The sequence below is a fragment of the Camelus ferus genome, chromosome X, assembly GCF_009834535.1.
Source record: "Camelus ferus isolate YT-003-E chromosome X, BCGSAC_Cfer_1.0, whole genome shotgun sequence".
NCBI classification, from domain to species: domain Eukaryota; kingdom Metazoa; phylum Chordata; class Mammalia; order Artiodactyla; family Camelidae; genus Camelus; species Camelus ferus.
Window position 1 is genome coordinate 100,305,491 of NC_045732.1, and position 72,089 is coordinate 100,377,579.

The 72,089-nt window shown below is 33.2% G+C and overlaps 1 protein-coding gene, 1 long non-coding RNA gene and 1 pseudogene across 2 annotated transcripts; 1 reads left to right on the forward strand and 2 right to left on the reverse strand.

Moving 5' to 3' along the window:
* Positions 1-5,475: 5,475 nt before the first annotated feature.
* Positions 5,476-43,028, reverse strand: LOC116662083 (cullin-4B-like). The gene is made up of 14 exons (XM_032475361.1): positions 42,661-43,028; positions 39,702-39,817; positions 33,688-33,689; positions 26,585-26,692; positions 26,107-26,170; positions 23,456-23,529; positions 22,635-22,797; positions 22,450-22,539; positions 21,201-21,283; positions 20,587-20,654; positions 13,886-14,004; positions 7,328-7,520; positions 6,430-6,534; positions 5,476-5,767 (listed from the first exon to the last, which is right to left on the reverse strand). Exons 1-14 carry the CDS (start codon positions 42,863-42,865, stop codon positions 5,568-5,570), a joined length of 1,590 nt encoding a protein of 529 aa, XP_032331252.1. The 5' UTR covers positions 42,866-43,028; the 3' UTR covers positions 5,476-5,567.
* An 11,095-nt stretch (positions 43,029-54,123) lies between these two features.
* On the forward strand, positions 54,124-59,482 carry LOC116662094. The gene is made up of 3 exons (XR_004318079.1): positions 54,124-54,154; positions 59,206-59,209; positions 59,381-59,482. It is a non-coding gene; the product is annotated as an uncharacterized LOC116662094 (long non-coding RNA).
* Positions 59,483-69,383: 9,901 nt separating this feature from the next.
* On the reverse strand, positions 69,384-70,046 carry LOC102515795 (annotated as a pseudogene).
* Positions 70,047-72,089: the final 2,043 nt, after the last annotated feature.

The window sequence follows — 72,089 nt, forward strand, 5'->3', positions numbered from 1 at the left end:
GGGAAGTGGGAGGTATAAACCACCAGATGTTAAGCAGGTTAGGGATATACTGTACCACATGGGGAATTTAGCCAATATTTTTTAGTATCTTTAAATGGATTGTTACCTTAGGAAACAATTTTTTTTACTTAAAAAAATGTTAATTAAAAATCTCTGATCATCTCAGTACATGAATAAAAAAAACTGATAAAATTAAATTTCCATATTTGATTCAGAGTTCCCAACAAAGTGACTACAGAGGGAGCAAACCTCAACATAATAAAGGTTACATATGACAAAGCCGAGAGCTAACATTACTAGCAATGACAATAATCTGAAATACATTCCCCTAAGATCAGGAACAGTGCAAGGATACCCACTCTAGCCACTTTTATTCAACATAGTATTGGAGGTCCTAGATACAGTAAATAGACAAGAGAAGAAATAAAAGGCATCCAATTGAAAGGAAGAAGTAAAACTCATTATTTCTAGGTGATGTGATATTAAATATAGAAAAGCCTCAAGGCTCCACAAAAAACACTGTTAGGAATAAAAAACAGAACTCACAAAAGTTACAGGATACAAAATCAACAGATAGAAATATGCTGTGTGTGTACACATCACTGACAAACCATCAGAAAGAGAAATTAAGAAAATTCCATTTACAACTGCACCAAAAAGAATAAACACTTAGGAGTAAATTTAACCAATTTGGTGAAAGGCCTGACACCTACAACTATAAGACACTGATGAAAGAAACTGAAGAAGACATAGCAAATAAAAGGGAATCCAAGCTCATAAACTGGAAGAATCAATACTGTTTAAATGTCCATACTACCCCCAAATATCTAAAGAGTCAGTACAATCCTTGGAAAAATTCCAATGGCATTTTCCTCAGAAATAGAACAAACAATCCTAAAATTTGTATGCAACCACAAGAGATACTAAACAGCCAAAGCAGTCTTCAGAAAGAACCACAAACCTGGAGAAATCCCACCCCGAGACTTGAAAGTATACCATGGAGCTACAGTAATCTAAGCAGTATGTTATTAGCATAAAAAAAGACACACAGCTCAATGAAACATTACAGAGTCCAGAAGTAAACTCATGTATGTCTGGTCAATTAACTTCCAACAAAGAAGCCAAAACTGTGCAGTAAAAAAAGAACAATCTCCTCAGTAAATGGTTTTGGGAAAACTGGATTTCCACATGCAGATAAAACTGGATCACTGCTTTACACCACATACAAAACTTAATTCAGAGTGGTCCGACTTGAATGTAACACTTGAAACTACAAGACTCCTTAGAAGAAACACAGGCTATAAGCTCTTCAACATCAGTCTTGAAGGATTTTCTGAATTTCACATCAAAACCAGAGGCAACGAAAGAAAATATTCACATGTGAGACTGCATCAAATCAGTAAGCTTCTGTACAGAAAAAGAGAGAGAGAGAGAGAAAAAAAAAACCCCATCAACAAAATAACAATCAACCTAATGAATGGGAGGAAATACCTAAAACCATATACCTGATAAGGGGTAATATCCAAAATACAGAAAGAATTCGTACAACTCAAATAGGAAAAACAACCCCACCCCAAACCAAACCAAACAAACAAAACAAACAGACAAAAACAAGCAGTCTCATGAAAAATGAGAAAAGAATCTGAATAAACATTTTTCTGAAGACATACAGAAGGCCAACAGGTACATGAAAAGATGATCAACATCATTAATGATCAGTCAAATGCAGTCGAAACCACAATGACATACCACCTCACTCCTTTAGAATGGCTATATAAATACTAGAAACAACAAGCACTGGAGAGGATGCAAAGAAAAGGGAAACCTAATGCACTATTGGTGGCAATGAAAAATAGTGCAGCCACCTTCAGAAACACCAGAGAGGTTTCTCAAAAAATTAAAAGTAGAACTACTATATGATACAGTGATTTCACTTCTGGGTGTTTAACTGAAGAAAAAAGTAACTAATTAAATTAAATACGTATCTCCATGTTTATTACAGCACTATTTACAACAGTCAAGGTATGGATGCAAAACTGACAATGAATGGATAAGGAATCCTTGGTGCGTATCCACAACGGAATACTATTCAGCCATAAAAAGAACGAAATCTAGCCATTTTCATCAACATGAATAGACCTTGTGGGCATTATCCTTAGTGAATTAAGTCAGAAAATAAAAGACAAATATTGTAATGGCCTCACTTACATAATCATATGCTCACAGACACGGAGAACAGACTGATCTTTGCCATAAGTGAGATTTGGGGGTGGGCAAAATGGGTGAATCAACTTAAAAGTTATAAATTTCCAGTTATACAGTAAGTCATGGGGATGTAATGTACAACATGGCAACTAGTTAATAATACTCTACTGAATATTTGAAACTGCATAAAATATTCACACAATTAAATTTCAGTGAAAAAGAATTAAAACAACTCATCAACAAAATAACATCCCAATTTAAAATAGGTAAAAACATGAGTAAAACAATTACCCAAAGAAAATATACAAATGTCAAATGGCACATGAAAATATTATCAGCAAGATTAGCCATTATGGAAATCAAGCCATAAGTAGTGAATAAACAAACATTAAAAGAGAGTATAACATGCCAGTATAATATAATACAAATAATATAAAAGGTATTGGCAAGGATGTGCTGAAACTGACATTCTTATACATTGCTGGTGGGAATTTAAAAAGCTACACTGTGATGAATAGGTTTGGTGGCTGTTGACAGAGCTAAAACACATGCCTTAGGAGTTATGCTCACATTTACACACACTAAAGAATTAAAACCAAGTATGCAAACAATACTCTACCTGAACGTTCACAGCAGTATTCTTAAAAGCCAAACGTTAGAAACAACGCAAATGTTTAAAAACAGACAAATGGATAAATAAAATGTATATGTACATTTGTAGCAGTATATATAGGCGTAAAAAGGAATGAAATACATGGATGAATACTGAAAATATTATGGTGAAAGAATTCAGATACAAAAGGCCACATATTGTCTGATTCCATTTCTATAACATCTATAGTAGGTAATTCTATAAAAGTAAAAAGAAAAGTAGAGGTTGTCAGAGCCTGAGGAACAGGAGTGACGTCTTCAAGGGAAAAGGGTTCCGCCTTTCATGGTGATGAACTAAACAGCAGTGATAGTTTCACAATATTATAAGTGTGAAATACCACTGAACTGAACAGTTTAACAGGGTGATTAATTTTGCTGTGTAAACTTTCCCTCAAAAATGTAGCAATACATTTCTCTGAAATATCTTCTATGTAATATTGGTTTAATTGAAACTTTTTGGAACTGCACATTATTTATCTTGACATGATGATTCATATTCTAATATAAAAATACTTAACATTCTTTCAATATTCTTGTATAATATATTCTCTTAAAAACGTAAAGATAATCTCGAAAACTTAAAAAATTCAAGATTTCTAGGATTAATATTTGCACCTGCTTCCATGATATCTAACATATTGGTTTTATCTTAGAAAAGCTGTAAAAGACTTATTATGAATCAGAATTCATTTAAGGTCGAGTATTTAACCTCGCTATAACCATATGAGTAAAAGTACACCAGCTCTGTAGGTTTCATCTTCTCGTCTCAGAAGTTGAGGCAACTTCTTATGTCACTTCCATATCACCAGTTTTCTTAAGTTGCCAATGTTAGTAACCCTCTTCCTACTCACATCCTCCTCACACCTCAAAAAACTTCAGTAGGACTCTGTACCCATGAATTTATTGAAAAAGTATGGTTAACCATGCCCCTGAATTAAGAAATTGTGACATATGTATGACTAGATATATCAAAAGGTTGAAGCATTGACACAGTTCTTATAAATTCATTCTTGTGTACCTTATCTAACCTCTCTCTGTCTATTCTCAGTCTCTCGGCTGGCTCTTCACTTATCTGGCCATTAATTACAGGGACGTTTTAAGGCTATATTCTAGCCTTCTTGCACTTACATCTGATTTGTTTGTTCTAGGTATTCTTATTCAGACCCACAGCTCCAATCATAACTGTAGGTAGATAATTTGCAGATTTCCATCACCAAGTCTATCACTTCTGATGACTACATTCATCTACCAATTTCTGTCTTCACTTGGATGTCTCAAATCTACATCAAACTGAAAACATTCAAAGTTTCATTTGTATCCTCTACTTCAAGCAAGGTTTAGTGTTCCATATCTACAAAAAATAGCTTTTAAGATAGCCCCTGTAATCCACTTCTGGTGTTCACACTTTTGTATTATTCACAACCCTCGGGTGAAGTAAGGAAGTGGTGATTTGCTTTGATCATCCAGAACACACACACACAAATGATGGAACAGTAATTATAAGAGTCTGGGAATTTGTCTTGTTCATCCTCTCTAATTATCCCAGATAATATGAGTTCTCTCTATGGAAAAATCCATGAGGCAAAGAACTGAGACTATCCTCTGGAAAATAACCATTGAGAAACTGAAGCTCTCCATCCGAAAGCCTGTCAACAACAAAGTGAGCAATCCTGGAAGCAAATGCTCCAGCACTCAAATCTTACGATTACTTTAGTTACCACTGACACTTGACTGCAGCCTTTTGTGAGATCCTCACCTGAAAATCCGTTTATTCCATCCTCAGATTTCTGATGCATAAGAAATGGTAAGTTTAAATACAGATTTGTTATTTTTAAGCTGTTAACACATCAGTAAAATCCTATCTATATAATGAAAGCTGACAGACCCTTTGGCGATTTCTCTCCTTCCGTGTCCACTTTCACAATTCCCAAAGCATGCTAGATCGTACCTTCCAGGCATCTGAATGAATCACTGTCATTCTCCTGAATGAAAGATGAGCACTATTTTTCTTACCATCTAGGGAGTCTGCATGCAAACTACAATCCATTCTAGAGCCATGATGTGTACCTCTGATCTTGTTTAAAATCCTTTACACTATTGCTTTTAGATAATAGAAGAGTATTGCAAGAAAAGTATCCAAGGTCAAGTAAAATCTGATTCCTACTACCTTTACTCATCTTTTAGCACCGACTGCTTTTTCCTCCCCGTGTACTCCGACTTCTCAACTTTTCAAATTCCTTCTTGCCTGGCATATACTTCTGCTATCATCACCAGAATTTCTATGTACCATCATATGTCATTTCAATCATGGCTTCCTAGAGAAATCTTCCTTGATTTCCTGACTTGGATTAATTGACTTTTTATAAGCCTTGAGGCTTCTCCTTCATAGAACTAATCAGAGAGGCAAATTTTTGTATTTTTCTCATTACTATTATGTTGTAACCTATAATAATAGCCAGAGAGTTACTTATACCTGCTAATGATCCTGCCTTATGCATAGGGAGTAATACTAAATTTAACCAATATTATAAATTTATAAATGCAAAAATTAAAATAACTTGCCTACAGGAACACATGAAGATGGTAGTACTGTAAGACGTGTGCACATATTTTTGGACGACCATATTAGATAAGTAAGTCTCCAAGAACTAAGTAAACTGAATATATAAGATAAATTGATAAGAAAATGAGAGGATAACATTAAAATCAAGTCATGAAGTCACTGTTCTCCACCAAGATTCATAAAAAACAGATACTACAAAATGACTGAACCAACTAATATACGGGGCCAGGCACATACCTTGTTTAAGTTTAAATAGCATAGACTTTTCTGCATCAATTGAAGCACTCTTACCAAGTAAGAGACGTTTTGCTAAATCTTTTTTGTAGAAGGCTTCAAAAATATCTTTCCCTGCATTATTTAAAAAAAAAACAACTAAATGTCAGTTTAAACATTTAAAAGAATCACTAATACCATATGTCAACTAGAGGATATTTACATCCAATAATACTTGAAAATCATGTAAATAGCAACATTATTTACAAAAGCAAAAGAAGAAAACAACCAAAGTACCCCACTGACAGATGAATAGATACACAAAACATAATACTGTTGTCATAAAATGAAATTATGTTCTGATACATGGATGATCCTTGAAAACATTTTGCTAAGTAAAATAAGGCATACACAAAAGGTCACATATTTTCTCACTCTCTATATATAAGATGCCCAGAATAGGCAAATCCATAGGGAGAAAAACCAGATAACTGGTTGTCAGAAGCTGAAGGCAAGAAGGGAACAGGGAATGACTGGGTAATGTGTATGGAGTTCATATTTGGGGTGATGAAAACGTTCTGTAATTAGATAATGATTATGGCTGCCCAATAATGTGAATGTAATTAATGCCAATGAACGTCAAACTTTTAAAACAATAAATTTTAAGTTATCAGTATTTTACTACAATAAGAAATTATTTGGATTCAACTTATAACAGGATATGCCCATAAATTCTTTAGATTGTACTATATACTTTATTTTTAAACTTTTAAATAGACATTAAAGCAAATACCCACCATAAATGAATCTAAATAAAATCATGATTTTATCTAGCAACTCTTCTAGTTCTTCATCTGTAGCTTCTTTGTTACCTGCCCGAAGTTTTGAATCCACATACTTTGCTAAAATGTAAAAAAATAATTTATTAAGTAATATTTTCAAATACATATCACAGGCAAAACTTCTTTCCTCAAACATGTACTTTCCAAAAATATAGGTACTGACTTTCATAAAACAGAAAATTAATGAAAGAGTTGATGAACAGATGAATGAAAGGGCAAATAAAAGATAAAATATTTATATTAAGTGGTTTTAATATTTCCATAACACTACAATGGAATCATTTCCTCACTACCAATGTCCCAAATCTATTTTAAAAAAAGAAAAACTGACGGTATTATTCAAAATTTAAATTTATTATGTAAACAGCAAAATCTTAAGGACTTATTAAAGGTATATACTGATTGCATTCACTTTAAATAACAAAAGAATGTCAATTTGATAGATTTTTTAATTCAAATTTTATAATACTATATCAAAAGAGAAATGCTTTAAAACCTAAAATCATTAAGTTTTGTGGCAAAAAGAAAAGCTTTCACTTTATAAAAAGAACTAGAAAAGGAAGTGAGACTAAAAATTTCTGAGCCTTGTCTACTCATTAAAGACTCTGCTTACTTCATAATAGTCTAAAAGCACAGAACTTTCCAACGTCCCATGTTACCACTACTTAAACAACGGGATGTTTTGTGAAAAAAGATTTTAAGAGAAATACTTCCTTACGGTCCTTGATTATCAATCTTGCAATATGATGATAAATTATGATTTTGAGTCAAATCATTGTCCCATAAGTTAAAAACGAATTAGAAACAAAATTTTTAATAAAGAGTAAATATTCCATAAAACTGGGAGCCATACCTAGAAGCTCAGCTGGCTTGTTAGGTCTTTTGTTAATAAACGTTTCAAAAGCTTCTTTCATAGCAACAATAAATTTTTCATTCTTCAGAAAAGAGGTCTCAGTGATAAAATCAATCTTATCTTTAAAATCCAGAAGTTCTTGCACCATTGTCTTATCCTTTATAGGATTAGTAACTATGCTGCTACCAAATTCCTGAAAATAAAATTGTCTGAGATTATTATTATTATAATACAAATAAAATCTCCACAAATTTAACAGAGATCTTATTTTCAGATCGCACAATATCAATTACACACTAAGCCTCAAAAGAAAAACATATTGCTGTATTGCTGGATAAAGTCAAAGTACTGTGGAACTGAAGCAAGAAAGAGAAATGTAAGCCAACTGGTTATCCTAGTGGTGATTTAGAAATGAACAACTGAGACAATCACACCTGACAGAAATATTAGGGATAAGTAAATATACCTACAAGTAGAAAGATAAATTAATTTTTAATATGAGAAGAAATTCAAGAGGAAAAATTCAAAAAGTTATCCCATGGTACTGCAATGACTATTATTTATATATTCATAACAAAATAAAGAATTGTCCTTCATTCAAGAATTAAGATGAGAAAATTATGACAAAAGGAAGGCCAGACAATCAAATCTATGATATCCAAAAAATAAATAAAAAAAGGAACATAAGCATATTACATTCATAGAGATAAGTAAGAGAAGAAAATACCTGAGAAAGAGAAAGCTGAAGAGTCTTACCAAAAATGGCAAGAAGGGAAGCCTAAAATTCCATTCCTTTAAATCACTGCATTAAAGCAATGATTAAGCTGTCAAAAATTGTCAATCAATTTTTTTGAATTCTAGAATCCAATCAGAAACTTGCAAAGACCGGATTAATAATTAGAGACACTATAAAATTAAAATAAAACATCATGAGTTTTAAACTTTCTTTACACGTTCTCACCATCAATAGCTCAAATAGTATTTAAAGCAGTAAGTCACAATCATTCTCACTAACATTAAAAGCTGTTAGAAAGCATGAGAGTCAAAGGTAATAGGATAACATTTAAAATTTTGCAGGAAAAATTATACTCAAAATTCTATATCCATCAAAATCATGCTCCTAAAGTAAAGGAAAATAAAGAAATTACCAGATAAACAAACACCGAGGGAGTTCTTCACTAGGATACCTGCCCTAGAAGATATACTAAAGGGATTCCTGGGGTTTAAATGAAAGGACAAAGGCAATATGAAATCTGAAGCTGTACGGAAAAAGGCAAAGGACTGGTAAAGATCAGTTTATTTTCTTTGCAGTTTATAACTCCTTTTATCATATATGACTTAAGAAATGATGCATTAAAGCAACAAACATAAATCTATGTGAAAGGACACATTTATAAAGGTGTAATGTATGACAAAAATACAAAAGAAGAGAAATGGAACTGCAAAGCAGCAGAGCTTTTGTACACTATCAAACATAGCTTGCTATTAATTCATACTACATTTTTACAAATTGAGAAATTAATTGCCATCTCAAATTTAACCACTAAGAAAATAATTCTAAAATGTACAGAAAATGAAATGATATGGGAACCTAAGGAATAGAGAAGAAAATGAATCACAAAAGAAGACAGTAATGAAGAAGACACTGAGGAACAATAAACATATGAGACATACAAAAAATAAACAGTAAAATGACAGATCTTGTCAATAATTACTCTAAGTTTACATGGAATAAACTATCCAATTATAAGCCAGAGATTGGTAGAATAAATGTGAAAAGCACAATTCACCTCTTTGGATTCACTTTTGATTCAGTGACACAAATAGTAACCTAAAGAGAACTGCAGTGGCTACAACTACTATCAGACAAACTAGCCTTTGTTACAATAGAAAAAGGAAAGCATTACATATTGAAAAGGGTCAATTCACCGTAAAGATTTAACAACTATAAACAAGACTGCCTAAGCATAGAACCTTAAAATATATGAAGCAAAATTAACAAAAATGAGAAGAGAATGAAACAGTCCTCTAATAATTATTTGGATATTTAATAGTCTAGTTTAAATAATCAATATAACAAGACCTAAATAAGAAAATATGGGACTTGAAAAACACTGTAAACTAACTAGACCTAATAGACATTTATAAACACTTCACTTAGCAGTATTAGAATATATATTTCCTTAAATGTCCTTGGAACAGTCTCAGGATGGAGTATATTTTAGGCCACAAAATTAGTCTTAATAAATTTAAAAGACTGAAATGACACAATGTACATTATCTGAGCAAAACGGAATGAACCAGAAGATTTTCTGAAAAATACCTGGAAAATCACAAATGTGCAAAAATTAAACACAATCTCAAACAAGCAATGCGTCAAAGAAAAGAAAAAAAAAACACATAAGAGATTTAAAAATACATTGACAAAAATGAACGTGAAAATACAATATACCAAAACTTACAAGATAACAAGAAAAAGGCCCAATGGGGAATTTTTAGTTCTACAGCAAGTCTCAAATCAAAAATCTACCTTTACAACTTTAAAAGAAAAGAAGAAATAGTAAAGATTAGAGAAGAAACACACAAAAAACAGAGAACGGAAAAATCAAATGAATCAACGAAACCAACTGTGTCACAGATCAACAAACCTGACAGATAATAGTGATACTAGCAAGGCTATGGAATAAGTGGTTCAAGCCCCTAGTATCCACAATCAAAAATATGGATTAGTGACTATCCATAGATAAGAATGCCTTTGTGAAAACCCTAGAACCCATGAGGTGATGTTGAAGCATCCCCTTCTCGTGAAAAACTGAGAAAAGTCCCACTAGAATGCTAAAACAAGAAATTTCACACTCACTGCATCACCTGTCCCCCAGGACTACAGGGCACCAACTGAAAGGGTCACATGGGCCTACAGCTTTCTACAGTGGAAGAAAAGAGAGCCTAAAGACAGACACCTCGCTTTTCCAATGTTTCAGTGTGTCCTCAGGAAGTTAATTTCTCTCTGTCACTTCACAAGGAACACTGGGGGAACTGGCAGGGCTGGACCACCTGCGCTAAGGTAAACACAAAGAAGGGAGTAGGGCTCACAGCGAACAACAGACAGATCATGTCAGCAACACTGCATCCCTGTCAACAACTCTGCTCAATCAGGGACCCAGCCAGCACTTTCTCCCAATCCTAGAAACAAGCTAGTGGCTCCAGCTGAGGATGTACAGAACAGGGAATCCTTGTGCACTTTTGGTAGAAGTAAACTAACAGAGCTACATAAATGAAAAATAGTATGGTGGTACCTTAAAAATTAAAAACAGAGCTACTATGTAATCCAGCATTCTCACAACCACCTATACTATATACATCCAAAGGAAATAAAATCACTCTCAAAGAGATATATGCACACCCACATTAATTACATCTTTCACAGTAACTGAAATATGGAAAACAACTTAACTGTCAACCAGTGTGTAGATTTTAAGAAACCTGTTATATACTGAGACAACGGGACATTACGCCACCTTAGAAAAGAATGAAATCCTGCCATTTGCAACAGCATGGATAAACCTGAAGGGCAATATGCTAAGTGAAATAATAAGGCAGACACATAAAGACAAACGCTTTTTGGTATCACATACATACGGAATCTAAAAATAGTTGAACTCATAGAAACAGATTAGAATGGTAGTCTCTGTAGGTTGAGGAAATGGGAAGATGCTGGTCAAAACAATGAGCAACTATACACCAGCAATTAGATAACTTAGATAATAAGAATCCATTTCAAGAAATACAGAATCTATCAATCTATAACATGTAAAAGAGACTGAATCAGTTATGCAAGACCTCCAAGCAAAGAAAAGCACAGAACCAGATGGCTTCACCAATATAACCCACTGAAAATCTAAAGAAAAGTTAACACGATTTCTTTTCAAACTATTACAATAAATAGAAAAAGGGGAACATAGTGCTGGTGGAAATAAAATATGGTACAGTTATTTGGAAAACAGTGAGATGGATGCTCAATTACAATATGACACAGCTCAGTCCACTAATCTTTGACAAAGGAGACAAGAACATGCGATGGAATAAAGACAGTCTCTTCAGCAAATGGTGCTGAGAAAACTGGACAGAAGCATGTAAATCAATGAAGCTACAACACTCCCTTACTCCATACACAGAAATAAACTCAAAATGGATCGAAGACTTAAACATAAGACAAGACACTATAAACCTCCTAGAAGAAAATACAGGCAAAACATTATCTGACATACATCTCAAAAATGTTCTCCTAGGACAGTCTACCCAAGCAACAGAAATAAAAGCAAGAATAAGCAAATGGAAATCTATTGAAACTTACAAGCTTCTGCACAGCAAAGTAAGCCAGAATTAAAACTAAAAGACAACCTACAGAATGGGAGAAAATATTTGCAAATGAAACTGACAAAGGCTTGATCTCCAGAATATATAAGCAGCTTGTATGACTTAATAACAAAAAAACCCAAAAGACCCAATTCAAAAATGGGCAGAAGACCTAAACAAGCAATTCTCCAGTTAAGACATAGAAATGGACAATAGGCACATGAAAAAATGCTCAAGACCACTAATTATCAGAGAAATGCAAATCAAAACTACAATGAGGTATCTATCACCTCACACCAGTCAGAATGTCCATCATTCAAAAGTCCACAAACAATAAATGCTGCAGAGGGTGTGGAGAAAAGGGAACCCTCCTACACTGCTGGTGGGAATGCAGTGTGTTGCAGCCACTGTGGAAAACAGTATGGAGATTCCTCAAAAAATAAGACTTACCCTGTGATCCAGCAATCCCACTCCTGGGCATACATCTGGAGGGAACCCTAATTTGAAAACATACCTGCACCCCAATGTTCATAGCAGCACTATTTTCAATAGCCAAGACATGGAAACAGCCTAAATGTCGATCAACATATGACTGGGTAAAGAAGCTGTGGTATATTTATACAGTGGAATACTGCTCAACCACAAAAGTGATAAAATAATTCCATTTGCAGCAACATTGATGTCCCTGGAGATTGCCATTCTAAGTGAAGTAAGTCAGAAAGAGAAAGAAAAATACCATATGGTATCACTCATATGTGGAATCTTAAAAAAAAAAAAAGGAGATGACAAACGAACCTAAATATAAAGCAGAAACAACTCACAGACATAGAATACAAATCTGTGGTTGACAGCGGGAAAAGGGGTGGGAAGAGATATTTGTAAATAATGACAGGTAAATATATAAAAGATAAAGCAGTTTATGCTGTATAGCACAGGGAAATATATTCGGGATCTTGTAGTAGCTCCCAGTGAAAAATAGTATGAAAATAATTATACTATGTTCATGTATGACTCAAAAATGTTGCTGTAAACAGAAATTGATGAAACATTTAAACTCACAACAACTCAATTAAAAAAATGTATGACACAGCAATTTTACCACTTTAGAACATGACAAAGCAATTCAATTTCTGGGTGTTACACAGAAGAACTGAAAACAGGCATTCAAACAAAAACTTACATACTAATAGTTAACAGAACTGTTCATAATACCCAAAAGAAAAGGTGAGAACCAAAAGGTAGGAACAATCTAAGTATGCAGCTATTGACAATCTTGTAAACAAATGTGGCAGATACACAGAATGAAATATTTGCCACTAAAAAGAATGAAAGATTGTCACACTGATGAAAGATCAATGTGAAGGAATTCAGAAACAAAAGGCCATGCAATATATGATTCCATTTATACAAATTCCCACAACAGACAAACCAGCACACAAAAAAAGACTTAGTAGTTGTCAGGAGCTCCAAGAAGTTAAAGGGAATGGGTACTGGATTTGTTAGGGGATGATTAAGATATTCAGGGCTAAACAGTGATGATGGGTGTGTAACCCAGTAAACATTAACCAGTCTACCTTTGTCTTGTCCTCTCAGCTCACAGCATCCACTAATCTACTGTCTTGTGTCTGTCTGCCTGTTTGTATGTATACATGTACCAAATACCAATGAATTGCACATTATGAAATAGTTAAAATGATAAATTTTACATTATGTGTATTTACCACTTAGAAGTGAATTAACTGGTTAATTAGTGACTGAAAAATTTTGAACTGAGGGCTGATAAAGACTCCCTACTCATCTTTCTCAGTGTGAGAAGTCTCCCCTCCTCTCTGTTTCTTTAAGACAGTTTGTCTTTGACAGTGTCTAAGCATCTAAATTCTTGTGGTTAATCAAGTTAATAAAAATGTGAGATGGGAAATGAAATGTGAGGTGGGAAAAAAGAAAATATTACCCAAATAAATAATGTCCTCATCCTTCTTGCCCTAAAAGCAAGTATTATTTGGAGGAAAAAGACTGTAGACATAGAGAAGAAAAATGAGTTGAAAAAAAGGTTTGGAATATAGATACTTCATGAATTGTAAGTCAATAGTTCTTAAACAAGAAAATAGGAATTTCAAAGAGAAAATACATCATATATTGTTAAAGGGAATAAAACATAAATAATCAAAATTGATTTTTAGTGACTATTTTCTAAATTAATACCTTTATATAATCAATCCAATGTTGGAGAAGAACCTGAACTCCACATTTTACCCTGCTAAACAGTTGGTAGAGCAGAGACAAATCCTCAGTTCTGTTTTCATCAAGAAGACAGCTGAAGCCTGAATGTAAGAAACATGAAAGCAAAATTAGCAGTACAAATATCTAACTCAAGACATTGTAAAAATTCATTATTCTGAAATATTACATTAAGAATTTTACCACGGATTAAAAACAGTAAATAAAGGCCTAAAGTTTATAAACGTGAGTAATATCAACAAATTTTTTAAAGACAAATTTGGTTGATACTTCAAAAAAAGTAATGTGTACTTCTGGACTATTTGATTTTCTAATCTACAGCTGTTGTCTTGTATGCCACTGCACATTTCAAATTATTACTTTGAAAATATGTAATATAATATTAATTACAATATAGTGACTGAATTTGTAAGGTAACTATTAGTGTAATGAAAAAAATGCCTAGATTGGAAATAGTAAATAACAGGTACTTTTATATGAGAGCAAAACTATGAAAGATAAACAAGCCCAAAAAGGATGCTATACAGTATGTTCAAATCTATGGGTAAATCTAATCATTCAATAAAAAATAAACATAAAACCATTAGAATGCAAAAGGGTATATATAAATACATCTTTAAGCCATTTGGTCAACATCAGGTTACATGAGAGAAATATTTTACCTCTAATTCACAGTTTTTAAAAAAAGAAAGTCTAAGGATTTTTTAAGAGAAAAATTTTAAAGAACTGTTTTATTGCTTTGACCTATATAAAGAAGTTAAATGAAAGAACTACTTTTTATATGTAAAAACATAAAAATAAAAAGTTTCACTCCTGTTTTCCAACTGTCCCCTGTCTAAAGTGTCTTTAACACTCAAGGAAGAAAAAAAATCCCAAATCATTAAAAACTTTCAACTATAAAAACTTTCTAACATATAAAATTTCTAAATACTTTCAACATATTTAAGTATAAATATAAGCACTAGTACTCATGCTGTTAAGAACAAAGTTACTGGCAAGATCAAGCAATTATTCCTGCTGTGTAGATTATAATCAAAACAGAATTTTCAATTCAAATAATTATTTTATTTTTAAAATAATAATATAGAAAATAATAATCCATGAATAGTCTTTAAAAATATTTAAACTTTATAAAAAGCAAAGGTGACACCAAAAAAAATAAACAAGGAAAAAGGTAGTTATTTAAGATAAATTATGTAGTTACACACCATATATGAAGACATGAGCTCCATTAAAGTACTAGGTCATACTGCTTTCTTAGCTGTGTCAATTTTGTTAGAGATATCTGTATTCATTTTCCACTGCTATCATAACAAGTTACCACAAATCCAGTGGCTTAAAACAACACAAATTTATTATTATATAGCTCTGGATCTCTAAAATCAAGTTTTCAGTAGAGCTGCATTCCTCTAGAGGCTCTAGGAAATAACTTTTTTCCTTGTCTATTCCAGCTTCAAGAAGTTATCTGTATTCTATGCATTTACATGGTCTCTTCTGCATATTTTAGGCTAGAAGCACAGACTCTTTAGCTGTCAATCTCTCTCTGACTTCGGCTACCAATTATGAAACCTCCTCTGAATCTGACCTTCCTCTCATTATAAAAAGCCGGGTGATTTTATTGTACCCACCTAAATATTTATAATAGTCTTCTTATCCTTCATTTAACCACATCTGCAAGATCCTTGTGCCATATTAGCAAACATGTTTAAATGTTTCACAAAATAGTACTTGGACAACGTATTATTCCATCTGCTATATAGTACACCTTCTGACCCCCAAGGATTCATATTATCCTAGAGACAAAATAAATTCACCCAATACCAACCTCTACAAGAATCTCAACCCATTACAGCATTAAGTCTAAAAATCTCATCTCAAAAGTTCTAAGTATCATAATCAAATCACCTAATGATTTAATGAGAGCAAGACCCATCATAGGACAAAATTCTTCTGTATCCGTGGATCTGTGAAACTAGAAAACAAGTTATCTCCTTCCAGTTACAATGATGGGACTGGACCAATACATAAGCCATAGACATTCCTGTTCTAAAAAATAGAAATCAAAGAATAAAAAAGGATTAACCAGTTCCCCAAACGTCAAGATCCAGCAGGCCAACTCCATTAGTATTTTAAGCCTTGGAAAAAGCTCTGGTTCCCTGAGTTCAAGCCTCGTACCTTCTGCCATGGTGGCTGCATCCTTTTTACCCATAGCTTTGCCTTTTGCATAATCCTTTTTCTGGGAGGGCAGCACTTACTTGCAACTGGATAGTTATATTAGCCTATTTCCCACTTATAGATATTTAGGAGTCAGAAAACATTCCTTATTTTCATCCTTTTGTTTACTTTCAGTGAAAACTGGCAGTGATACAACATTTAAGAAGCCTGCAGGTCTCCTGTGCATGTCTTGGGAATTCATTACATTAGAAAACTGCAGATCTTTCTTAAATTATCCCATATCTATTCCTAGATTCCTGTGACATGGCTGAGAAAGGCCATAGGCCACATATTTTATCTCCTCAGAGATCCCTCTATTTGACTGAATATTAAAATATTTTGATCATTCCAACACACAAGAAAGATCTAGCCATGCCAGTGATATTCTCTCCAATGAATGTTTTCTTGGAAGTGAATCTCCTTTACTTTCTTTGCAAACTGAATAGGCTGAGAATTTCCCAAGTTATCAAGTACTGGTCTCATTTTCCTTACTGGGTTTTTTTGGTCAATCTTTCTCTTTCCTGTCGTATTTTAATATAAATAGCAAAGACAAAACAGTCTACATCCTCAAAATTTTCCTTGGAACTCTCCTCAGTTAAATGTACAGGTTTACTGCCTACAATTCTCTGTTTTCCATATAGCAATTAGATACAAGCTTTCTGTTTCTATATAACAAGGAACACCCCTTTCTCCAATGTACAATAACATACTCCTAATTTCCTCTTCTTCAGCCACACCACTTATTAATGGCCATATTTTTACGAATCAATTTATAATGATTTAGATACTTTTGATGACAAATAAATTTTTCCACCCACTCTTCAAAATTCTTCCCCAAAAGTTCATTCCCAAGTCATTTCCATATCTGTAGTTATTATAACAGAACCCTGCTTTCAGGAAACAAAATCTGAGTTCATTTTCCATTTCTTCTGTAGCAAATTACTATAAGCTTGTTGGCTGAAATAATCCAAATTTATCATCTTTAAGTTTTAGAGAACACAGATATTAAAACCAAAGAATTTGCAGAGCTACATTCCTTCTGGAATCTTTAGGGAAGAACATAATGTTTCCTTCCCTTTTTCAGTTCCAGAGGTTGCCTGCATTCTTCGGCTCTAGGCTCCCTTCATCTTTAAGGTCAGCAGTATATCATCTTTAAATCTGTGTACTTGTGCCTCACTCTTTCTTTTTCATATGTCATTCCATCTCCTTCTCTGACTCTAAATGCCTTGCCTCCCTCTTATATGGACCCTGTGACTACAGCGGGCTCACTAAGATAACACAGGATACTGCTCCCATCTCAAGATATTTACTCAGCTCTGCAGAGTTATTTTTGCAATGAAAAGGAACATACTTACAGATCCCAAGGATTAGGACTTAAATATTTTACCCTACTAATCACACTGTAGTCTAATGAATGAAGCATGTGCCCCACCCCTACAAAATCTACTAAGCTTTTTCTCAAAGTAGAAAATTGAAAAACACTTGGGAAAAACAGATTCAAAAATAGTATTACAGTCTCACTAAATTTTATCAAAATAGCCTTTGATGAATTAGAATTAAACAAACTTTAAGTAAGTTAAAAAATGACTTAAAATATAGCTTTAATAAAATTAAAATAAAATTCTAATATAAAGCTTAAAATCTGTATTAAAATTTTACTGTGAATCCATATTATTATTAATAGAAGAACTTCAAGGTATTACCATTATACTGTAAGGGTGTATTAGATTTATTTTGAATGTGAACCACAACTAGGTAACACGGAGGGCTAACAGACATTGAGAAAAGTAGATATAGGGCAAAAGTTTTATTTTGTTAGTTTACCTAATCTTCGTATCTCCATGAAGTAGGTACTGTCTGTTGGTAAAAAAAACAGCTGTGCAAAAGCAGAAAAATTTTTCTTCCCTTTCCACAGATAAATAAAAAGTTCACAAATATAATTCAATGCATGTTTATCTTCCTGTACTCCAACAAAAACACACACTAAGATCTTTCCTTACTCTTACTGAAAATCCTTAATTCAGACTAAAAGTATTGTTACAATTTTGGTATTAAAATATTCTCCAGTTGCTTCACGAACTGTAAGGGAAAACCTTTGATTTTATACAATTTTAATACATGGAATAGATGTTGGAATAGAAACAACAGTGTAACAGTCCATTTATAGACTGGTTTTCAAATACAAATGCATCTTAAACCTATAGACACCATCTCAAGATGGTTCCATGAAGAGTGAGAATGTCCAAAGCCAAACATTGGAGCTTACAGTGTGTTCATCTATACTGCTATCAAGGTTAAAAAAGCAATTATTTTATCTAATTGTATTGTGTTATTTTGCAGTAAGGGGTAATCTTGCCTAAAGGAAAACTGTCCCTTGCATAGCTCCTGTGAGGTAATGTGTAAGCCCTTAGAGTATCATGCAGTATAAGATTTTTGTTCATCTGGGGGACCTCCATGCATCATACTAGATAGTTAATGCCAACAAACATAATGCTAAAACATTTTGGTGAGTCCTCCCATGTTTACATAATGAACTCATCAATAAAGGCACTGCACACAAACATTTGAGTGAGTCCTTCCTGACTGGCAATAATATGTAGACATTGTCACTCATCATTTCTGGGAGAATTAAGCTCTGTCCACGTAACTCCATTGGGAGAAAGCAACTGGACTGTCCTCTGTTCTTCCCTTTGCTGATTTTAGTCCACATTTTCCATCGTAATAAGTGATAAACCTGAATATAACAACTTTTCTGAATCCTTTGATGTCTTCTGGAACCCAGGGATCATGATCGTGGGGAGGTCCCAAACTGAAATCATGTTCCAGATAAAAATTAATAAATGTCATCAGTATTTAAAGATTAAGTTTTCTTCTGACTCCATTTCATTTTAGTTTTGAAGATTTGAATACAGATATGAATGAATGTCCTTTTAATACAGAAAGAAAATCAGTATTTGTGTTTTCACTACTGTATTTTATACTTCTCTTGTCACAAAAGTAGTTATATTTTAGTTTACATATTCATTTTACAGGTCACTTGATTAAATAAGGCAGGAAAGATAATAAGCAAATGTATACTGTAGATAGGAGTAAAACTTTATAGGAACATTCTGGATCAACAAATGAATGAAGTCTTTGCCCAACAGTAAAACTAGCTTGATTAGATACAGCCATTTCTTCTCTCACAGGCTAGGCTAGGAGAACTCTCTCTCTCACAAAAATTATTACAACATTCTCCTACATGATCTTTTTCCCTTCAACTTTTTTCTGTTCAGATTTCAGTCATACCTAAAATAAAATTCAATTGTTCAAAAGGTGTGAGACCAAATACATCTATTATCCCAGTTTAAAACATTCAGCATTCTCCAAAATCTTATCCAATATATTTCAGCAACATCAGCTCTTCCTTTTTTCTCTGAGTATATACAAACTAAAACTTGGCAGCTGCCATCTGCCTCTACAAGGATGAAGTCACTGGCCACTGCAGTCACTGACCTCCAACGTATCCTGAAAGGAGTTCAGGGTGGAAGTCAGGAATGAGAAACTCTGTGCTCTGGGAAAAAATAGCAGAACAGGCCCTCAGACAGATATTTTCAGGAGAAGATTTCATGAGCCTAATTTCTTGTGTCTCCTCATATCTAAAAAAACACCAAAATCATGAACAGTGACATCTGCTTCTCGTGATTAGCAGCAACCTTCTACCAAAATGTGTGCTTAATTGCACATATCCCCCAACACTAGAACCAGATATATACTGATCTCCCCACATCTTTTTGGAGCAGCTCCTCAGAGCAGTTTAAGAGGCTGTCTCCAGGGCTATGGTTCTCATTTTGCTCAAAATTAAGCTTAACTCATAACTCTCATGCTGTGCATTTTTTTTCAGGTAACATATGCCAAATTTTTTTCTTGCGAGAAAAACACCAGACCCAGACTCTCCTTTCAATGATTTGCCTCTCTTCAACTTTAGGTTTTTGTTTATATTTCACACTTAATAAGGCTTTCTAAAGTAGTATTCACCTTTGTCTAAGTACCAAATTCACTTACTGTTCATGGCAAAGAAGAAAAAAGCACAACAGTTATTTGCTAAGCAAATGTTGAACATATGTGAAGAAAATAGGAAAAAAATAGAAAAGCAACATCATGCTCGAGTCCTGACTTACACTCTAAAATTTTAAAACACCAGAGAAATGGACTAATACTACTTTGTAATTATCCAGCCAAAAACAGTCTTTCCACATTACTATTTTAGATGTGTATAAACCTCATATATAAAGTTCTTAACTTTAAGAAACAGACTGATGACTATTCTTAAATGACACAAACTATTTTTACAAATAAGAAAAAGAATTTCATTTTATATATCAATTTTAAAAAGACCTATGACAAATACAGCATTTTACTATTAATTTTTCACAATAACAGTCTTTTTAAAAACGTATTTTCTTATTTACCTTTCTGAACAATTGCTGATAAATGTTCATCTAGAAGCTCCTTTTCTACAATTTCAATTAATAGCTTCCTGTTTAAAAAAAAGTTTTAAATTACAAAACATTTCTCATACTAGGGAGTTAAACTGCTTTCCAAAATGTCTGTCATCAAGCCTGCCCTTTTGTTTTACATTCTTCCTCAACTATCACCAACATAAAATTGCTATTTTGGTTTTCAGAATATCAAATTTTATTGAATAAACTTCTTTAGTTTCAATGACAGATTATAGTTATCATTTAACTGAAGGTTAACTTGGTAACAAGAAGACATCTGCTTTACATCAAAAATATTACTGTATCTTTACTTCAACACAACAGAGATCGACAACAGATTTTTCTAAACTTAACTTCTTACTTTGGCTCATAAGAAAAATGTTGAACAATAAACTTAGGAAGAAATATCTATACCTGGCTTTTCCTCCCCATCTATTTACTTTGATGAAAATGAAGACAGAAGAGAGGGAGAAAAAACAACAAAAAGGGAAACAAATTTACTGTTGCATCCTACGATATGAACAAATACCGACCTATTTAAAAAATGAGGGAATTCAAAGGGTAAACAAATATTTAATTCTTACTGTGTGTTCAGGCGTAGGTAGGTTTTAACTCTATCAACTTCTTCTTCTAGGATCTTCTTAATATGGTAAAGACACCCAGGAATCTAAAAATAAAATTTTAACCATCCTGTTTTATCAGAATCAGAGGACTTCAAGTGTAAAAATTAAATGCAAAACAGGAAAGCAAACCAAACATTCCTCTCTTAGATCAATTTAGTTTCATATCCTTGAAAGACATACCTGTATGGTCATTTCTATTTAGTTAGAGTACCAAAATTTATAAACTGAGTTAAACCTGTAACTGAAAAATCTGTGGTTTAAAAATTTAATACAACCACAACAAATTGTGAAATATATGATGCAAAGGTGATCAGAAACAAGGAGAGAAGCTCGTAATCCAACAATATAATAGCTAGAGACTTCATAATCCTATGGATACATATCTATGATATATGTACATATAGATGATATATTTTATATACATACAGGATTATATTATTTATAAAGGACAGAATACCCATACTAAAAATCAGCAAAGAAACAGAATTGAGTAACACTAAAATCAGCAAGAGCTAACAGACATAGAACACTCCATCTAGCAACAACAGAAAATACTTCTTCACAAGTAAACATCGAATATTCTAAAGGAAGACTACATAAGGCCACAAAACAAGTCAATAATTTTTAAAGGAGTGAAATCTCACAAAGTGTCTTGTCTTATCAGACTGCATATAAAAGGGAAAAAATAAGAAACTTGGGAAATTCACAATTGTGTTCACAAAACATTTCTAAATAAATGTGTCAAAAGTGAAATTATGAAAACTAAAAAGTACTTTAATATGAATAAAAATGAATACATAACATCAAAATTTAAGGGATGCAGCTAACAGAGTACTTACTGGAAATTTACAGTTGCAAAAACTTATAATAAAAAAAGAAAGACCTCAAAACAATAACCTAACCTCCCACCTGAAAACACTGGAAAAATAGCAGACTAACTCTAAAGCAAATGAAGGAAATAATGTTTATTGTAGAATTTAATGAAACAGAACTAAGAGAGACAGCAGTAAATAATCTGCAATAGCAAAAGTTGGTTGGTTGGAAAAATCAACAAAATTGACAAACCTTTAGAAAAACTGACAAAGGAAAAAAAATTACTATGAACACGTAAAGTATGTCAAAATATATACAGGAAATATAAACAGGGTACTTAATGATGGACTCTGTAGATCATGAAAGGATTTATAATTGTCATCTTAATTTCAAGTACCTCGCTCTTTTGCATTAGTTTCCTTCCCTCTGCTGCATAGAACCTGCTTGTTTCTTCTAAGAATTTATTCTCAAAAAACTCTTCATAAATCTAAGATGTAACATATAAAAGAAACTCAGTTAAAATGTGGCTTTAAAATATCAGATTACAAATTAGTTTCAATTTACTGAAAGTTAGTAACTCACCTGCAAATCATAAAGCATTGCTAAAAGCCTTTGAATCAAACAGCAATCAACCATTTCACCATTTCTTTCTTTTTCAATCAAAAGAAGAATTCCATCTATAGTCTTGCTCTGGACCTTCTGATCACAAATTATATGTAATTTAAATAATTCAAGCCCCATGTCCCTAAAACAAACAAAAACTTTCTAAATAAGTGATATTTTAAAATCTTACACTTCTTAGCTATTTTTCTATCAATTATACTTTTATGTGTATAATGTATAACCCACAGGCAAAACAAAATAAACTCATTCTATTCAAGGTTGGTTAAAGTTTTCTACTTTGTTTCTTGACAGTCTGTAATCAATTAAACAAGAATTCTGAACAAATAAAATGTACTGGATAATACATAAAGTTCAGGAAGTTTTAAGCTAATATTTGGAATAACTTTAAAGCTTCTAAACTTGCCTAATTTTAGATTTCACAGATGTTTTTAGCCTTAATAAGCTCAATTTAATATCAATTTAGTGACTTTCTAGCTTTTTTTATAATAAAACATGTGAAATGTGATTCATTATTGTAGAATGAATCCTAGAACTAGCATATTTCCTAAATATTATAGTTGAAGAACACTGAAGTAAAAGTACGTATTAACAACTAGCACTGTGCCACCAACTGCTCAAACATAATTTTAAAACATATTTTTAAATTTATGACATACACAGAGAAATATGGATTGTGAAAAGTATTTTCTCCTTGTTATAATTTCTTCCATTTAGGACAGATAAAACATATGAACAACATGTTCTAACAGTCATCTTAAAGTAATTATTGACATCCTTACCAAATGGAAGATGACACTGAAACTTGAAAAACGTAAGTTCTATCTAGGAACAGAAAAATGTTCCTAATTAGGATCTGTGAGAAATAAAGCAAAGATAAGACATTATTTATAATTTTTAGTTGTTACTAATTTTTAAGAAATGTACATTATTTATGCATGTAAATATTACTATTAACCTGGTAAATGGAACATAGTTAATAATATATTTATCTTGGAAAGATAACCCTTCAGATTTTTCATTTTCTACCCTGTTAGTTCTAACTACATTCCTCCTTAAATAATAAGAATTGCTGAAGATGTATGAAGAAAATTTTGTACATTAAGGTTAAGTAAAAACTGCTGCAATATGAACATCAAGAAATCTTTGAAAAAACTGAGTACATTATAAGACTGAAAATACAAGAAAACTAGAGGTACAGATGATAAAATGAAAAGAAATATGAAGAGTAAACATCAATTACTACCAATGCAACATAATGTACAAATATGAGATCTTATCACTTTTATTTGAAGACATAACATAGTAACAGAAACAATTCTTTATTATGAATATTATTTATGTCTAAATTAATTGCAATATAACATATGTTTGAACAGCGATTTTCAAACACTGTCATCTTAGCCTTTTTATAATTTTAAAAATTATTGATAAAACCAAAGAACTTCCATTTAGTGGGTTATACCTACTTATGCCCACTGTATTAGAAAATTAAACAAAAAAATTATTTATTCAAGTTGTAATAATTTATGAATAAAATATTTTAATAATTTTAATTTTTAAGTAGTTACACTGACCACAGGATGCAAACTTTCAGTTACAAGGTGAATAAATTGTGGAGATTAGATGTACAGAGTAGTGATTATAATTAATAATACTGTATTAATTACTCAAGAGTTTCTAGGAGATTAAATCTTAATGTTCTCACAATAAAAAGAAATGGTAATTATTGACATGAAAGAGTTTTTCACTAATGCTACTACTGGTAATAATTTTTCAATATGTAAATGTATCAAATCATAACAGGGTACAGTTTAAGCTTACACAGTGCTATTTCTCAATTACATCTCAAAATCAATTTTAAAGTATTAATAATCTAAAAAAGGGAACAAAATAATCAAACATACTTTTTAAGTGCTAAAATAGAAACATGCTGAAACACCTGGGGAAAGCGAAAAGACAGAGAAGACGAAACAATATTGAATGTAAAGATGTTCACAGTTTAGACATCTAGAGAGAAGTGACAATCTAGTGAGTACGAATTTTCCAGTCTGCCTGTTTAAACAATACATGGAGGAATAAACATATATTGCATGCTTGTTTCACCTGATACATCATCCTTTAAACCGGACAAAACACTCATAAAGAGAACCTCAATATGGCCTCATAGACTTTTAATTTTGTGACAAATTCATCTTCACTATAAATGATGTTATGAGGTTTATAAAATTTTAAAATGTGTTTGTGCAGTCTCAACACTGTGTAATCACTATGTTTATTAATAATGTTTTCCAGAAAAGGTATACTTTTTTGCTTCTATCATAAAATATTTATGGCACCTCTGTGCCAATTTCCCTAGGAATTCTGTACAGAGCATTTGGAAGAGTTATATGGAGGAGTAATTATGCTGCCCAAGAAATTGTTAGGGAACAGAGTTGTGGGAGATTATAGATGTGATAGTTGCAGGGTTCACAGTCTTGATTGTAAGACAAGACTTACTAACACTTTTTAAAGTAAGTTATGAAAACTAGAAAATTGTGATGTGATAGCTGTCTATTATTAGAAAGGACACTTCTAATTGGAAATAAGTGAGGATGGAACTCAGCAACTCCAAAAACCAAACGTGAAAGACAACTAATTAAAACAAATAATCACTTAAATACTTTCCTATTATAATTGACGTGGTGCCCTATCATTTATATTTTGTATTTTATAAAATATAAACTACTCAGTTTAACTATTTCAAAGAATATTAATAGTTTAACCTCTATTTTAGCTTAAGTCTCTAAGAAACTGAGAAAAATACTTCCTATTAATGTTGAATTTTGAATTCAGAGCATTTTTTGTTTTATATATTAAACAAGGTTTAAAAAGTTATATTGATACTATTAATGCATCAAGTTATTTTTATGCTTTAATAACCAAAAAGGAAAAGCAGACACAATTTGCATCATATTGCCCCAACAGACATATTTTCTATTGGAATACTTAAAACACCTTATTTACCTAATATAGTATAATTTTCATTGTTATGGCTCCAATTTTTTCTCAACACATTCCCTTATATACTCAAACCTTAGACCATAACTTACTGATTTCATATACTATTGAATAAGACTAAATTGTATAATTGTAAAATTATAAGAAAATATGTATTTTGTCCCTTCTTGTTAGGCTCAAATTAATAAACACAGCTAAAGCTAAAATATAATCATCTATTAAGAAACACCAAGTTTTCAAATTGTAAGTGAACCAATAAATTAAAATCTGAATTGTAAAGAACTAAGAATGAATTTCTACCAAAAAAATTTCCAAATATGTCTTTTTTAAAAGTATGCATTAACTGATTTTGATTTTTCTTACATATAACCATTTAACACATTCCATAATAGTATTTTCAATTAAAAACTGATATAATTTTATGATAATTTACCATTTGTCTGCCATGGTTTTGCCAACATGTATCCATTTTCTTTAGAAAAATATCACCATCCAGAAATCCAAGAGAGAATGTTAAGAAAAAATTTACATTCTAAAACTACCACATATTCTGCAAACAGAAGATAGGACTTATAAAAGACAACTGTTAGTAGAACTCTAAGTGATAATGAGAAGCCAAAGCATCTCTAAGTCTTAATAGAATATAAAGGTATAAAAAGTAAAGTTGATCAAACATATACAATCAAATGAATTATTCCACTCAACAGAATATGACCTGAAAATTCTGACCAAAAAGGAAAAGCAACTAAAAGGGTGAAAAAAGCTTATTTTAATCCCATAGAGAAACATTGAACATCCCAAATGAGGCAAACTTTCTCTTTTTTCTGCCAGACAAAGAAACTATGAAATATACATTGTTAAAGATAAACTGAAAGAAAGGAAAAGAATTTAAAGTCTCTGGTTTCAAAAATGGATACTCTCTGAATTGGTGAATTTGTGCTTTGATGTGGTCTTCACAAAGCTGCTTCAAGCGTTCATATAAATTCACAGATAAATTGTAGGAGCAAAGGTTTTCAACACTGTGAAAAATTAAAAACATATGTAATGAAAAATTAAAAATGTGTAATTACTAAAATTAAAGTTGAACAAATAAAATATACTTCAAGTTATTTTCATTTATTTATTTATTAATAATATTGAAGGTTGATTATCAAGTTTATGTGGATTAGTGAATCAACAGAAATGCTTATCATTATACTAGTAATATGAGTATCAAATGGTAAAAACATATTTCAAAATCTGCAATATTTTAAAGCCTAAGAAAATGTATTATAATTCTTCCATCCAAATTAATGTATACAAACAATGTATGCAAACTTAATAAGTCCAATTACATTTAGAATTACTTCTTAAGGGCTTAGAACCCAGATACATGCACTTCAATCAAAATTTTAATTAAAAGTCGTTCCTTGAAATTATGCATAAACTCATGTCTTGCCTTTTAGAATGTTTAAGAGAATTTATAATCTTTTTTTAAAAATTTAAGTGAAAAAGAATTAAAGACAATGTGTACAATAATTAGAAACCTACACAATTTTGTAAAATGTTGCTTAAGTTGCTTATAATGAATAATAAAAACAAATTATTTTGTTTATATTAAAATATGCTCCACTGACCACTGAGGCATGATGTCAGTATAAAAATGGTGAGGCAGGATATTTCAAAACTAGATCTCTCCACTAAATGAACAATTACCCTGGCAATACTCATTAGAATCAACTTTTTCAGAGCTCTGGAATCTAACCAAAAACTTATAATTAAAAAAACATTTAATGAAGAAGCTGCTACATTTCTAACAGAGCCTGTGGTAGTAACTTACCCACCTACTTTGGTGGCAGTAAATCTAGTTCTGGTGCATCTTGCTGGTGACACTAAGGGAAAAAGGGAAACCTTTTTCTCAATGAACCTGTGTTTTGATTCTCTATGACTCCTGCCATTACAGTTTCCTTGAGACTGGGAGGAGCTCTCTGGGAGACTTTGTCAAAAAAATTGAAGGCAAATATACTAAAATATACTAGACTTAGCCATGTGGGGCAAAACACAAAACCAAAAATCAGGATAAGCAATGCACAGACTGAAAGTCTGGAAAGGAATAGGGGTTGGGAAGATATATGTGAAAAAATAAGGGCTTTGAAAAGCTCATGTGTATACAAGGAAATCAAGAAGGTTACATACATGCCCAGTGCAAGACACAATCTCAGAAAAGACCAGAAGAAATCCTAATTTTAACTCAGGCTTACCTTCAGGCTATGCTCAAGCAAAGTGGGATAAAGCAAAGACAGAGTTGGAAATAGCATGGCTAAATAATGATTGAATGCCCAAAGACAATCTAAATCTTCAAAATAAAAGTTCTTTCGTGTTGGCTGATGTTTATGCAAATCTCATTAGCTAAGCACTAAGTTAATGGAAAAGGGATATGCAAGACCACACATGGATTGAGATTATCCAGTCTGAGAAGAAAAGAGAAAAAAGAATGTAGGAAGAAGAATTAAGCCTAGGCCATAGCAATCAAAACATTTATGGTTTTGAAATAAGGGTGGATATACAGACCAATGGAACAAAGTTGGGAAGCCTAAACATACAAACTTACATCTATGGTTCCACTGATATTTGACCAGGATGTCAAGACCATTTAATGGGGAAAGAAGAATCTTTTAGACAAATTGATATCCACCCATAAAGCTGAACCCTTTCCTATAATGTATTAAAAAATTAATTCAAAATGGATCAAAGAGCTAATTGTAAGAACAAAAACTATAAAATCTTACAAGAAAATGTAAGGCAAAATCTGCATGATTCTATATTTGCCAATTGTTTTGTGTACACAGAGACATTTTGAAAAGATTTAAATAGATATTTTCCAAGAAGACACACAAATGACCAACAAGCACATAAAAACTGTTCAACATCAGCAAAATTAGACACTGGGGAAATATAAATCTAAACCTCAATGAGGAGGGAGATCAAGAAAGCAAAATAAGAAGATGCCTCACCTATTCCCTGGGAAACATCAAAATAATAACTACATGTGGAACAATTCTCACAGAAAATTAACTGGGAAGCATCAGAAAAACTGCAAAATAACCATGGCTGTACGAAAGATATACACACCTAGGTAGGACAGGAAGAAAATAAATCAAATCAGGACATGTGAAACTGGGAAAGGGCTCAGAGAAAAGGATAATGTATGGGTGGACAATTACCCTGGGGACTGAGTAGGAAGAATAACAATTCTGGGATCCTAGGAGGGCAAACTACCTCCTTGGTTTGGAGAGCAGTTGTGACTAAAAGGAGGGCAATGAGAAGCTTGGACTCTGCTCCTGAGGAGCAAGCATGTGCATGTTGCTTGCCCCTGAAGCAGGGTAGAGAGATGTCTGCTCTATAAGCTGCCAGGTGTGCAATGGCCATCTTGATGCATTCCTTAGGCTGAGATGAGTGAACACTCCAGAACCACTAACTTCACATGGGTCATACAAATGAATGTCATAGTAATGACAAATCAGAAACCCACAAAAGAAAAGAAACATAAGCATATTGTTAAAAAAGGATCACAGTAAGGGTAAAAACAAAAAGGGAGGAAATAAACATACAAAAAATACAAAAAAAATCATAAAACCATTATAAAATGACAATAAACACACATCATTAATTACTTTAAAAGTCAATGGACTAAACACTCTGATCAAAAGATTTGAGGTGGCTGACTGGATAAAAAAATAAGACAGTTCAATATGCTAACCACAAGTGACTCCCTCAAGGTGAAAAATATACACAGACTGAAAGTGAAGGAATGGAAGAAGATACTTTCATGCAAATGAAAATGACGAGAGTGGGGGTAGCATTACTCAGACCAAACAAGACAGACTTTAAAACAAGGGCTATAGTGGGCGATCGGCCAAGATGGCAAAGTAGAAGGACGATCGTAACTCACCTTCTCCCACAAGTACACCAAAATGCACATCCACGGACCCACCCAACAAACCAGAGCACCAGCTGAACTCCAAAGGAACATTTCCCTATTCAAAAGACAAATATGCCACAAATCTGTTAGGAGAAAAAATAAGAAAGAAGAAAAAGCAAAACAGTGCAGGGACTGGTCCTGTGGGGAGGAAGTGGACATAGGAGGAATAGCACTCATTCGGTGGGTCTCCCCTCTCTTCAACAGAGAGGTCAGTGGGACAGAGGGGGAGCCTACAAGGCTCAGACCTGTATGGAGCAGCCCTTGACCAACAAAACTAAGTTAAATGGGCACAGATGGTGTCAGCAACCCCAAGTCCGAGAGGCAAATTGGCAGGTGGGGGATGGGACAGGCTGCCTGAGCTGGGCAGAAGACCGAGGAAGGCTGCACACAGGCAACTCCAGGGGAATGCAGGATGTTGTATGCTGTGGATTAGTGGGTACACAGCACAAAACAAACTGTGCCCTGCGTAAAATACAAAAATAGAAAACAAAAACAAAAAACCCACAGCTGATGTGCCCTGGAGGGAAAAGGGTGCTATACCCCTCATCTTCAAAAACCTGCAGAAGGTTTTTGGGAGAAGAGAGGTGGGGTTCAGCCACAGCTGCCATATCCTTGGTGCTCAGCACGCACGCAGGGGTGGGGCTGAAACCTGAATCCATACCTAAGGGCTTAGCAGCCTCTAAGGCCAGATGCAGACTTGTTTACAGCACAAGACAGATAGGACTGTTCTGCCCTGGTACCTCCTAGAACTCTTGCCTCCAATACAAATGAACAAGGAGCTGAGTTCTGGCAAGGAGCAGGGGCGGAGTTGTTCTGCCCTCTTCCCTGAAGCCCACCTACGGAACTCGGATCTGAGGCAGCAGTGCGCAGCTGCACAGAGCAGGGAATCCACCAGTGCTGGGAGAGGGCAGGTGGCCACCCGCCTTCCTGGCAGGGTGCTAGCACCTGATTGTGGTGGTGGGATGGTGTATGACCTGCCCACCCACCATGTAAGAGTACATTACCTGACCACAGTGTTGGGAGAGGGTACAATCTGCTTGCTGACCTGCACTGGGAGGAGCACATACCAGGGGTGCCAATGGAGGGCCTCTGGAAACAGCGAGTTGAGTTTGCAAAACAGAGCGAAGGACAGAAAGACCTCTTGACAAAATCATTAAGAGCGCACAGTATTTAAGAGAATACAGCCCCTTTTTTTCTCATTTCCTTTTTTAATCTGTTATATTTTTTATTACCTATTTAATTTTTACATTTTAAACAACTGTATATCTCCCATTTTAATCCCATTTAAATTTTCCTTTAAAATATTTTTATTGTTATTGTTTTTTTAAATCCACCTCATTTCATTTTTATTTCTCTTGCTTTTGATCTATTATTGCTTATACTCAGGTTTCAAATTTTTTTTGTTCTTTTCTACATTTCTTAAGGTTTTTAAAAGCTGTCTCAAATCCATTGCTATTTTGCTTCAACTTGTTCTTCTGTTATTGATTATACACTGTTATCAAACTGTTTTTTCCATCCCTTCTTTTAAAATCCTTTTTTAAAAGTTTTAATCCTGCATAGCCTTTAGAAAGATAAATAAATAAACTCCTTAAGAAACATAATAGATAACTGATACTCCATAAGCTACAGTGCCAGAGAGATATGAGCAAGATGAAGAAGCAGAGGAACCACTTCCAATTCAAAGAGCAAGAGAAATCCCCTGAAAGGATGATCAATGAAATAGACATTGTTAGCCTACTAGATAAACATTTCAGAAAAGGAGTGATCAAAGTACTGAAGGAACTAAAAGAGATAGTGTTTAGAGATATAAAATATGTCAAAAATGAAATGGAAGCTATAAAGAAGAGCCAAGTAGAACTGGTAAACTCATTGGCTGAGATGAGAGCTGACCTAAAGGCTGTACAAAGCAGGCAGATAATGAAGAGGAACAAATAAGTGACCTAGAAGACAGGATAACAGAAATCACCTATGAGAAAAACAAATAAAAACAAATGAAAATAGCATAAGAGACCTATGGGGTAATATAAAGTATGCTAATCTTTGCATAATAGGGGGCCCAGAAAGGGAAGAAAGATCAAAAGGGATTGAAAAGGTTTTTGAAGAAATCATGACTGAAAAATTCCCAAAACTGAAGAAGGAATCAAGTAAAGGAAGCTCAGAAGGTCCCAAATAGGAAGAACCCAAACAGATTTATCATAATCAAGATGGCCAGAGTCAAGGATAAACAAAGGATCCTAAAGGCAGCAAGAGAAAAATAAAGAGTGAGTTACAAGGGAACCCCCATAAGGATCTCAGCTGATTTCTCTACAAAAACACTATAGGCCAGAAGGGAGTGGCAAGATATATTCAAAGTCCTGAATGAAAAAAAGATGCAGCCTAGGATACTTTATCCAGCAAGGCTATCCTTTAGAATAGAAGGAGAGATAAAGAATTTCAGACAAAGAATTACAGACAAGCAAAAACTATAAGAGTTTAGCAACACTAAATCCATAGGAAAAGAAATATTGAAAATTCTACTCTAAATAGAAAAGAAGCAGGATGCTACAGAAATGAGAAACTCATAACTGGAAAGCTGATAACTACCATGAATAACAAATAGAATAAACATGAAATTGTAAAAGAAGACATCTAAATCATTGAGAGTGGGAGAGGGAAGCAGAAAATATAGAGGGGTTTTTTTTTTTCTTACATTTTAAAAATTTTTGATCTCGATATGATGGATTTGAGATTATATTACTTTCTGTTTAATATAAACAGTTATAGTAATGGGCTAACAGGCTTACAAAAAAGGGTAACCTGAAGCCAAAAACTTACAAGGGAGTCACAGAAATTAAATAAAATCCATGATAACACAAAGGAAAATCACCAAACCACAAAAGGAAGAAGAAAGGAACAAAAAGGAAATACCAAATCACCTGCAAAGTTCAAAATGGCAATAAACACACATCTATCATTAATTACTGTAAATGTTGATGGACTAAATGCTCCAGTCAGAAGACATACAGTGGCAGACTAGGTAATAAAGCAAGAACCTTCAATATGCTGCATACAAGAGACCAACTTCAGGGAGAAGGACACATATAGATTGAGAGTGAAAGGATGGAAAAGGATATTCCATGCAAATGGAAAAGCCAAAAAAGCAGGTGTTACAGTACTGATTTCAGACAAAATAGACTTTAAAACAAAGGCCATAAAGAAAGATGAAGAAGGACATTTTATAATGATTAAAGGAGTGATACAAGATCAGGATATTACATTCATTAATACATATGTACCCAACATAGGAGCACCTAAGTACATAGAACAATTACCAACAGAGATAAAGGGGGATATTTATGGGAATACAATCATAGTTGGAGATTATAACATCACATTAACATCATTACACAAAACTTCTAGATAGAAAATAAATAAGGCAACAGAGAAATTAAATAATACAATAGAAAAATTAGATTTGGTGGATATTTTCAGAGCATTATACCCCCAAAAAATAGGATATACATTCTTTTCAAGTGCACATGGAACATTTTCCAAGATTGATCATATACTTGGGCACAAAAGGAACCTCAACAATTTTAAGAAGATAGAAATTATCTCAAGCATCTTTACTGACCACAATGCCATGAAGCTAGAAATCAACAACAGAGAAACAAGGGAGAACAAAAGGAAAGCATGGAGATTAAACAATACGTTATTAAAAAAACCAATGGGTCAATGAGGAAATCAAAGCTGAAATTAAAAAATACCTTGAGACAAATGACAACGAAAGCACAACCACACAAAATTTATGGGACGCAGCAAAGGCAGTGCTAAGAGGGAAGTTTATAGTGATACTGGCCGTCTTCAAAAAAGAAGAACAACCTCACATAAATGATTTAACCCACCAGCTGAATGAACTAGGAAAAGAAGAACAAAAAACCCCAAAAGGCAGCAGAAGGAAGGAAATTATAAAGATCAGGGAGGAAATAAATAAAATAGAGATTAACAAGACCATAGAAAAAATCTACCAAACCAAAAGTTGTTTTTCTGAAAAAGTAAGTAAAATTGACAAACCTCTGGCCAAACTCAAAAAGAAGAAAAGAGAGAGAGCACAAATTAGCAAAATAAGAAAGGAAAATGGAGAAATTACAACAAATAAAATAGAAATACAGAATATCATACGAGAATATTATGAAAAAATATATGGTCCAAACTGGATAACCTAGAGGAGATGGACAAGTTTCTGGAAACATACAGTCCACCAAGACTGAGTCAAGGAGAAACTGAACACTTGAACAAACCGATCACTAGAAATGAAATCGAATTAGCAATAAAAAAAACCTCCCTACAAATAAAAGTCCAGGACCGGACGGCTTCACCGGGGAATTCTACCAAACAAAGAAGAACTCATACTAGTTCTCCTCAAACTCTTCCAGAAGATTGAAAACGAGGGAATACTCCCAAACTCATTCTATGCAGCCACCATCACCCTGATACCAAAACCAGGCAAAGACACCACCAAAAAAGAAAACTATAGGCCGATATCACTGATGAACACAGACGCCAAAATCCTCACCAAAATGGTAGCAAATAGAATCCAAACACATAAAAAAAGATTATGCATCATGACCAAGTGGGGTTCATCCCAGGGACACAAGGGTGGTTCAACATATGCAATTCAATCAATGTAATACATCACATCAACAAGAGAAAGGACCAAAACGACATGATCGTCGCAACAGACGCAGAAAAAGCATTTGATAAATTTCAACACTCATTTATGATAAAAACTCTCACCAAAGTGAGAACATAGAGGGAACATATCTCAACATCATAAAAGCTATATATGACAAACCTACAGCCATCATAGTACTCAATGGTGAAAAACTCAAAAGCTTCCCACTAAAATCTGGGACAAGACAAGGATGCCCACTATCACCACTCCCATTCAACATAGTCTTGGAAGTCCTAGCCACAGCAGTCAGGCAAGAGAAAGAAATAAAAGGGATCCAAATTGGAAAAGAAGAGGTAAAAGTATCACTATATGCCAACGATATGTTACTTTATATAGAAAACCCAAAAGGTCCACACAAAAACTACTAGAGCTGATCGAAGAATTCAGCAAGGTAGCAGGTTACAAGATTAATGTTCAAAAATCAATTGCATTTCTTTACACTAACGATCAATCAACAGAAAAAGAAAGTAAAGAAACAATCCCCTTTAAAATAGCACCCAAAGTAATAAAATACCTAGGAATAAATCTAACCAAGGAAGTGAAAGAAGTCTACACAGAAAACTATAGACCATTGATGAAGGAAATTAAAGAAGACTTTAAAAAATGGAAAGATATCCCATGCTGCTGGATTGGAAGAACCAATATTGTTAAAATGGTCACACTGTCCAAGGCAATCTGCAGATTTAATGCAATCCCTATCAAATTACCCAGGACATATTTCACAGAAGTAGAACAAATCATAATAAAATTTATATGGAACCATCAGAGACCTAGAATTGCCAAAGCATTACTGAAGAGAAAGAAACAGGCTGGAGGAATAACCCTCCCAGACTTCAGACAATACTACAGAGCTACAGTCATCAAGACAGCATGGTACTGGTACAAAAACAGACCTGTAGACCAATGGAACAGAACAGAGAGCCCAGAAATGAACCCACAAACTTTTGGTCAATTAATCTTCGACAAAGGAGGCAAGAATATACAATGGAATAAAGACTGTCTCATCAGCAAATAGTGTTGGGAAAACTGGACAGCAGCATGTAAATTAATGAAGCTAGAACACTCCCTTACACCACACACAAAAATAAACTCAGAATGGATCAAAGACTTAAACATAAGACAAGATGCAATAACCCTCCTAGAGGAAAATATAGGCAAAACATTATCTGACTACATCTCGAAAATTTTCTCCTACAACTCTCTACTTAAGCAAAGAAATAAAAGCAAGAATAAACAAATGGAAATCTATTGAAACTTACAAGCTTCTGCACAGCAAAGGAAATCATAAGTAAAACAAAAAGACAACCTATGGAATGGGAAAAAAAATTTGCAAATGAAACTGACAAAAGTGTGATCTCCAGAATATATAAGCAGCTCATATGACTCAATAAGAAAAAAACAAACACCCCAATCTAAAAATGGGCAGAAGACCTAAACAAGCAATTCTCCAAGAAAGACATACGAATGATCAACAGGCACATGAAAAAATGCTCAAGATCACTAATTATCAGAGAAATGCAAATCAAAACTACAATGAGGTATCACCTCACACCAGTCAGAATGGCCATCATTCAAAATCCACAAATGACAAATGCCAGAGAGGCTGTGGAGAAAAGGGAACCCTCCTACACTGCTGGTGGGAATGCAGTGTGTTGCGGCCACTGTGGAAAACAGTATGGAGATTCTTCAAAAGACTAGGAATAGACTTAACATATGACCCAGGAATTCTGCTCCTGGGAATATATCCAGAAGGAACCCTACTTCAGGATGACACCTGCACCCCAATGTTCATAGCAGCATTATTTACAATAGCCAAGACATGGAAACAGCCTAAATGTCCAATGACAGATGACTGGATAAAGAAGAGGTGTGTATATTTATACAATGGAATACTATTCAGCCATAAAAACCGACAACAAAATGCCATTTGCAGCAACATGGATGCTCCTGGAGAATGTCATTCTAAGTGAAGTAAGCCAGAAAGAGAAAGAAAAATACCATATGAGTTCACTCATATGTGGAATCTGAAAAACAAGCAAACAAAGAAACAAACTCATAAATACAAACAAGAAACAGACTCACAGAGATAGAATACAAACCTGTGGTTGCCAAGGGGGCAGGGGGTGGGAACGGACCTACTGTGATTTCAAAATTGTAGAATAGATAAACAAGATTATACTGTATAGCACAGGGAAATATATACAAGATCTTATGGTAGCTCACAGAGAAAAAAAAAGTGACAGTGAATATATATATGTTCACGTATGGCTGAAAAAGCTCTGCAGTGAGCTCTGCACTGGAATTTGACACAACATTGTAAAATGATTATAGATCAACAATAAGTGTTAAAAAAGTTATCTCGATCATTTTCCCACCACAATGGTATGAAACTGGAAATTAACTACAGAAAGGAAAACAGATAAAAACAAACACATGGAGACGAAAAACACATTACTAAATAATCAATTGGTCAGTGATGAAATGACAGAGGAAGTCAGAATATACATTGAGACATACAAAAATGAAACATAGCTTTCCAATATCTATGGGATACAGCAAAAGCAGTTTCTTCATAAGTGAAGTTTGTAGCAATAGAGGTCTTCTTCAAAACCCAAGAAATACCTCCAAAAAAGCCAAAAGCTACATAAAAGGTTAAGAAAAGGAAGGAAAAACAACAACCCAAAGTTAGAAGGGGTAATGAAATAATGAAGAACAAAGGAAGTTAATAAAATACAGGTCAAAAAACAATAGAAAAAAAATCTAAAACCACAAGCTGGTTGACAAACATTTAGTGATATACACCAAGAAGAAAAGAGAGACCAAATAAACAAAATTAGATATGAAAGAAGACAGATAACTTATACAACAAATAAAAAAAAATCATAAGGGAATACTACAAACAGTTATACACCAAGAAACTGATTAACCTAGAAGAACAAATTTCTAGAAACATACAACCTGCCAAGACTGAATCAAAAAGAAACAGATACTTGAACAGACCAATTATTAGAACTGAAATACCAATTTGTAATTAAAAATCTCCCTGAAAACGTAAGTGCAGGACCAGATGGCTTCAGAGAGGAATGCTACCAAATGTAAAAGGAGAACTAATACCTATCATTCTCAAACTATACCAAACAGTTGACAAGGAGGTAACACTCCCAGATTCATTCTATGAAGCCAGTATCACCCTGATATCAAAATCTGGCAAAGACACCAGAAGTAAAGGAAACTAGTGGCCAATACAATTGATCAATACCAATGTAAAAATTGTCAACAAAATATTAGCAAGTCAAATCTTACAATATATAAAAGGATCATAGATAATAAAGTGGTTTTATTCCAAGGTGACAAGAAGGCTCAATATATGCAAATCATTAAATATGATGATTATCATTAAATGTACCACATTAATAAAAAGAAGGATAAAAATCACATGATGAACTAAATAGATGCAGAAAAGCATCTGATAAAATTCAGCATCCATTCATGATAAAAACTATCATCAAACTGGGTACAGAGGTGGTATAAATAAAGGCCATTTATGACAAACCCACAGTCAATAACAAACTCAAAGGTGAAAGGCTGAAAGTCTTCATACTAAATTCAGGAATAAGTCAACACTTATACACAAGTATTTATAACAGATCATTCACAATAGCCAACCCACAGGCCCTCTAACTGAAATGTTTTAATCAAACAAGGTATATCATACAATGGGTTATTATTTACCCATAAAAATGAAGTACTAAAAATGTTACAAGAATGAACTTGAAAATACTATGCTAAGTTTAAAAAGCCAGACACAAAAGGTCACATATTATATGATTCCATTAATATGAAACAACTAGATTAGGTAAATCTGTGGAGACAGAAAACATATTAGTAATAGTCAGGTACTGGGGTCAAAAAGGGAATGGAGAGTAACTGTTTAATAGTACAGGGTTTCACTTGAGGATAATGAATAAAGTTCTTGAACTAGACAGTATTAGGGGCTGCATAACATTCTGAATAAATCACTGAAATGCAAACCTAAAACGGCAGCATTTTATGTTAAGTATATTTCACTACAATTAAAAAAAAGCAGACATGATACACATATTCAAAACTTAACATTCAAGACTAAGTAAAAATGCTTAAATGCACAAGGTAAGAAATGCCACCTCCTATTTCAAACAAAATATACACACATATTTTTAAGAAAATAATTTTCCGAGTGCACCTATAAATTAAGGCACATGACTGTGAAACTTCCCCACTTATCTGAAGGAGGATGATCAACAAAGGGAGAAAGAACAATTGTTTCAACTTACTAAGTGCTTACTTTTAGTCAGGATGTTCCAAATGATTTATATAAGCCATGTATCATTTCATTATAACAAAATTACACTATACTGGAATACCATTCATTATTAGCACTTTATTTAAAGATGAGAAAACAGACTCAGAAAGTGGAATCACTTGCCAAATGTGTTCATCAGGTCTGCCAACTGATTTCATCAGACAGCTGATAAATGATAAGCTCTAAAAGCAATATATATCAACATATACATAGTAACTTCAAAGAATGTAGAGTGGAATGAAATTATTTATCCAAAGAACTGAGGCTCAGCATTAAGACTGTACATTACAGAGTACAAAGAAAAGGTAATCAAGGTAGTACAAATGTTACACATTAGATTTGAAAAGAAAACAAAAAATAATGCTAATGGCTTATGGATTTATAGTATACCCAATACAAGAATAAAATAAAAAGAAGTCAAGGAAATAGTAACTGAAATATTATAAGAGAGTAAGTCAAATTAATATTAGTTCTGATTTTATGTGCTAATTTAAACATTTGCTTAAGGTGATGACATACTTAGAGGGAAAAGATAAATATGTCATACAGAGATTACAAAATAAATAATTAAAGAACTATCAGGATATTCAATTATTTAATTAACTTCTAGATATCTATTCATGCAATTAATAACAAGGTCTTGGTTTTCAAGGTCCATTTGTAATTCAATGTACTTTTCTCCAACTTTAACACTCCTTCCAGACTCTCTCTACCAAGGGATGAAAGTACACAAGATCTTGCTAAACTGAATTTTTATAACTTGAATAATGAGAAGGTACACATAAAAGTACATATAGTGTATAAAGTGTAACTGTTAACTAAATAAATAATCAAATATAAATACAGAAAAAAAAGTTTGATGGTTGCATGACTGAAATTCATGATTGACTCCACAACCACAAAGATGGCATGATTTTAAAAGATACAAAAGATCCAAAACAAATACAATTAATTTAAAAAATCCTAACCCTATTATAATTAATGCATATTTATATCCAAAATAACACAGACCTGATAGAGTTCTTCTAAGCTGTATTCAATAGAGGTATTGTTCTGGATAGCTTGTACAGCTTCCTTTAATTTTTGCCATGTTTCTTCAGTGTAGTTTTCCAGCATTAGTGTTTTATCTAGCAAATAAACAAAAGATTATGGAGCAAATGTTTTGGGAGACAATGTCAAAATACTTTAAAATGTAGTAACACCATATACATCAGTGGTGAACTAATTTTAAACAAGTTGGCAGACCACTTAGTGGAGAAAGAATAGTCTCTGCAAGAAATGCAGTTGTACAATTAGACAGCTACATACAAAAGAATGAAGATGAACCACCACCTCAATAACATATTAAAAAAAAACCCAAAAAGACAAATATAAAGACAAAATTTATAAAACTGTTAGCAGAAATCACAGGGGTGTATCTTCATAACCCTGGATCTGGCAACAGATTTGTACATACGACACTGAAGCACGAGCATGAAAAAAAGACTGTATTGGGATTCATTAAAGTCCAAAATTTTTGTGCATCAAAGGACATGATCCAAAAAGAAAAAAGACAGCCCTCAGGACAAGAGAAAATGTTTGCTAATCATATAACTGATAAGCATCTAGTATCCAGAATAAAGAACCCTTTCAACTCAACCACACACACACACACAAAAACAAAAACAAACAAAAAACAATTGAAAACTAAGCAAAGGATTTGAAAAGACATTTTCCCAGAAGACACGAAAATGGCCACAGACTTCATGAAAAGTTGCTCAACAAAGTCAGTCAATAGGTAAATAGTTAAAACCATGACATATCACTTCATACCCACTAGGAAGGATACAAGTATTTGAGAGGATGTGGAGAACTTGTAATTTTCTACATTGCTGGTGGAACGTAAAATGGTACAGCCAGTATGGAAGCCTCACAGTTCTTCAATTAATGAAACACAGAATTGCCATGTGACTACACAATTACACTCTAGGTATATACCCAAAATAATTAAAAATAGGTATTCTTCAAAATCTTGCACATAAATGTTCATAGCAGCATGTATGTCCATATGATGAAATTTTATTTAAGCCAAAAAATGACTGAAGCACTCAGACATGCTACAGCATGGATAAACTTCAAAAGTACTATGATAACTGAAAGAAATCAGACAAAAAAGTTCAGCAACTGATTTCATTTATACAGTACACTCTGAATAGGCAACCCTACAGAGAAAGAAAGCAGACTGCTGATTGGTGGTGAGGACAGGAGATGGAATGGGGACTGCTTGTGGGTTTTGGGATTCATTCTGAGGTGATTAATCTTTTAATTAAATTTAACAATTGGTTATAATTAAGAAGTTGGCAAAATATAACAAAAGGAAACCTAAAATAAGGACAAAAGAACATAAATTTAGTCACGAATTAACCGAGTCAAAAAAACAACCAAAATGCAAGATTTGCTCCCTTTGTGAGAGAGAAACGACATATACACATAACTATGTCTTACATTATTCATACATGTATGGCATATGCTACTAATATATATATATATATTTATATACTATTATAGTTACTTATAATGTATAATGTATAGGATTAACTATATATTACATATGTAAAAATATATATGTAAAGTAAGCCACTTTAAAAAATGAAACATCAAACCAGAAATTGCATAAGAAAAATTCAGTATTTTTATTTTGAAAATCCTTGGTAGGTACACTTCTTAGGCCAAGAATAACAAGTTCAAAATAGGATTTCATTTTTTTCTGTATATTAAAAAGAAATATATTCTCTCCCTCCACTCTAGAAATTCTATTACCCAAGATGGCAAACACTCCCCCTTTTTTGTAGAATCATCTAATAAAACAAGTTACACTGAAAAAAATGCATTATTTTAAAAGACTGAAAATTATTACTAGTTAATTACACCATGAAAAAGGAAATGTAAAATGACTAAAATCTATGAGTTTATATTTAAAAAGAGGGCAAAAAAGACTAAAAATTAGGCATCTGGTTATATTCCAAAGTTTCAATGTTCCATCCTACCGACAGGATACTTTCTAAAGCTTTTTATAGAGTTTTTAAAAATTTGAAACAAAAAGGTGAATATCATTCATACAGGAATATGAAATTTTCCAAAATTATTTAAATAATTTTAATATCTACTTAGGACATCTATGCCTTATGTATAAAAATATAGATCAAATGAATTACTAACGTTGACTAAAAAATTTTTAAAATAAACACAGACCAAGGCATTCTTCCTGAAACTTATCCTATAAATATTAAAATACAGCAGAAAACACTGAAAAATCCAAATTTTCATGACCTTTCTCTTGACAAAGAACAAGAAATCTGACCAGATACCAAAAATGTTGGTTTTTAAATGCCAAAATACCAATATAAGGATTTTTTTTTTTTTACAAATTTTATATGGAAAAATTGATTCAGTAGCTCTGCTGAATGTCTAATTTTTTAATGAAAGTAATACTTCCCTGGAAATTTTTGAAATGCATTTACTCTTAGCAATGGATCTTTATCTTAGTTCACTGTGTTTCTCTGGGAACATCTTTTTTAATATATGTTCCTTAAGTTATCAAAAGTTAAAGCTGTTGCCTTTTGACTACCAGTGGAAAAATACTTCTTATTAATATTACAGATCCTTCACTAATAACGTGCAAGACAGATGGTAATCTGCAAAAGTGTGCTATTCTAAACCTGCATTTCAAAATCTAAGGGAGCCCTTCATTTTGGGGAGGAAAATAAAGATTTAAAGCACGAAGTAATTTTGGTGGTTATATTATAGGTGAACCCAGGTCTTCTGAGTCCAAAATCAATGATATTTCTAGGTCTTCTAAAAATTATGCTCAAAACTTACTAGATTGCATATCTTTGAATTTACAATTAAAAAGCAGCAGTAGAGTAGGAGAAGCCAAAACTGAAATCTTTTTAAAATTATCTTTTAAAGATGATCAAAATAATAATGATACCTTTAAAGTTTTTGATTACCAGCTTCTTGACAGAGCTGGTGTTGGGCTTGATACTGGCAAAACTGGACAGTATCATAGGGGTTTTAGTAAAGGCATCTGTGTGGTGTTCTGCAGCCAAAGAGAAAAGTATCAAGTTTCTATTCTTAAACTGTTCTTGTTCCTGAGAGGTAGAAGATGATGAAGATGATGAGTCTTCTTCAGCCATTTTCACACTAAGTCCTATAAAGTCCAAGAAAATCCAGTTACTAATTTTGTCTACTGCAAAATTTAAGAAGTGTGGATAAAAAAGAGGAAGATAATGAGCAGAGGGCAAATATAAGAAGGAAAACACTACACAGTAGAAACCAGAGAGTAAGACAAAATGGAAGCCAGACACAAAAGAGAGAGAGGAAAAAGTCAGAGATAGAAAGTGGAAAATCAATGTTAAAAATAAAGTAAAAAGCACTTACATCAGTACAGTTTACAACATACCACAACTATACACAGCTAATAAGAAAAAGAAAGACAAACAAAACTACAAAGATAGCTAAGACGGAGATTTTGAATAGGCATGAAGTTGTGAAGTAAACAGAAACAGAAGGCAGTACATAATACATTTGCTTATTGTGTAACAAAATATTCCATGTTTAGCCCTATAAGTGTACTTGTAATGTAATGGTAAATAAAAGTCAAAATTCCCTATTCTCAGTATTTAAAAAATCCAGTAATATTGGGCAAGTGTCAGACTAAGACACAAAATGGGAAAAATCATACGGGGGGAAAACCACACATACAGGAGAAAACGGCAAAGTTTAAGGAAAAAAATGTAGACACAATAAAAAAGAAAGTGAGATAAAAGAAAATGATTCAGATAGACAGTGATAAAACAATATTTGAATAGAAAATCAGAGAGATTCAAGGAAAGGTTGGTAACAGTATACAGAACAAATTACAAGATAATAGAGACTCAAAGACATTTAAATGCATCTATGATGAAAAGGAAAGACAGGCATTAGATACAAAGAAAATGAAAAGACAACAAATTCAAAGAATTGAAAGCAAGCAAACAAAGGCAGCAGATGAAATCGAGGGGGGTGGGAGTGGGGAAGCATTAAAAAAGAGGAAGTCCAAGAAATAAAGGCATTCTGAGAGAACAAGAACACAGGGATTCTGAGAGACTGAAAGGGGTTCTGAGAATAAACAGATTAAAGTGCCTAGGAAGAAAATAAAAGGAAAAGATAAAGAATAAGAAATAGGGAGAGAGAAAAAGTCAGTGTACTAAGTTTGTGGAATAAGAGACTCAAGGTAATAAAATGTTCTGTTGCTGAAGAACTCTTTCCCTAAACGTAAACTCTGAGAAGAAATCTCAGGACTTGGGGAAGACTAGTTTAAGACTAAAAGGAAAGAAACAAAAAAGTACAGTACTACAAAGAAACAGAAAAAAACACAAAAAGATACAGAAAAAGAAATAGAAACAAGCAGAGCAAGAAATACTATATAAAGAAGTTTCAGGGATTAAAACTAAGTTTAAAAAAAAAGACTGAAAATAATATGTTAATAAATATGAGAAATTGTGATAAAGACAGAGCGAAAAGAAGAAAAAATTAACAAGAAACATCTATAAAAGAGTCCAAGAGAAATATGGCAAAAAGTTAGAATTTTGTTCTAATTTAAGAAAAAATGATAGAAAGGCATAACAATAGAAAGTCTTATAAAACATGCACATATACAAAAAGGCGTGACATGGTAAGTAAAAAACTAAGTAAAAAACCAAAAGGGGGATAAAAAGTTAAAAAATTCAATGTTCACACACGTAATCAGTCACAAAATTAACACTAGAATCCCGTTAACTTCTGAGAGCAAAAAATGACAACTTTATCTACAAATTAAGGCATGATAAACTAGAAATAACCTACAGATTCTCGGTCGATCGGTAATGAAGTACTTCCCTGTAGAGAAGGCGAGAAGTTCTCTCAGAAATGACCGTTGACTGACCTATGACCTTGCTGTCTCGCGACTCGAGACCTCAAGCCGTCTCCACAGGACACGACTGAGCCCAAAATTCCTATTATGACGAGCGCTTGGTGACAACAATTGCAAACGACATCCTGAAAGAGTAGCGAACAAATAGAGCCATATCCAAAGTCATGTTATATTGTAGCCGTATAAAATAATTAGCCCCTTGTGAAAAAAAGTTAGGAGATTGGGCTTGAATATTTGAGATGTAGAATTATGCAGTGATTTAAATCACTTGAGAGTGGAATACACAGTATGTCAATTTTGAATAGCAAAACCAAGAGGGCAAGGAAAGATTAAGCCTCCTCACTAAATAATGTTTTTCTTGAAACAATATATAAAACGTCAGAAACTATAAATAATTAATAAGTGGAAAAGTAAATATCAATGAGTTTAATTAAATGTATAAAGTTTTTCACTTTCTCAAAGAAGAAATGACCATCCTAAGTAATTTTGTATTTCTACTGTAATTCTTCATCATCTTATTATTTGGATTAACCTCTAAATATTATGTAGACCAAGATAAATATTGTGCTTAAACTGAACATCGTTTGTTAAGTGTTGCTAAAGATTAAAACTAATCTCATTTCTCAGTTCCATTTTGGTATAATGCATAGTTGAGTTATCTTTTCCTCATGCATATATATTTTAATTTTTGTAATTAATTTCCACTCTCCCCATTTCATTACAAAGTCATTACAAGATATTGAACATTGTTCCATGTGCTATACAGAAGAAACTTCTTTTAATGTATTTTAATATTTAGAGGCTAACATTTGCAAATCTCAAACTCTCAAATTTATCTCTTCTCACCCCTTTTCCCCAGCAACGATAAGATTGTTTACTTTGTCTGTGAGTCTGTTTCTGTTTTGTAGATGAGTTCATTGTGTCTTTTTGTTTTCTTTTTTTAAAAAATTCCACATATAAGTGATATCATATTGCATTTTTCTTTCTCTTTCTGGCTAATGTCACTTAGAATGACGATCTCTAGGTCCATCCATGTTGCTGCAAATGGCATTATTTTATTATTTTTATGGCTGAATAGTATTCCATTGTATAAATATTCCACAATTTCTTTCTCCAGTCATCTATTGATGAACATTTAGGTTGCTTCCATGTATTGTATACAGAGCTGCTATCACTGTTGGGGTGCATGTATCTTTTAAATTAGACTTCTCTCGTGATATATACCCAGAAGAGGGAATGCTGGATCATACAGTAGGTCTATTTTTAGTTTTTTGCAGAATCTCCATGCTGTTTTCGATAAAGGCTGCACCAAACAACATTCTCACCAGAGCATCCCTTTTTCTCCACACCCTCTCCAGCATTTATTGTTCATGGATTTTTTTTTTTTTTTTGCAGATGGAATAGGCATAAACTTATTTAATTTAATTTATTTTTAAATTGAGCTATAGTCAGTTTACAATATTGTGTCAATTTATGGTGTATAGCATAATTTTTCAGTCATATATGAATATGTATATATTCATTGCCACATTTTCATGTTCTTTTTCACCGTGAGCTACTACAAGATCTTGAATATATTTCCCTTTGCTGTTCAATATAAACTTGTTTATCTACTCTAAGTATACCTGTCAGTATCTACAAATTTCGAACTCCCAGTCTGTCCCTTCCCAGGATCCTCCCCTCTGGAAACCACAAGTTTGTATCCTATGTCTGTGAGTCTGTTTTTGCTTTGTATTTATGTTTTGTTTGTTTGTTTGTTTTTAGATTCCATATATGAGCGATCTCATATGGTATTTTTCTTCCTCTTTCTGGCTTACTTCACTGAGAATGACAATCTCCAGGGACATCAATGTTGCTGCAAATGGTGTTATGTTGTTGGTTTTTATGGCTGATTAGAATTTCATTCTATAAATATACCACATTTTCTTTATCCAGTCATCTGTTGTTGGACATTTAGGCTCTTCTGTGTCTTGGCTATGGTAAATAGTGCTGCTATGAACATTAGGGTGCAGGTGTCTTTTTGAAGTAGGGTTCCTTCTGCTTATATGTCCAGGAGAAGGATTCCTGGATCATATGGTAAGTCTATTTCTAGTCTTTTGAGGAATCTCCATACTTTCTTCCACAGTGGCTGCACCACACTGCATTCCCACCAGCAGTGTAGGAGGGTTCCCTTTTCTCCAGAGCCCCTCCAGCATTTGTCATTTGTGGATTTTTGAATGATGGCCATTCTGACTGGTGTGAGGTGATACCTCATTGTAGTTTTGATTTGCATTTCTCTGATAATTAGTGATCTTGAGCATTTTTTCATGTGCCTATTGGCCATTTGTATGTCTTCACTGGAGAATTGCTTGTTTAAGTCTTATGCCCATTTTTGGATTGGGTTGTTTGTTTTTTTCTTATTAAGTTATATGAGCTGCTTATATATTCTGGAGATGAAGCCTTTGTCGATTTCATTTGCAGAAATTTTCTCCCATTCCATAGATTGTCTTTTTGTTTTACTTCTGGCTTCCTTTGCTGTGCAGAAGCGTCTAAGTTTCATTAGATCCCATTTTTTTATTCTTGTTTTTATTTCTATTGCTTGGGTAGACTGCCCTAGGAGAACATTGCTGAGATGTATGTGAGATAGTGTTTAACCTCTGTTTTCTTCTAGGAGGTTTATTGTGTCTTGTCTTATATTTAAGTCTTTGATCCATTCTGAGTTTATTTTTGTGTATGGTGTAAGGGAGTGTTCTAGCTTCACTGATTTGCATGCTGCTGTCCAGTTTTCCCAGCACCATTTACTGAAGAGATGGTCTTTATTCCATTGTATGTTTTTGCTTCCTTTGTTGAAGATTAATTGACCAAAAGTTTGAGGGTTCATTTCTGAGCTCTATTCTGTTCCATTGATCCATATGTCTGTTTTTGTACAAATACCATGCTGTTTAGATTACTGTATCTCTGTAGTATTGTCTGAAGTCTGGGAGAGTTATTCCTCCAGCCTCATTCTTTATCTTCAGGAATGCTTTGGTGGTTTTGGGTCTTTTGTGATTCCATATAAGTTTTATTATGATTTTCTAGTTTTGTGAAGTATGTAATTTGATAGGCATTGCATTAAACCTGTAGATTGCCTTAAGCAGTATGTTCATGGTCTTTTGAATGATGGCCATTCTGACTGGCATGAGGTGATAGATCATTGTAATTTTGATTTGTACTTCTCTGATAATTAGTGATATTGAGCATTTTTTTCATAACATTAGTATGTGTTCATTGAAGAATTCCTTTTTAGGTATTCTGCCCATTTTTGGATTGTATTGTTAATAGGGATTTGCAATTTGATAGGAATTGCATTAAGTCTATAGATGTCTTGGGCAGTATGGCCATTACAACAATATTGATTTCTTCCAATTGAAGAGCATGGGATATCCTTCCATTTCTTTAAGTCTTCTTTAATTGCCTTAATCAATGTTTTGTAGTTCTCTATGTATAAGTCTTTCACCTTTTGATCAGACTTATTCCTAAGTATATTATAGTTTTGAATGCAATTTTAAAAGGGATTGTTTCTTTAGTTTCTTTTCCTGTTGATTCATTGTTAGTGTAAAGAAGTGCAACTGATTTTTGTACATTAACCTGGTATCCTGCTACATTGTGAGATACCAGAGCTATCTTTTATTAGCTCTGGTAGTTTGTGTGTGTGTGTGTGTGTGTGTGTGTGTGTGTGTGTGTAGCTTTTAGGGTTTTCTATATATAGTATCATGTCATCTGCATATAGGACAATTTTACTTCATCTCTTCCAATTTGGATCCCTTTTATTTCTTTTTCTTTCCTGATTGCTGTGACTAGGACTTCCAAGACTATGTTGAATAGAAGTGAGGATAGTGGGCATCCATTCCTTGTTCCAGATTTTAGTGGGAAGCTTTTGAGTTTTTCACCATTGAGTACTATGCTGGCTGTAGGTTTGTCATATATAGCTTTTATTATGTTGAGATATGTTTCCTTTCTACCTACTTTGGTAAGAATTTTTATCATAAGTTGGTATTGATTTTTATTATATGCTTTTTCTGCATCTATTGAGATGATCGTATGGGTTTTGTCCTTTCTTTTGTGGATGTGGCATACTACATTGATTGATTTGCACATGTTGAACTATCCTTGTGTTCCTTGGATGAATCCAACTTGATCATTATATTATATATATTGTATAGACATTAGAAAATATTCTGTTGAGGATTTTTGCATCTATGTTCATGAGTGATATTGTCCTATACCTTTCTTTTTTGGTAGTGTCTTTGTTGAGTTTTGTTATCATGGTGATGGTATCTTCAGAATGAGTTTGGGAGTACTCCCTCCTTTTCAATCTTTTGGAAGAGTTTGAGAAGGACTGGTATGAGTTCTTCTTTCTTTGTTGGTGAAATTCCCCAGTGAAGCCATTTGATCCTGGAGTTTTGTTTGCAGGGAGGTTTTTTTAAATTACTAATTCATTTCATTTCTAGTGATTGGTGTGTTCAAGTGGTCTATTTCTTCTTGATTTAGTCTTGGTGGGCTGTATGTTTCCACAAACTTGTCCATTTCTTCTAGATTATCCAATTTGTTACCATATAGTTCACCCTAGTATTCTTTTATGATATTTTGTATTTCTGTGGTGTTGGTTATTATATTTTCCTTTTATTTTATTTATTTGTGTTTTCTTTGATTTCTTCTTGGTGAACCTGGCTAGAAGTTTGTCAATTTTGTTTACTCTTTCAAAAAATTAGCTGTTTGTTTGATTGACTTTTCTATTGTTTTTAATCTCTATTTTATTTATTTCCTCCCTGATCTTTATTATTTCCTTCCTTCTACTGACTTTTGGTTTTATTTGCTCTTCTTTTCCTAATTCTTTTAGGTGGTAGGTTAGGTTGTTTACTTAAGATTGTTTTGGGGGGAATGCCTGAATCTCTATGAACTTACCTCTTAGGACTGTTTTTGCTGCATCTCATAGATTTTGTGTGGTTGTGTTTACATTGTTACTTGTCTCAATGTATTTTTAAATTTCTTCTTTGATTTCAGCATTGACCCAATGGTTTTTTAATAACATGTTGTTTTAATCTCCATGCTGTCATTTTTCCCTCCTTTGCTTTTCTGTGGTTGATTTCTAGTTTCATAGCATTGTGGTCAGAAAAGATGCTCGAAATAATTTCTATCCTTTATATTTGTTAAGGCTTCTTTTGTGCTGAGTACATGATCTTTCCTAGATAAGGTTCCATGAGCACTTGAAAAGAATGTATATATTTTTGTGGATCGAATGTCCTAAAAGTATCAAACAATTCCAACTGTTCTATTGTGTCATTTAGTTTCTCTCTTGCCTTATTGATTTTCTGTCTGAAAGATCTGTCCAGTGATATTAATGGGGTGTTAAAGTCTCCTAGTATGATTGTGTTCCCATCTTTCTCTCCCATTATATCTGTTAGTACTTGCTTTATGTATTTAGGTGATCCTTTATTGGGTGAATGAATATTAATAAGTGTAATATCATCATTTTTTATTGGTCCTTTAATCATTATATAGTGTCTTTCTTTAGCTTTCTTTATGGCATTTGTTTTAAAGTCAGTTTGTTTGAAATCAGTATTGCTATTTCTGCTCTCTTGTCATTTTCATTTGTATGAAATAGCTTTTTTCCATCCTCTCACTTTAAATCTATGTGTGTCTTTGTCCCTAAAATTTGTCTCTTATATGAAGCATAATGCAGGTTCTTGTTTTATTATCCAGTCTGTCACTCTATGTCTTTTGATTGGAGCACTTAGTCTACTGACATTTATGGTAGATATTGATAAATATGTGTTTATTGTCATTTTGAACTTAATTTTTCAGTTGTTTTGTTATTTTCTCCTTGTTCTTTTCTTTTTCTTTTTGTTAAAAGGATATTTTAAAAAGTAATTAAAATACTGGGGCCATGTAGAAAATAATATGAAGATGAGAGAAATAAATCAACTTATGTCAATTATAACACATAATATAAATGGAATTAGTCACTGAATAGGAGACTTAAGCCTTCACATTATGTTAAAATGACAGAATGCTATGATGAACCCACAAAAAAATTGAAGTAGATACCTCTTGGACTCTGTTTCTTCATAAAAGCAACTAAGATACTGAGGGTAAAAATATTGAATTAACTTTTATAGAAATCTGAAAACTAATAAAAAAAATTTGAAAGAACCAAGAAATCTTGGTAAGGATAAAAGCTGCTTATTTGTGAATAAAGTTATGTGGCCATTAGAAGTACCTAAAACCCAGTCTTCAGAAGGCTTGTATATGATGGACTATACACTTGGTACAGGTTGTTAGTACCCAAGGGAATAAAATGGAACTTGCTATTGCTAACTAAAAATTGGCACTTGCCACCTAACTCTGCTTAAGTTAAATCATGAGCCATTGTAGTTGCTGACCTCCAACACATCCTGAAAGGAGTTCAGGATGGATATCAGGAATGAGGTCCTCTGTGCTTTGGGAAAAATGGCCTTCAGATAGTTAGAAATTTTCAGGAGAAGATTATGACCCCAATTCTTGCTTCTCCCCATATCTAGAAAAGCACTAAAATCATTAATGGTGACAATGCTCCTAGTGACTGGCAGCAAACCTCTGCCTAGATGTGTCCTTGACTGCATGTCCCCCCTTCACTGAAATCATATATTATACTGAGTTTTTCCCCTGCCTCTTCAGAACAGTTTCTCAGAACTTTCTGGTATGCTGTCACCTGGGCTATAGTCCTCATTTTGCTCCCAAATAAAACTTAATCTGCAACTCTCACACTGCGTGATTTTATTTCAGTTGAAACTATCAAGCAGTTGTGATTATGGATCTAGTTGTTGCGTTCTCTTGAATTCCAGCTTGAGGGATTCCCTTTCTTTCACACGTTTTATTTTGTGTTATTTGAGACAAGCAGTTTTGGAGCAGTTTTTGCCAAAAGAATTTTAAAATATGGGTATTGATTATAGCAGTCGGGGGCCTACATCAATGTTTGGGTCAAGAAATAGGGATATCAAAGATCTTAGAAAGAAGTTGGGAAAGGTGATACATGGGAAATAAGTTGAATAAATAAGTCGAAAATTAAAATTATAAATAATTTACTAGATAAAGAATTCAAAACATTGCCAATAAAATGTTAACTAAACTAGGGGGAAACTAATCTAAACCTTAAATATTTGAACACTAAAAATATTAAAAAGATCAAATCAAAAATAATAATTCAATATCTGAAATTTTAATTAAACTTGATAGAAGGCATGAATAGCAGAATAAGTGATGCAGAAGAATGCATGTAATCTAGAAGAAAGAATAATGAAAATAACCCAGTCAGAACAGCAGGAAGAAAAACAATTTTTTTAAGCACAGGGACCTGTATTTATTTAGTTAGTTATTTATATTGAGGTCTGGCATTTGTTTTATTTTTTACTATATTTTTTCCTTTTTCAGTTTTATTAGGTAGAATTATTACAGCTTGACTACACATAAATATTATGTTGCATGTAACTACGTATATACAGTACACTATACTTTTTTTGTTTATATATATGTACTGATCATTATTTCTAAGAATGGATTAAACCTTTAGCTTTTTTAACTTACATAGTTATCAAAGGAATATTACAAATAAGAATCAAAAGAATGTGGTAATCCAACAATAAAGGACAATCAAATGTGCTTATAAATATTCAAGAGATCAATAATCTGTTACAAGTAATAAGTAGTTCATTTGTGTATTTTTAATTAATTAATTAGATTTCTCATATAATTATATGAGATGGCATTTTTCTTTCTCTTTCTGGCCCACTTCACTTAGAACCATGAGTCTATCCATATTGCTGCAAGTAGCATTATTTTATTCTTTTTCATGGCTTAGTAGTATTCCATTGTATATATGTACCACATCTTTAACCAGTCATCTGTTGATGGACATATGGGTTGTTTCCATGTCTTGGATATTGTAAATAGTGCTGTTATGAATATTGAGGTGCAGGTGTCTTTTTGAATTAATGTCTCCCCTGGATATATGCCCAGGAGTGGGATTGCTGGATTATATGGTAAGTCTATTTTTAGTTTTTTGAGGAATCTCCATATTGTTTTCCACAGTGGCCGCACCAAACTGCATTCCCACCAACAGAGTAGGAGGGTTCCCTTTTCTCCACACCCTTTCCAGCATTTATCATTTGTGGACTTTTGAATGATGGCCATTCTGATTGGTGTGAGGTGTTACCTCTTTATAGTTTTGATCTGCATTTCTCTGATAATTAGTGATCTTGAGCATTTTTTAATGTGCCTGTTGGGCATTTGTATGTCTTCATTGGAGAATTGATTATTTAGGTCTTCTGCCCATTTTTGGATTGGGTTGCTTATTTCTTTGCTATAAATGTTTGTATATTTTGGAACTGAGTCCTTTGTCAGTTGCATCATTTATAAACATTTCCTCCCATTCTGTAGGTTGTCTTTTCATTTTGTTGGTGGTATCCTTATCTGTGCAAAAGCTTTTAAGTCTAATTAGATCCCACTCATTTATTATTGCTTTTATTTCCATTATTCCAGGATCTGGTTCAAAAAATATATTGTTGTAATGTATGTCCACAAGTGTTCTGCCTGTTTTCCTCTAAGAGTTTTCTAGTATCTGGTCTTACTTTAGGTCTTTAATACATTTTAAGTTTATTTTTGTACACAGTGTTAGAGAATGTCCTAATTTCAATTTTTTATGAGTAGCTGTCCAATTTTCCCAGTATCACTTATTTGTAGAGACTGATTTTCTTCCATTGTATTTTCTCACCTCCTTTGTCATAGATTAATTGACCATATGTGTATGGGTTTATTTCTGGACTTACTACCATGTTCCATTGATCTATGTGTCTGTTTTTGTGTCAGTATCATACTGTCCTTATTACTGCAACTTTGTAATAGAGTCTGAAGTCAGGGAGCATGATTCTCCCAGCTCCATTCTTCTTTTTCAAGATTGTTTTGGCTATTCAGGGTCTTTTGTGTTTCTGTACAAATTTTAACAGTTTTTGTTCCAGCTCTGTGAAGGATGTCATTGGTAATCTGACAGGGACTACAATGAATCTGTATAATGCTTTGGGTAGTATGGCCATTTTAACAATATTGATTCTTCTAATCCATTAACATGGTATATCTTTCCATTTGTTATTGTTGTCTTCAATTTCCTACATCAGTGTCAGAGTTTTTGGCATACATGTCTTTTTCCTCCTAGGTGGGTTTATTCCTAGATATTTTATTCTTTTTGTCATGATGGTAAATGTTATCATTTCCTTAATTTTCCTTTCTGCTATTTCATTGTTAGTGTATATAAATGCAACAGATTTCTGTATATTAATTTTTTATCCTGCAACTTTACCATATTCATTGATGAGTTCTAGTAGTTTTCTGGTAATTTGTTTAGGGTTTTCCATGTATAGTATCATGTCATCTGCAAACAGTGGCAGTTTTACTTCTTCATTTCCAATTTGGATTCCTTTTATTTCTTTTTCTTCTCTGATTGCCATGGCTAAGACTTCCAAAACTATGCTGAATAAAAGTGGTGGGAGTGGGCATCCTTCTCTTGTTCCTGATCTTAGGGGGAGTGCTTTCAGCTTTTCCCCATTAAGTATGATGTTAGCTATGGGTTTGTCATATGGCCTTTATTATGTTGAGGTATGCTCTCTCTTTGCCCACATTCTGGAGTGTTTTGATCATAAATGGGTGTTACATTTTATCAAAAGCCTTTTCTGCATCTATTGAGATTATCATATGATTTTTATTCTTCAGTTTGTTAATGTGGTATATCATGTTGATTGATTTGCATATACTGAAAAATCCTTGCATCTCTAATATAAATACCACTTCCTCGTGGTGTATGATCCTTTTAATGCATTGTTGGAGTTGATTTGCTAGTATTTAGTTGAGGATTTTTGCATCTATATTCATAAGTGATATTGGCCTGTTATTTTCTTTGTGTGTGTGTGTGTGATATTCTTGTTTGGTTTTGGTATCAGGGTGATGGTGACCTCATAAAATAAGTTTGGAGGTGTTCCTTCCTGTGCAATTTTTTTGAATTGTTTCAGGAGTATATGTGTTAATTCTTCGCTAAATGTCTGGTAGAAATCACCTGTGAAGCCACCTTGTCCTGGACTTTTGTTTGTTGGGAGGTTTTTAATTACTGATTCAATTTCAGTACTGGTAAATGGTCTATTCGTATTGTTTATTTCTTCCTAGTGTGGTCTTGGCAGATTGTACCCTTCTAACAAAATGTCCATTTCTTCTGTGTTGTCATTTTTGTTGGTGAATAGTTGCTTATAGTATTCTCTTATGATCCTTTGAATTTCTGTGGTGTCACTTGTAACTTTTCCTTTTTCATTTCTGATATTGTCAATTTGGGCTCTCTTCCCCCCTCTTTTTTTAAATGAGTTTGACTAAAGATTTATCAATTTTGATAAATTTGATCAAATTTATCAATTTATCTTTTCAATGAACTAGCTTTTAGCTTTTCATTGATCTTCTCTAATTTTTCAGTCTCTATTTCATTTATTTCTGTTCTAATCTTTATAATTTCTTTACTTCTACTAACTTTGGGGTTTGTCTGTTCTTTATTCAACTGTTTTAGGTGTAAGGTTAGGTTGTTTACTTGAGATTTTTCTTGTTTCCTGAGGTAGACTTATATCACTATAAACTTCCCTCTGAGAACTGCTTTTGCTGCACCCCAGAGGTTTTTGGATTGTTGTGTTTTCATTTTCATTTGTCTCAAACTATTTTTTGATTTCCTTTTTGATTTCTTTAATGATCCACTGGTTGTGTAGTAGCATATTGTTTAGCCTCCACATGTTAGCAGTTCTGGCATTTTTTCCCTTGTAGTTGATTTCTAACCTTACAGTGTTGTGGTCTGATAGGATGCTTGGTACAGCTTTAATTTTCTTAAATTTGCTAAGGCTAGCTTTGTGGGCCAACATGTGGTCAATTCTAGAGAATGTTCTGTGTGCATCTGAGAAGAATGTTTATTCTGTTGTTTTTGGATGTAATGCTCTATAGATATCAATTAGGGCCATATGATATAATGTATTATTTAGAGCCTGTATTTCCTTATTGATTTTCTGTCTGGATGATCTGTCCATTAATGTAACTTGAGTGTTAAGTTACTCCACTATTATTTGTTATTGTCAGTTTCTCCTTTTATGTCTGTTAACAATTGCCTTATATATAGAGGTGCTCCTATATTGGTTGCATATATTCACAATTGTTATATCCTCTTCTTGGATTGATCACTTAAGCATTATGTAGTGCCTTTCTTTGTCTCTTTATTTTAAAATCTATTTTGTCTGATATAAGTATAGCTACTCTAGATTTCTTTTGGTTTCCATTTGCATGGAATATCTTTTTCCATCCCCTTACTTACAACCTGCATTTGTCTCTAGCTCTGAAGCAGGTCTCTTGTAAACAGCATATATATGGGTCTTGCTTTTGTATCCATTTAGCCAGGCTATGTATTGTGGTTGGAGAGTTTAATCCACTTACATTTAAGGTAATTAGTGATAGGTGTGTTCTTCCTGACATTTTGTTAATTGTTTTGAGTTTGTTTTTGTAGCCTTTTCCCAACCCCTGTTTCTTCTTTTTGTTCTCTTTCTTATTCTTTGATGACTAATGAAGTTCCTTTAACATTTGGTATAAAGCTTGTTTGGAGGTGCTGAGTTCTTTTATCTTTTGTGTATCTGTGCAGCTTTTGATTTTTCCATCAAGTGTGAATGAGAGCCTTGCTGGATAGAGTGTTCGTGGCTGCAGGTTGTTCCCTTTCAGCACTTTAAATATACCATGCCACTCCCTTCTGGCCTGAAGGGTTCCTGCTAAAAATATCATCTGATAACCTTATGGGAGTTCCGTTGTATGTTATTTGTTGCTTTTGTCTTGCTGATTTTAATATTATCTCCTTGTCATTAATTTTTATAAATTTGATTAGTATGTGCCTTGGTGTATTCCTCTTTGGGTTGATCGTGTGTGGGACTCTGTGGGCTTCCTGGACTGGATTGAGTGCTTCTTTTCTCAAATTAGGGGATTTTTTTGTTAGAATCTCTTCAAAAATTTTCTCAGGTCCCTTCTCTTTCTCTTCTCTTTCTGGGACCCCTGTAATGTGAATATTAATGTGCTTCATATTGTCCCAGAGTTCTCTTAAACTATCCTCATTTCTTTTCATTCTTTTTTCTTTTTACTGTTTGGCAGTAGTGATTTCCGCTAATCTGTCTTATAGCTCATTGATCCATTCTTCTACCTCATTTAGTCTATTCTTACTTCCTTCTAGTGTGTTATTAATTTCAGTAATTGTATTCTTCAACTCTGGGTATTCTTTATATTTTCCAACTCTTTCCTAAAAACTTCATTCTGTTCATCTTTACTCCTCTTGAGTTCTCTAAACATCTTGGCCATCATTACTTTAAACTCTTTCTATCTCCTCATCACTTATTTTTTCTTCTAGGATTTTATCTTGTGGGAGATATTCCTTTGTTGCTTCATATTGTCTATCTTTCTATGTGTTTCTGGATTCCTTCCACAGGTTTTGGGATTGTTGTTTTCTTATTTCTGGTATCTGCACCTGGTGGATGAGGCTGGACTAGAGGCTTATTCAGGTTTCCTGGCAGGAGGAGCTGGTGCCTGCCCACTGCTGGGTGGAGCTTAGTCTTGGACTTCTGGTGGGTAGGGCTGTGTCTAGAGGCCTTTGTGGCTCAAGAAGTCTGCTGATGGGTGGGACTGTGTTCCCACCCTATGTATTTGTTTGGCCTGAGGTTTCCCAACAGGCTGGGGCTGGGTCTTGGTGCTAATGATCCAATCAAGATGTCAGCCTCCAGGAAAGCTCATGCAGATGAACACTCTTAGAATGTCTGCTACCAGATTTTATGTCCCTGAGTGAGCCACAGCAGTCCCCTGTCTTCCCAGGAGAACTTCAAAAACCAGCAGGCAGGTCTGGCTGAGTTTCCTATGCAGTCACTGTCTCTGCTTCTAGACCCAGTGTACATGAAATCCCCTGCATGCTTCTCAAGAGAATTAAGTCTCTGTCTCCCCTAGCCCTGTGGGGCTCCTGGTGTTAAGCCTCACCAGCCTTCAAAACCAAATGTCCTGAGGTCTTCTCCTCCCACTGCCAGAATCCTGGGCTGGGGAACCTGATGTGGGGCTCAGAACTCTCACTTCTGTGGGAAGGCCTGTGTGACTTAATTGTTCTTCAGCTTGTGGGTTACCCAACCAGGGTTTAAGGGGCCTGACTATATCATGAGCACACCCCTCCTACCCTCCTGCTATGGTTCCCTCTCAATGTTTCCAGATGAAGCAGAGTTTTTGCTAGGCTCCAGTCTTTTTTCCTCAATGGCTCTTCAGCAGTTGGTTGTGGTTTTGTTGTAGTTACAAGGAGAGATGAGTACAAGAAAAGCAAATTTTAAAAAATGAAAGCAATTTAAGAAATTTATTGGATAACATTAGGCAATTCACTATATTCCTTAAATGGCTATAGAAGGTGAAGATAAAGAGAATGTTATTGACAATGTATATGAAGAAATTATGGCTGAAAACTTCCCAAACTTAAAGAGGAAATAGATATCCAAGTACAAGAAATACAGAAGAGTCCAAACAACATAAACTCAAGCAGATCCATACCAAGACATATCATCGTTATAACGGCAACAGTTAATGAAAACGAGAGAATTATATGCAGCAAGAAAACAATCAAAGAAACAAATAGTCATAAACAAGGGACAGCCATAAGGCTATCAGCCGATTTCTCAGCAGAAACATTGCACATCAGAGGAAGTGGCAAGGTATATTTAAACTGATGAAAAGGGAAAATCTGCAACAGAGAATACCCTACCCAGAAAGATTATTATATACAATGGAAGGAGAAATAGTTAATTTCTCAGAAAAGAAAAACTAGAAGAATTTATCAATACTAAACCTATCTTTAAAGAAATGTTATAGGGTCTTCTCTAAATAGGGAAGAAAGTGTAGGTGAAAGGGAAAAATGTCAATAGGAATGTGAAATGTATAATAAGGATTAAAGGTCATTTAAATTAAAGATTAAATTAAGTTAATTAAATATTAATTAATTAAATTAAAGATTAAATTAAATTAAATTAAATTAAAGATTAAAAGACAAAAAATGGTAAAAGCAACTATACTTATAATTACAATTCAGGGATAGACATGAAGATGTAATATATGACACAAAAATACATAATATGGGAGATGGGAATAAAAATGTAGACATTTTAGTACGTGTCTGAATTTAAATGACTACTAGGTTACACAAGCAGATATAATTATGGATCAATATATGTGAGCCCCATGGTTACCATAAATCAAAAATTTACAGATACAAACACATACAAAAGAAATAAATGCAAACAATTTACTAAAGAAAATTATCAAAACAAATGGGCAGATACAAAAAGGAGGAGAAATAAATATAGAGGAACTACAAAAACAATCATAAAATAGTAATACAAGTACATATCTATCAATAATTAATTTGGACTTTTTAATTCATCTCCTAAAGGAAAGGAAATAAGAGCAAAAATAAACAAATGCTGCCAAATTAAATTTAAAAGATTTGTCACAGCAAAGGAAAGTATTCATGAGCAAAAAGATAATCTACTAAATGGCAGAAAATATAGACAAATTATATGACTGATAAGGGATTAATATCCTAAATATATAAACAGCTCATATAACTCAACATAAAAAAATCTGATTTAAAAATGGGCAGAATAACTAAGTAGATATTTTTCCAAAGAAGGAGTGGAGATGGCCAACAGACATATGAAAAGATAGCTAACATTGCTAATTGTCAGCGGAATGCAAATCAAAACCTCAATGAGGCATAACCTCACACCTGTCAGAATGACTATCACCAAAGAGAACACAGATAACAAATGTTAGTGATGATGTGTAGAAAAGGGACTTCTCATACACTGTTGGTAGGAATGCAAATTGCTATAATCACTGAGAAAAACAATATGGAAGTTTGTCAAAAAACTAAAAATGGAATAACATATGACCCAGAAATTCCACTGATTGGTTACACCCCTATCATAGAAACAAAAACAATAGTATGCAAAGATACATATGCCCCAATGTTTATAGTTGTAATGCTTACCATTGACAAGGCATGGAAGCAACCAAACTGTCCATCAACAAATGAAGGAATAAAGAAGAAATGGTATATACACACAATGGAATGCTACTCATCCATAAAAAGGAACAAAATTTTGCATTTGCAGCAACAGGAGGGCATTATGTTAAGTAAAATAAGTCAGACAGAGAAAGACAAACACTGTATATGTTGAATCTAAAGAATACTACAAACTAGTGAATAAAACAAAAAAGCAGACTCATAAGATATAGAGAACAAACTAATGCTACTAGTAGGAATGGGGGGAGGACCATGTACGAGTGAGGGAATGGAAGGTACAAACTATGACGTGTAAGATATGCTACAAAGATGTATTGTATAATAGAACAAATTTTTGTAATAACTGTATAAATGGAGTATAACTTCAAAAATTGAATAAAAATTAAAAAATTAAAATAAGTCAATGGACTAAATACCTTAATCAAAAGACAAAGGAGGGGGGATAACTGGATTAAAAAATATCCTTCAATATGCTGCCTGTAAAAAGTTCACTTCATAGTTAAAGACACAGACTGAAAATAAGTGATGGAAAAGACATTTCATGCAAAAGGAAATGACAGGAAAAACAGGGGTAATAATACATATATCAAATAAAATAGACTTTAAAAACAAAGGCTATAAAAATAGAGAAAAAGAACACTATATGAGGGTAGAATGATCAATATAAGAAGAAAATGTTACACACATTAACAGTTGAACACTCAATACAGGAGCACATAAATGTAAAAGTAACTACATAAATAAAGAGAGAAATTGACAATAATACAAAAATAGTGGGGGATTTTAACACCCAACTCACATTAAAGGCCAGGTCATCCAGAGAGTAAATCAATAAAGCAGCAGTAGTCTTAAATAGCACAACAGAACAATTGGATTTACTAGATATCTACAGCACACTACACCCCAAAATATCAGAATACACATTCTTTCAAATACACAGGAAATGTTCTGCAAGATATATCACATGATAGGCTAAAAAACAAGCCTTAACAAATTAAGCTAATAGAAATTATAGCAATCATTTTTTTCTGACCATAACACTGTGAAACTGGAAATCAGCTACAGAAAGGAAAATGGGAAAAGAACAAACACATGGAGAAAAAACATGCTACTAAATAAAAGTTGGTTAATGAAGAAATCAAAGAAAGAAACAGAAAACACATCAAGGCAAGTGAAAATAGAAACAGATCTATCCAAAAGCTATGGGATATAGCAAAGTATTTTTAAAAAGAAGTTTATAGCAATATGGATCTACTGGAAAAAAATTTCCCAAAAATAACCTAACCTGCCATCTAACAGATTTAGAAACAGAACAAACAAAACCAAACAGCAGAAGAAAAAAAATGACAAAGATCAGAGAGAAAACAAATAAAATTGAGATAAAAAACACAAAACAAATGATCAATACAATTAAAAGCTGGATATTTTCAAGGTAAAAAAAATGATAAATCATTAGCCAGGCTGACCAAGATGAAGAGAGAGAACCTAACCAACAAATGAGATTAAAAGAGGAGAAGTAATGGATACTGCTAGCACAAAAAACAGACATATTCATCAATAAAACATAATAGAAAGCACAGAAATAAACTCACACACCTATGGTTAATTAACCTGTGACATAGGAATTAAGAATACAATGGATCAAAAATAGTCTTTTCAATAATCATAATTGCCAAAGCATTACTGAAGAAAAAGAACAAAGCTAGAGGAAAAACCCTTCCAGACTTCAGACAATACTACAGAACTACAGTAATCAAAACAGCATGATATTGGAATAAAACAGACATATGGATCAGTGGAACATAATACAGCCCAGAAATAAATGCATAAACCTACAGTCAAAAATCTTAAACAAAGGACACATTAATACACAATGGAGAAAAAACAGTCTCTTTAGCAAGTGGAGTTGGGAAAACTGGACAGCTGCATGTAAATCAATGAAATTAGAACACTCCTTCACATCATATACAAAAATAAGTCAGAATGGCTTATGACTTAAATATAAGACAAGACACAATAAAACTCCTGGAAGAAAATGTAGGCAAAACATTCTCTGATATGAATGTTCTCCTAAAGCAGTCTACCCAGGCAATAATGAAAGCAAAAATAAACAAATAATACTTAATTAAATTTATAAGCTTTTGAACAGCAAAGGAAACCATCAGCAAAACAAAAGGACAACCTATGGAATGGGAGAAAACACTGGCAAATTATGCAACTGACAAAGGCTTAATTTCCAGAACATATCAACAACAACAACAACAACAACAACAACAACCACAACAACAACAAAGCAAGCCAATCCAAAAATAGGCAGAAGACCTAACCACGCAATTCTTCAATGAAGACATACAAATGATCAATAGGAACATGAAAAAATGCTCAGTATAATTAATTATCAGAGAAGTGAATATCAAAATGACAATGAGGTATCACCTTACACAAGTCAGAATGGCCATCATTCAAAAGTCCATGAACAATAAATGCTAGAAAGAATGTGGATAAAAAGGAACTCTTCTATACTGCTGGTGGGAATGTAGTTTAGTGAAGCCATTATGGAAAACAGTATAGAGATTCCTTAAAAAACTAAAAATAGATGTACTGTGTGACCCAGCAATCCCACTTCTGGGTATATACCAGGAGAGAACTCTAATTTAAAAGATACATGTACCCCAATATTCATAACACTATATGCAATAGCCAAGACATGGAAACAACCTATATGTCCACTGACAGATGGCTGGACAAAGAAGTTGTAGTATGTTTATACAACAGAATACTACTCAGTCATAAAAAAAAGAATAAAACAATGCCATTTGCAGCAACATGGATGGACCTAGAGATCATCATTCTAAGACAAGTAAGGCAGAAAGAGAAAGAAAAATACCATATGATATCAATCATATATGAAATCTAAAAAAAGAAAAAAAGAGGACACTAATGAACTACTCATCTACAAAACAGAAGCAGACTCACAAACATAGTAAACAGTTTTATGGTTACCAGGGGAAAAGGAACGGGAAGGGATAAATTTGGGGGGTTGAGATTTGCAACTTTTACCTACTGTATAAAAAAATAGAATAAAAGTTTTCTTCTGTATAACACAGGGAACTATATTCAATATCTTGTAACAATCTTTAATGAAAAAGAATATGAAAATGAATATGTATATACACATGACTGGGACATTGTGCAGTACACTGGAAACTGACATATTGTACTGACTATGACATATTGTACTGACTATACTTCAAAATTAAAAAAATTCATGCTGGGAAAACCAAATAGCCACATGTGAAACAGTGAGATCAGAATGTTCTCTCAGTATGTGACAAGACAAATGCAAACTAGTTAAAGACCTTCATGTAAGACCTAAAACTAAAAAGCTCCTAGGAGAAAACTTGCAGAACACTCTGACATAACCCATAGCAAATTTTTGTTAAACTATCTCCTAAGGCAAAAGAAATAAAAGCAAAACTAAACAAATGATATCTAATTAAACCTAAAATATCTTCCAGAGTAAAGTAAGTCATTGACAAAACAAGAAGAAAAGAATCCTACAGAATGAGAGAAAATATATGCAAATAATATGACTGACAAGGGGTTAATTACCAAAATAGATAAACAACTTAAACAACTCAATATCAAAAAATAATCCAGTAAAAAATGAACAGGTGAGCAATATAGACATTTTTCTATAGAGGACATACAAATGACTAACAGGCATGTGAAAAAATGCTCAACACTACTAGTTGTTAGAAAAATGCAAATCAAAACTGAGCTATCACCTCACACTTGTCTCAATGGCTATTAACAAAAAATCTTCGAATAACAAATATTGGAGAGGATGTGAAGAAAAGAAAATACTTGTAGACTCTTGATGAAACTGTAAACTGGTACAACCACTGTAGAAATACTATGAATGTTCCTCAAAAATCTAAAAATAAAAACATCATATTATTTAGCAATTCCATTTCTGGTTATATGTCTGGAAAAAATAAAACCACTAATTTGTGCAAATAGTTGATCACCACCAGCAGCATTATTAACAATAGCCAAGAAATGGAAGCATCAAAATACCCATTAACAAATCAGTGGATAACTAAGATGTGAAATATACATATACATAAAATTAGCTATTACTCAACCATAAAGAAGAACACAATTCTATCATTTACAGAAACATTGATGGACATAGAGAATATTATGCTTAGTGAAATAAAATAAAGACAAATACTGTCTGGTAGCATTTGGATGTATACTCTAAAAATAAACACACACATATGAGTGTATATGCAAAACAGAAACAGACTCACAGATATAAAGAATAGATTGGTGGTTGCCAAAGGGGAAGGAGAAAAGGAGGTGGGTAAAAAGTAACATGGGAGTAAGAAATTCAAACTACTATGTATAAAAGAGATAAGCAACACAACTGTATTTTATAGCACAGGGAATTATAGCCATTATCTTTAATAACCTTTAATGAAATACAATCTTTAAAAACATTACATCTCTATTCTGTACCCTTGAAAATAACATAATATTGTAGATCAGTTATACGTCAATTTTTTAAAATCCTAAATTGTTTAATAAATAAAGACATGAACAGAAACTAAATTAAATTACCAGAACTGTGTATTACCAAACAGAGAATATCAATAAAGATGTGGATGTTATATAAACAAATCAAATAGAATTGAAGGAGGCAGTCGACTTATAATAATATCTGGTGACTTCAAATCAATTTTTTCAATAATGGATGAATATCTAGACAACATATCAACAAGGAAATAGGAGATATGAGAAATACTGTTATATATGGTGTTAACAAACATATATAACACTCTATTCCACAATAGCAGACTATGCATTATACTCAATTGCACATTGAATATGTTCTAGGACAGCTCATGTATTAGGCCAAAGACAAGTTTCAATCAATGTAAAGTTTGAACTTCTCCAAAGTATCTTTTCTATACGAAACAAAAAAGCTAGATATTGATAACAAAATAAGATAGAAAATCTATAAGTAGATAAAAATTAAATAATATACTCGAAACAATGGATTAAAAAGAAAAGAAAATCACAGATGAAGAGAAAGAGAAACACAACATAATGATGTGTCTAAAATCATTTAATAATTAAAATGCAGAACTTGTGTTTTAGACATTCAAAATGGAGCTAGGTTGCCATTGAGGATATGGTTTTTGACATGTTCTTGCATCACTTGGAACTTGAATTTTATTAACTGTATCAAATCCACCAGGTGTTTTCAAAACAATGTTTGCTAGTGGTTGTTAACTGTAACCTTGTAATTTTGAAGTCCCTTCAACTTTACAATTATGTACTCGTTTTGAATACCAACAAATCCTTTATTAGTAAGAATCCTTACTTCTTACCAGCTCTAATCGTAACTCCTGAGGGGAAGAAAACCCTTATTGTCCCCTCCTTTTGTCTTTATAAGCTTTCCCCGTTCTGTAGTCATGCGGAACACAATTCAAATTCTTCTTAGATCTGTGTCTCCAAAACTGTACTTCCAAATAAACACATCTTTATTTCAATAAGTTCTCTGTTTCTAAAATTTTGGTTACCAATTCCAAAACTTATAAGTAAAGGTAGTTCTCAGAAAGAAATTTATACCTGTAAATACCTATGCTAAAAAGGAAGGGAATTTTTGAACCAATTACTCACATTTACACTTTGAAGAACTAGAAAAAGAATAGCACACTAAACTTGAAACTAATGAAAGCAATGGAGTTGAATCTCATAAAGATCAGAATGAGATAAATACAAATCACAACTGAATAAAAAGCATAGATAGTAAACAATAGATAGAGTCAAGAAAACCAAATGTTGATTCTTTGAAAGACCAGGATGTTGAAAAATCTTTAGCTAAATTGACTAACAAAAATAAAGAGAAGACACAAACAGATTAAATCAGAAATTAACATGGGGTATTACTACAGAACTTTTGGGGAAATAAAAGATTACAAGAAATCTATACATAATTATACGATGGTAATAGAATCAAGATGGCAAGTTAGGGAGACTTTGAGTCCAGCTACCTCACAAGCATCTCAAGCTACACACAAGGCAACTTTCATGGAGAACAACCTTCAGACCAGTAGAATGGCTCCTCTAAAACAACCATTATAAATGAAGACCAAAATGAAGTGTGGTAGAATGGAAGGAAAAACAATCTGGTAAGAACTGACACCCATAGCAGGTGATCCAGAAGGAAGGAAAATCATAGGCTCTAGCATTCTCCCTAGGAAGTAAGGCATTAGAACCTGGTATTAGTCCCTGAGCCCTGGGGTTCAAAACCAGGAAAATGAGTGCACTTAAGTAGTTTAAAATCCAGTGGGGCTTACTGTACATGTTGTAGGAAACTGAGATTCTTCTCTTAAAGAGCACACTCACAGACTTACTTGCTCCCAGTCTCAAAGCAGAGACAGTAGATTGAAAATTGCCTAGTTTCTTGAGAAGCCTGCAAAGACGATCCCAGCATGTATCCCAGAATACACCAGGCTCCTGCTCCAGCTCTTACTGCTCTGGCACTGCTCCTCACCAATATAGAAACTATCACTATCAGTGCACATGTACCTATGAGGGAAGGAGTGGAGTGAGCTAGGGCCTTGGTCCTTCCTCTAGACAGGATAGAGACCACCATTGCCAGCATGCACATACACACTTGGGAAGCAATAGAACTAGCTCAAGATTGAGAATACCACTGCTATCAAGACCACATACACAGAGAAAGGAACAGAACAAGCTTGAATCTCAACTCTGCCTTTAGACAGGATGATGAATGCCATTGCTGTCTCCCTTATGATCACCAGGAAAGGAACACAGCCAGCTGAGGCCCCATGCCTCAATCTACCCAGAATGAGACCTGGAGTCAGCTCAGTATTGCAGCTCTGATTCCTTAGACCCTGATCTGACCTGTGAGTGAGACAAAGACCAGAGCCAAATCACAACTGTGCTTTAACCACCCCTCAGGCAAAGGTCAAGATCCCAACCAAGGCAGAAACTGCCATCATACGAGGAAGAAGCCCAATTCTGTCAAGGTTCCTGCTCCAGCACATTGTGTCCTGGCTCAAACCATTCACAGGATGGCAATGAGCACTGAACACAAGAGAAGCCCTTGTTTGAACTTGGGTGGGAATCTAGACCCTATGACTCCAGCCCTATCCCTCCTGCAGTTGCCAGTGCACCTTGGGAGAAGACACACTCTGTGCTTATATAAGATTTTCAGCTTTCCCAGAAAAGCCAGAGAACACATGCTTAGGGTGCTCCCAGACAAGAATATGCCTTCAATACCAGGATAGATAACTGTTCTCCTAATTTCATAGAGGAAAACAGAGATTTAAACACAATGAGAAAATAGAGGAATATTTTTCAAATGAGATAATAACATCCCTCCTCCCCCAAACCCTAATAAAATGGAGATAAATAATTTACCTGAAAGAGATTTCAAAGCAACAGAAATAAGAATACTAATAGAATATGGGGAAAATAGAGGAACACAGTGAGTACTTTAGCAAAGAACTAGGAAATATAAGGGAGTCAATCAGGCCTAAGAATAAAATAAGTAAAAAATTTTAAAAAATGCTAGAAGAAATGAATAGCAGATCAGGTGATATAGAAGAATGCGTAAGTAAGTAGAATAGAATAGTGGAATTCATGCAATAAAAATAAGGAAGGAAAGAAGGAAGGAATGAAGGAAAGAAGGAAGAAAGGAAGAAAAAGAAAGGAAGGTGGGAAGGGAGAAAGAAAGAAAAAGGAAGAAAGAAAGGGGGCAGGAGGGAGGAACGGAGGAAGGAAAGAAAGAAAAAATTTAAAAATCAGGATAGCTTTAAAAAACCACTGGGACAACATCAAACATACTAAGAATCATACAATAGGCATCCCAGAAGGAGAAGAGAGAGGCAAACAGATCAAAAATAAATTTCATAAAATTATGGCTGTATAATTCCCAAACCTGGAGAAGGAAACAGATATAAAAGTAAAGGAAACAAGGGAGTGCCAAACAATGCTAATACTAAGTAACAAATAATAATAACCCACATCAAGACATAATAAAAATGGAAAATTTAAGGAGAGAATTCTAAAGGAAACAAAAGGAAAAGCAAAGAGGCATTTACAAACGAACACACATAAGGCTATCAGTTGTTTTCTCAGCAGAAAATTTGCAGGTCAGAAGTAAGTGGCATGATATTTTTAAAGTGCTAAGTAAAAAATATCTGTGACTAGGATACTCCATCCTGCAAGGTTATAATTTAGAATTAAAACAGACAGTTTCCCAGATAAGCAAAAAATAAAATAAAGAATAAAAATATATAAAAAGAAAATATAAGAAGGTGAGAATCCCACTTGTAAAATCAAATATACAGCAAAGGCAGTGGATTAAGCTATGCCAAGGGTTAAAAGACAAATGTAAATTGAACTATAATGAAAACAAATGGGGAATAGGCATGAAGATGTAAAAAGGACATAAAAAACAAGACATATGGTGATTAAAAATGTGTATCTCTTAGAATGTGTTTGAACATAAAAGACTAATTTAAAATAAGTAGATATAGTTACAGTCTACATGTAGGAAATCCATAATAACCACAAATCAAAAACTTAACAATAGATGCACAAAAACTAGAGTTAAAGGAACACAAGGTTAACATTAACACAACAACAACAACAACAACAAAAAAACCCATCAAACCACAAGGGAAAAAACTAAAATAAGAAGAACATAAAACTACAGAATGACCAGAAAACAAATAACAAATGACAATAAATAAATACCTATTAATAATCACTTTAATTGTCAATGAGAGTAATATTTCATTATGCATGCAATACAATGCTCAGCCAGTCATCTGTTGAGCACTTGTGTTGCTTCCATATGTTGGCTATCATAAATAACATTGATAAGAACATTGGGGTTTGTGTATATGGTTCTTTTTTTTTCAGATATGTATCAAAATATGGGATGACGGGATCATATGGTACTTCTATTTTTAGCTTTCTTATGAATTTCCATTGCTGTTTTCCAAATTGGTTGCATCAATTTACATTCTCATCAACAAGTATTCTTTTTTCTCTACAATTTCAGCAATATTTGTTACTTCTAAACTATTTGACAACAGCCATTTTGATACGTGAGACATTGTATCTCATTCTGGTTTTGATTTGGATTCCTCTAATGAATAGCAATGTTGGCCAATATTACATGAACATAATAGCCATCTGTATGTCCTCCTTAAAAATAGTCTATTCAGATCTTCTCACATTTTAAAATAGAGTTTTATGTTTTAAAATATTAGGTTTTCAGAGTTGTTTATATGTAAAAAATAAACTGCTTGTTTATTAAATTATTCACAAATACTTTGCCCCATTCAGTTGCTTCTCTTTTTATTTTGTGAAGATTTTCTTTGCTGTACATAAGCTTTTAAGTTTAATTTGTTCTGTTTACTTTTGCATTTATTTCTTTTGTCTTAGGAGACTAATCCCCCCAAAATGTAGTTATGATTTATGCTTTTTTTCTGTCTATGTTCACTCCTAGGAGTTTCATGATTTCAGATATTAAGTGGATCTCTCATTCAATTTTCCCCCCTAATCAACATAGCTTTTTTTGTATCCCTAAGATATCACAAATGAATCTGAAGAGTCATCTGGCATCTTGCTCTTTCTGTATCTGGACAACTTAGATATTATTCATCAGCCTGCTGAACTGTTCCTTTTTCAGAAACATAAATACCACCCCAAAATTTTCTGATATCCTTGTTTTTAACTGTCGTGGCTTGCTGAATCAAAGCGGCTGAAGTTGATACCAGTTCAATGTTGTTTCCCTAAAGAACTAACTCATCTTTCTGACCTTGAGATACTGAACAAGCAACATCTGGCCTCATCCGAACCTTGTGTATGTATTTTTCACCCAGGAAATTTTGGATTTCAACAAGTGAACCATTCTCCTGAATAACGACATTGATGGGGACATGCGCATGTGCAGACCTCATCATGTAATTGAACCCCTTGATCGTGTTCTGTACATGACTACAGATAGTAGTAACAGTAGCCAGTTATTTTCTATTTTCCTGCCACTTGTAAATCCGGAGCCTTTTCTTTTTCTTTCCTAGGAGACTGAATTCTACATTGATGTGATTGAAGTCCCTCCTCAGGGTGCCTCTGGGGCCCTTCACAATAACTGTGTCCCTTCAAAGTGATGTCAACATTTTCTGGAATGTCAACAGTGATTGCTGAGAATGGTCTTCATTCTTACAATAGATGTGGCAAAGAGCTCATTCAATGTTTTGTGTAGTGGGAGGAAATGTTCTAATCTCATTGTTTTAGATGTAGCTGTAACATCTTCCCAACATCAGCCATGAATAGAACACCTTGTCTCCATTGTATATTCTTGCCTTCTTTGTTGTAGGTTAATTGACCATAAGTGCGTGGGTTTATTCAGTGCTCTCTATTCTCTTTTACTGATCTATGTCTATAATGTCTTGATTAATGTAGTTTTTTAGCATATAGTCAAGACATTCAATACTTCCAGCTATGCATTTTTTCCTCAAGATGGCTTTGACACATTAAAGGTATTCTGTGGTTCCAGATAAATTTTATAATTATTCTATTTTTCTGGAAATTGTAATTTGTAATGTGATAAGGATTTGTTGTTGTTGTTGTTTTTGTTGTTCTTCTTCTTTTTTATTATTATTATTATTATTATTATTATTATTATTATTATTATTATTGTTGTTGTTGTTGTTGTTGTTGTTAATTATTATTATATCCATAGAGTATTTTGGGTTATATGAAAATGCTAACAATATTAGTTCTTTCATGTCATGAACGTGGGATATCTTTCCATTTCTTTGTATTTTTTTCAATTTCCTTCATAGGTGTTTTATAGCTTTCAGTGTGTAGGTTTTCACTTCATTGATTAAGTTTATTCCTAGGTCTTGTATTTTTCTGATGAAATTTTTGAATGGGATTATTTTACTTTCCTCTTTTCTTGGTAGATTATTAGTAGATAGGAAAGCAACAGATTTCTTTATATCAATTTTGTATTCTGCAACTTTACTGAATTTATGTATTAGTTCTAAAGTTTTACTTGTTTTTATTTAGTTGGATGACTTTCATCTCTTTTTTTGGGTCTAATTCATGTGTCTAGGACTTTCACTGCAATGTTAAATAGAAGTATCAAAGTGGATATAATTTTTTCCTGATTTTAGAGGAAAAGCTTATAGCTTGTTTGTATTGAATATGATGTTACCTGTGGTTTTGTCATAAATGGCCTTAATATGTTAGGTATGTTCCCCCTAAACCAAATTTGATGGTATTTTTTTCTTTTGTGATGTAAATGGATGCTGAGATTTTTAAAGTGCTTTTTCTGCATCTATTGCAATGATTATGTGATTTTTATATTTCTTTTTGATAATGTGGTTCATCACACTGACTAATTGGTGAATATCTCACCATCTTTGTATCCCTGAAATAAATCCCACTTGATCATGATCTTGATCCTTTTTATATATTGTTAAATTTGATCTCCTAAATTTTGTTGAGAATTTTGCATGTATAGTCATCAAGTATGTTAGACTGTAAATTTCTTGTAGTATGTTTTTTGGTTTTGGTATGAGGGTAAAGGTGGCCTCACTGAATAAACGTAAGGGTGTTACTATCTCTTTAGCTTTTTGAAACAATTTGTGAAAGATACAGGTTTTAGCTCTTCTTTATATGTTTGGTAGAATTCCCTTGTGATGCCATCAAATCTAGACATTTGATTGCTTTAAATTTTTATTACAAATTTATTTTTACTACTAGTGATCCAGCTGTTCAGATTGTCTATTTCTTCTTGATTCAATCTTGGCAGTTTGTTCCTAGAAATTTATCAGTTTCTTCCAGGTTGTCCAGTTGGTTGGCATTTAACTGTTTGTATAATATTTTCTTGTCTTTTTTTGTTTGTTTGTTTGTTTGATTGTTTGTTTGTATCTCTGTGACATTGGTTTGTATTTCTATTCTTTTGTTTCTAATTTTCTTGATTTAGGTCTACTCTCATTACTTGTTGATGAGCCACAGTAAAGGTTTATCATAATTGTTGATCTTAAAAAAAAAAAAAAACAGATCTTTATTTCATTCATCTTTTCTATCCATAGTTTTTTGCTTTTTATTTATTTCTACTCTGATCTTTTATTTCTTTCCTTCTACTAACTTTGGGCATTTTTAGTCCTATTTTTTTCTAATTCCTTTACATAGAAAGTTAGGTTTTATTTGAAAGTTTTCTTGTTCCTTGATATAGTCCTGTATTGGTCTT

Bases quoted from the DNA above. Each gene is read 5' to 3' on its own strand.
- LOC116662083 (XM_032475361.1), bottom strand. From the start codon at position 42,865: ATGGCTGAAGAAGACTCATCATCTTCATCATCTTCTACCTCTCAGGAA. The intron at 22,540-22,634 runs GTGAGTTACTAA...GTTACATCTTAG, and splicing joins CAATGCTTTATGATTTGCAG to ATTTATGAAGAGTTTTTTGA. The intron at 6,535-7,327 runs GTATGGCTCCCA...TTTACATTTTAG, and splicing joins CAAGCCAGCTGAGCTTCTAG to CAAAGTATGTGGATTCAAAA.